Raw genomic sequence first — 72,089 nt, 5'->3', positions numbered from 1 at the left:
GTGGAAAGAGATATTTCATGACATTGATTGATGATGCAACTAGATTTTGCTATGTTTATTTTTTGAACTAAAGATGAAGCTTTAGACTACTTTAAAATTTATAAGGGCGAAGTTGAAAATCAAATAGAGAGAAATATCAAGCGTCTTAGGTCAGATCGTGGTGGTGAATATTTCCCTAAAATCTTTGATGAATTCTGTGAGGAACATGGCATTATTCATGAGAGGATGCCTCCCTATTCGCCCCAATCAAACGGGGTTGCCGAGTGGAAAAACCGCACGCTGACTTGGTGAATTCCATGTTAGCCATTGTTGGTTTATCAAAGACATGGTGGGGGGAGGCTTTGTTGACTTCATGTCATGTCCTGAATAGAGTTCCTAACAAGAACAAAGATAAAACCCCTTACGGGGAGTGGTTGGGAGAAAACCATCACTTTCCTATTTGCGCAGATGGAAATGTTTGGCGAAAGTCAATATTCCAATTATTAAGAAGCGCAAACTCGGACCAAAGACAGTGGATTGTATTTTTCTAGGTTATGCTCCGCGGAGTGTAGGCTATAGATTTTTAATAGTTCAATCTGAGGTACCGGATATGCATGTTGATATTATTATGGAATCTCATGATGCAACATTTTTTGAGAATATATTTCCTATGAAAGATATGCATAGCATTCTAGAATTTCTACTGAGATAATTCCTGAATCTAGTACATCTAATGAGTATTTTGAGCAATCACATAAGAATGTTACTGAGAAGGATGACAATGAAGCTCCTATACGGAGCAAGAGACAGATGATTGCAAAATCCTTTAGTGATGATTTCATTGTGTACTTTGTGGATGATACTTCCACTTTCACGCCCTCGATTAGGTAAATGCTTGTGACGGTAAAGCACACACGTCCGTTGGGAACCCCAAGAGGAAGGTATGATGAGTACAGCAGCGAGTTTTCCCTCAGTAAGAAACCAAGGTTATCGAACCAGTAGGAGATGAAGATCACGTGAAGGTTGTTGGTGAAGGAGTGTAGTGCGGCGCAACACCGGGGATTCCGGTGCCAACGTGGAACCTGCACAACACAATCAACTACTTTGCCCCAACTTAACGAGTGAGGTTGTCAATCTCACCGGCTTGCTGAAAACAAAGGATTAAACGTATGGTGTGGAAAATGATGTTTGCTTGCAGAAAACAAAAGAGAACAATGATTGCAGTAGGTTGTATTTCAGATGTAAAAGAATGGACCGGGGTCCACAGTTCACTATTGGTGTCTCTCCAAATAGATAAATAACATGTTGGTAAACAAATTACAGTTGGGCAATTGACAAATAGAGAGGGCATAACAATGCACATACATATCATGATGACTACTATGAGATTTACTTAGGGCATTACGACAAAGAACATAAACCGCCATCCAGCATGCATCTATGCCTAAAAAGTCCACCTTCCGGTTAGCATCCGCACCCCTTCCAGTATTAAGTTGCAAGCAACAGACAATTGCATTAAGTATTGTACGTAACGTAAACAATACAAATATCCTTAGACAAAGCATATATTGATGTTTTATCCCTAGTGGCAACAGCACATCCACAACCTTAGGGATTGTTGTCACTCCCCCAGATTCAATGGAGATATGAACCCACTATCTAGCATAAATACTCCCTCTTGGAGTCACAAGTATCAACTTGGCCAGAGCCTCTACTAGCAACGGAGAGCATGCAAGATCATAAACAACACATATATGATAGATCAATAATCAACTTGACATAGTATTCCATATTCATCGGATCCCAACAAACACAACATGTAGCATTACAAATAGATGATCTTGATCATGATAGGCAGCTCACAAGATCTAAACATGATAGCACAATAGGAGAAGAAAACCATCTAGCTACTGCTATGGACCCGTAGTCCAAGGATGAACTACTCACGCATCAGTCCGGAGGCGGGCATGGTGATGTAGAGCCCTCCGGTGATGATTCCCCTCTCGGGCAGGGTGCCGGAGGAGATCTTCTGAACCCCCCGAGTTAGGGTTGACGGCGGCGGCGTCTCTGGAACTGTTCTGGTATTTTGGCTCTCGGTCTAGGGTTTTCGGGACGAAGGAATAAATAGGCGAAGGGGCAGCGTCGGGGGAGCCAGGGGGCTCCCTCCCCACGTCTCGGCGCGGCAGTGGGCCCCCCGCGCCGCCATATGGGGAGGGCCCCCTGCTGGCCTTCCTCGACTCCTCTTCGGTCTTCTGGAACACTCCGTGGAAAATAGGGCCGTGGGCTTTTGTTTCGTCCAATTCCGATAATATTTGTAAAACAACTTTTCTGAAATCAAAAACAGCAGAAAACGAGAACCGGCACTGTGGCATCTTGTTAATAGGTTAGTCCCGGAAAATGCATAAAAACATTATAAAGTGTGAATAAAACATGTAGGTATTGTCATAAAACTAGCATGGAACATAAGAAATTATAGATACGTTGGAGACGTATCAAGCATCCCCAAGCTTACTTCCTACTCGCCCTCGAGTAGGTAAACGATAAAAAGAATAATTTCTGAAGTGACATGCTACCAACATAATCTTGATCAATACTATTGTAAAGCATATGAGATGAATGAAGTGACTCAAAGCAATGGTCTATAGTTTGCTAACAAAAAGATAATGACTAAACAACTGAATCATATAGCAAAAACTTTTCATGAATAGTACTTTCAAGACAAGCATCACAAAGTCTTGCATAAGAGTTAACTCATAAAGCAATAGATTCTTAATACAAGGTTTTGAAGCAACACAAAGGAATATTTAAGTTTCAGCAATTGCTTTCAACATTCAACATGCATATGTCATGGATAATTGTCAACACAAAGTAATATAATAAGTGCAATAAGCAAGCATGTAAGAATCAATGCACACAGTTGACACAAGTGTTTGCTTCTAAGATAGAAAGAAGTAGGTAAACTGACTCAACAGAAAGTAAAAGAAAGGCCCTTCGCAGAGGGAAGCAGGGATTAAATCATGTGCTAGAGCTTTTCAAGTTTTGAAATCATATAGAGAGCATAAAAAATAAAGTTTTGAGAGGTGTTTGTTGTCGTCAACGAATGGTAGTGGGCACTCTAACCCCCTTGTCAAACAGACTTTCAAAGAACGGCTCCCATGAAGGACGTTATCTCTACCAGCAAGGTAGATCATCCCTGTTCTCTTTTGTTTACACATGTATTTTAGTTTTATTTATAGATGACACTCCTCCCAACCTTTTTCTTTCACAAGCCATGGCTAACCGAATCCTCGGGTGCCTTCCAACATTTCACATACCATAGAGAAGTGTCTATTGCAAAATTAAGTTGCTTACTGATAAATCAGGGCAAAACATGTGAAGAGAATTATTAATGAAAGTTAATTAATTGGGGTTGGGCACCCCGTTGCCGACTCTTTTTGCAAAATTATTGCATAAGCGGATGTATATGCCACTAGTCCATTGGTGAAAGTCCGCCCAACAAGATTGAAAGATAAAACACCACATACTTCCTCATGAGCTATAAAACATTGACACAAATAAGGAGTAATAAAGTTTTGAATTGTTTAAAGGTATCACATGAAGTATTTACTTGGAATGGCAGAAAAATACCACATAGTAGGTAGTTATGGTGGACACAAATGGCATAGGTTTTGGCTCAAGGTTTTGGATGCACGATAAGCATTCCCTCTCAGTACAAGGCTTTGGCTAGCAAGGTTGTTTGAAGCAAACACAAGTATAAACCGGTATAGCAAAACTTACATAAGAACATATTGCAAGCATTATAAGACTCTACACTGTCTTCATTGTTGCTCAAACACTTTTACCAGAAAATATCTAGACCTTAGAGAGACCAATCATGCAAACCAAATTTCAACAAGCTCTAGGGTAGTTCTCCACTAATAGGTTTAAACTACATGATGCAAGAGCTTAAACATGATCTACTTGAGAGCTCAAAACAATTGCCAAGTATCAAATTATTCAAGACAATGTACCAATTACCACATGAAGTATTTTCTGTTTCCAACCAAATAACAATAAGTGATGCGGCTTTCAGCTTTCACCATGAACATGAAAAATAAAACGAAGAACACAAGTGTTCAAATGAAAAAACGGAGCGTGTCTCTCTCCCACACAAGCATGTTAGGATCCGATTTATTAAGAAAACTTAAAATAACAAACGAAAATAAAAGCACACGGACGCTCCAAGTAAAGCACATAAGATGTGACGGAATTAAAATATAGTTTCACTAGAGGTGACCTGGTAAGATTGATGAAGAAGGGGATGCCTTGGGCATTGATGACCCATAAGTATAGGGGATCGCAACATTCTTCGAGGGAAGTAAAACCCAATTTATTGATTCGACACAAGGGGAGCCAAAGAATATTTGTAAGCCTTAACAGCGGAGTTGTCAATTCAGCTGCACCTGGAAACAGACTTGCTCGCAAGAGTTTATTAGTAGCAACAATTTTATAGCAGTAGCAGTAGTGAAATATAAGCAGCAGTGTAACAAAGTCAGCAGTAGTGATTATAGTAAACAACAGGATTAAAATAATGTAGGCATAGGGATGGATGAACGGGCGCTGCATGGATAAGAGAACTCATGTAACAATCAAGGCATGGCATTTGCAGATAATAATAAAACAGTATCCAAGTACTAAACAACCATAGGCATGTGTTCCGTATTTAGTCATATGTGCTCGCAATGAGAAACTTGCACAACATCTTTTGTCCTACCAGCCGGTGGCAGCCGGGCCTCTAGGGAATCTACTGGTAATTAAGGTACTCCTTTTAATAGAGCACCAGAGCAAAGCATTAACACTCCGTGAACACATGTGATCCTCATATCACAGACTTCCCCTCCGGTTGTCCCAATTTCTGTCACTTTGGGGCCTCGGGTTCTGGACAGCAATATGTGTATACAACTTGCAGGTAAGATCATAAAACAATGAATATCATCATGAAACAATAACATGTTCAGATCTGAAATCATGGCACTCGGGCCCTAGTGACAAGCTGATGCAGCCCGACCTTCGGTCTTCACCGCATCATGTGCTTCATCACCAAGACGGCACGCTAAGGTGAATCTTCTCCTTTACGCGTGCCTCGAATCGCCTATGTGGAACGATATACTACTTCATACTCCGTCATACCTTGATGATAGGAACTCGACGACAAGTACGGAGGGAAGGGAGGATGCCATGGAGACCCGAGGATGCAAGGCCAATGTCACGGAAGCATGGAAGAGAAGGAGGAAGAAGCGCTGGACGCTCCAGGCCGGAACTTCCGCCCAACATCGCCGGAACTTCCGCCCAGATGCTGTCAAGACTGAAGATGCTAGCACAGCGAGGCCGTGGCCGGAACTTCCGCCCCCGATGGCCGGAACTTCCGCCCAGGACCGGAACTTCCGCCCAGGACGGCCGGAACTTCCGCCCCATCGAACCTCAGCCAGATCTCAGCCCACTTTGGCTTGTAACTTACCCCTTCATCCCCTTACCTATAAATAGGCACCTACCCCCACCTTCATGAGGGAGAGATAATGTTTAGATGAATTGGCTTATGCCTCTATTATCCCCTAGTGGATTTGGGAAACCCCCACCTTAGATTAACCATCTATTGTATCCCTCCTTATCCGGATCTTTTTCCATTCTAGTAATTCTATCAATTGAGAATCTCTTGCTTTGCAACTCTATTCTTAGTTGGTCTTTTACTCTTTGGGAATTCTATTTGGATTTGTCGATCTTTTGCAAGAGATTCTACCTTTGGTCTTTCTCTCGCACTTCTATCGAGTTGGTGGTTCGGGCCAACGAGGATAACCGATTTGTGTGTGTGCGTGTGTTTGTATCGTGTTCTTCGCGTTCATCCACTTCCCCGCGAATCCCCCTCCGCAATCACACTCACCCGGGTCAAACCGTGAAGATTGGGCACACCCTCGGGCTTAGCCCGCATCATATGGTATCTGAGCAAAGGTTGTCACGGATTTGACCCTCCGATTCCACCAATTTCGCCCAAAAATTTCCCCAAAAATTTTTCCCCAAAAAATAGCTCGAATTTGGATCTCAGGATTTGTTGCGTTTTTTGTGGTTTTGGTCCACAGATCTGTTGTCTTTGGTGTTGATCTACGTTTCCCTAAAGTTTCACCGGTCAATTCCATCATTTGCCCCTCGAAATCCATCATTTTCGCCCCACTTTTCCGCCCGTGTTCCTCAGTTCTTGCTGTTCGCGCAGATCCAGATCTCAGATCTGATATTTCAGGTATTTCCGGAAGTACCGGCCCCAACCACCGGAACTTCCGGCCGGGCCAAAAATCCCCAAATTCATCATCGTCTTCCTCGCTGTGCATCCGCCTTGCCGCCTGCCGCACAAGCTTCCGCCCGCGATTCGCCTCGCTGTTCACCCAAAGCTGCAGCAGGCCAAACCCCACCCACGCGCAGCGCACGGACCCTGCCTGGCCCACCACCGCCGCCAGCCACGCCTGCTCACCTCGCCTCGATCGGCTGCAATCGCCCGCATCCTCGCGCGCCTTGCCCACTTCGCTGCTGCCAGACACGCGCGCGCGCCCACACCTGCAACCAGCGCCAAGCACCACGCGCAGCCAGCAACCACCGCCCAACACGCCATCACGCGCGCCTCCCAGAAACATCAGCGCCGCACGCCGGCCCACCACCACCAGCGACCCGCTCGCCCCTAGTGCCACCGCACGCACCCAGCTCGCCAGCAGAACCATCCACGGCCGGCCCCTGGCCCAGCAACTCCCCACGCGCAAGTGCCCACCACGCCCACGCCCGGACACAGCAACTCCAAGCAGCAGCACACCCAGGCAACCACCGCGCAAGCCCCATCCTCCAATTTCCATCTCCACAGAAAAACGACCAGCCAAAATTGATTCAGCGCAGTTTTCCCCAGACCGGAACTTCCGGCTGTGTTGACCGGTACATCCGCCCGAGCGGAAGTTCCGCCTAACTTCCGCCCAACTTCCGAAAGTCGCGATTTTCGTTACAGTAGCCCCTGGACAGTTTTCACCTAATATCGGAAGTAGACCGGAAGTTCCGCCCGGCGCGCAATTTTGACCCAAAATTCGTCCAGTTTTGACCCAAAATTCGTCCAGTTTTGACCCAAACTTTGACCCAACTTTTGACAACTTTCCGGAACCCGTTTGACCTCAAATTTTGACCATAATTCCATCATCTTGACTCCAAATTTTGACAATTTTCCCGACCCCATTTGACTCATATTTTTGCCCCAAATTTTGACAACTTTCCGGAGCCCGTTTGACTTCAAACTTTAACAACATCCTCCAACTACTCCACACAATCCACGTCTAATTTTTGACGATTTTTGGTTCCCAACTTTTGACCGCTCGTTTTGACCCAACTTTTCGGGCATTGACTTATTTTGCTCGGTTTCCGATTTGGAGTGCATTGGTTGTCTATTTCGCTTCCGCGCCTACGCCAACACCGCGACGACACCTTTGGCACCCCGGATTCCGGCGCAACTTCGACACCATCATCGACACCACCTCGATCATCGCAAGTTCGTGTGCTTGACACCGCCTAACATCAATAGGTATAACTTGCCCCACCTCTTGTAGCCCCGTTTCTTTCTTTGTGTACCTATCCCATTGAGAGTGGCTTTCCGAGTGTTGCGAAGCATTGCACAAGTGTCACGACCGTGAGAGGGTGTGTGTGTGCGTTGTGTTGAGCAAAGCTCCGAAGCAAGCTCGGTGAGAAAGATACACAAAAGAAGAAAAAGTGTGACATATATATAGAGAAAAATAAAGCTTCTAAGCATAGAAAAAGAAAAAGAAATAGAAAAAGAGTGTGTGTCCACCGATACAAAGGAGTGCAAAGCTTGTATGCACTAAGAGAGAAAAGAGAAGAGTGGCATTTGTGCAAATCTAGTTGCTTCTCTCATATGCAACCGAGCTACGGTCTCTCTTGTGTTGGCGCGACACCGAGCTTATAGTCTTCGTTAGGACCATTTTTGTTACTTGCTCACTTCCTTGGTCGCGCTAACCCCATTGTTCTTCCTTGTGTGTGTTTCCGTGTTTCCTTGACATAGATCACCGCTTTTGACATTTGACTTTGGATCTTACCCACATTTGACAATAGACATTTTCTTTGGTTCTTTTCGTTTGCTATCCACTTCCTCACCTACCACCATATAGAGTTCTTAGCCTTTTTGCGTGTGCTTTGAGTGTGTGTGTGAGTACATATCGGTTATTCTCTAACTTGAACCATTTTCTCGATTTTATTGCTAGTTTTGACCTCTTGGTAGTTCTCCTTCCACCATACATACACCCTTCCTAGTGAGAGCCACCCAAAATGACACCACAAGAACAAGCCGAAATGAGAGCCTACTTTGCCGAGCTAGAGGCTCGTGAAGCCAATATGACCCCCAAAGACAAAGCCGAGTGCAAATCCTACTTCAAACACCTTGAGAGCAAGAGTGACACACCACATGAGTTGAGTGAGGATGCTTTGATTTCTAACAACTTAACCTCTACTCCTCTTGTGTTGTCTTCCTCTTTGCTAGGTTGCTCGGACATCGACGACGTCATTGCCATGGAGATGAGGGACTCCACTATATGTGAGATGAGCGACTCCACTATATGTGAGATGAGGGACTCCACTATATGTGAGATGAGCGACTCCACTATATGTGAGATGAGTGAATCCACTATACATGAACTTGAGTACCTCCACATTGAGGATATGAGTGATACACCGAGTGAGATGAGAGTGGTAGTTGATAGGTCATGTGAGGCCATTTCGAATTCTAACAACTTACCCTCTACCTCTAGTGTGTTTTCTTGTGTCTCATTAGGTACCATGGATGACGAGTTCCCGATCATGGAGAAGATGTACATGGTGCATGAAGATGATGCTATCACACCATGCTTGATTGAAGATGAACATGGAGGCCACATGGAGCCTACCTCTTCCACAACACCCACTTCAAATGAGTCGGACCACGAAGGTACCTATATGGGTGTTGATGATGCCATGATCCCACTAGTGGACATGATGATTTGTGAGTGCTTGCATGAGTTGGATGATCCTATTGCTATGACATATGCTTCTTTCACATTCCCATGTGATACTTGTGATATATCTATTGTTGATCATGTGGAATTAGTTGCTTATGATAATATCACCATGCCATGCTATGAGAGTTTCGGTTTCTATCCTATTGCTTGCAATATGTCGAACAATTTCTCTTTCCCATGTATTGCTTGCAATGAAAATGATGATGCTAATTCTTGTGTTGTGACAACCTTGATGAACAATTGCTCTTTCCCTAGGTTTGTCGACAACAATGATAAAATGTTGAACATGTTTTGTGCTAGATGCTTGCAATACTCTCCCATTAATGCAACCAAAATGTTGAACAATTGTTCTTTCCAATGCTTGGTTTGCAATGATGTTAATATGCTTGTAAATGAGATTGCCCCCATAGCTCTCTCAAATTTTGGAGACTTTGCATATATCCATGTTGAGCATGTTCCCATGTTTACTCCGCATATTCACCATATCTATTATGATGCTTTGCTTAACGCTAATGGTGATGTGCAAAAGAAATGGACCATCATGATGGATGATGTGTTCATATACCATGCACACACGTTCTTTGCTTTGCCTATTGTGTGTGTAGGTACAAGAATGCCAATGTCAACCTCGATTGAGCACGAGTTGACAAAGAGAGCTCTAGAGAGCATAATACAAGTGAGTTCAAGATCGAACCCGGCTCTAATACCTTTCCCATGCTTTGCATTGAACATGCCGAACAATTTCTCTTTCTCTTGGTTCTTTTGCAAGCATGATGATGTGATTCTTACCGTTGGTGTTGCCTCAAACAAGTTGACCAATTGCTCTTTCATTTGGTTTGTTGGCACGCACGGTTGTATAAATGTTGTTTTGATGAACTTTTTGGATGATATGTTGTGTGTTGCACCAAATATGAGGACCAATTTCTCTTTCCAATGGTTTGTGTGCACACATATTGATGATATTTTGGACACTCTTCCGTATGTGTTTTTGCCAAATTCTCCACTTGTTGCTTCAAGGATGTTGAACAATTTCTCTTTCCGATGCCTTGAGAGCAACAATGAAAATGACTTTCTACATGAGATGGACACCATGGTCGTCTCACAATTTGGAGTTTTTGTGTTTCCGCATTTGGAAGATGTTCATAAGGAGTTCTTACACATTGACCTTGCACATGCATTATTCTTGATAAATTTGTGTTGTGCTAACGGTGTTGTGAACATGAATGGACATGTCATTGATGATATGCTCCTCTATCACGCACACATATACTTTGCTTGGTCTTTGTTGTGTGAAGGTACATGTGACTTGTGGATGAGCATCAACGAATGGGTTCAACCCCATACATCTACTACACAAGATCTCTCAATGAGAGCACACCGACATCTTGCTAAGGTGACCTCTTTCTACTTGCGCTATCTTGCTAAACCCGTGGAACATTGGCTATGCTTTGAGTGTTGCTTGGCTTTTCTTGTGCTATTGATAGGGCCCTTGACAAGTGAAGCGACATTCAAGTGTTGGTGTCATCTACCTCCTCTACACATTCATGAAGATTTATCGTCGAGGACGACTCTTTTTCAAGTGGGGGGAGATGATGCAGCCCGACCTTCGGTCTTCACCGCATCATGTGCTTCATCACCAAGACGGCACGCTAAGGTGAATCTTCTCCTTTACGCGTGCCTCGAATCGCCTATGTGGAACGATATACTACTTCATACTCCGTCATACCTTGATGATAGGAACTCGACGACAAGTACGGAGGGAAGGGAGGATGCCATGGAGACCCGAGGACGCAAGGCCGATGTCACGGAAGCATGGAAGAGAAGGAGGAAGAAGCGCTGGACGCTCCAGGCCGGAACTTCCGCCCAACATCGCCGGAACTTCCGCCCAGATGCTGTCAAGACTGAAGATGCTAGCACAGCAGAGCTGTGGCCGGAACTTCCGCCCCTGATGGCCGGAACTTCCGCCCAGGACCGGAACTTCCGCCCAGGACGGCCGGAACTTCCGCCCCATCGAACCTCAGCCAGATCTCAGCCCACTTTGGCTTGTAACTTACCCCTTCATGAGGGAGAGATGATGTTTAGATGAATTGGCTTATGCCTCTATTATCCCCTAGTGGATTTGGGAAACCCCCACCTTAGATTAACCATCTATTGTATCCCTCCTTATCCGGATCTTTTTCCATTCTAGTAATTCTATCAATTGAGAATCTCTTGCTTTGCAACTCTATTCTTAGTTGGTCTTTTACTCTTTGGGAATTCTATTTGGATTTGTCGATCTTTTGCAAGAGATTCTACCTTTGGTCTTTCTCTCGCACTTCTATCGAGTTGGTGGTTCGGGCCAACGAGGATAACCGATTTGTGTGTGTGCGTGTGTTTGTATCGTGTTCTTCGCGTTCATCCACTTCCCCGCGAATCCCCCTCCGCAATCACACTCACCCGGGTCAAACCGTGAAGATTGGGCACACCCTCGGGCTTAGCCCGCATCACAAGCATTAAGCATAACAAGTTGCAACAATATCGTAAAAGTACCAACAACGGATACTAGGCACTATACCCTAACAATCTTATGACTATTACATGATCAATCTCATCCAATCCCTACCATCCCCTTCAGCCTACAGCGGGGGAATTACTCACACATGGATGGGGGAAGCATGGATGGTCGATGGAGAGGCATCGGTGGTGATGATGGCGATGATCTCCTCCAATTCCCCGTCCTGGCGGGGTGCCAGAACGGAGTTTCTGGTCCCGAGACGGAGTTTCGCGATGGCGGCGGAGTTCTGGATGTCTTCTGGCAGATTGGTCGAACCCCCGTGCGTTTTTAGGTCGAAACCCTTAAGTAGTCCATAGGGGAGCGTCGGAGGCTGGCCGAGGCGCCGCCACCATAGGCCGGCGCGGCCCAGGGTCCCACCGCGCCGCCTTGTGGGGTGGGCGCCTCGTGGCCCCCCTCCGTCTCGTCTTCTGGCTCCGTCAATCTTCTGTGAAAATAGGCCCATTGCAATTATTTCCAGGGATTTTCCCGAAAGTTGAGTTTACGCACAAAAATAAGACACCAGGGCAATTCTGTCGAAAACAGCGTTAGTCCGTGTTAGTTGTATCCAAAATACACAAATTAGAGGCAAAACAATAGCAAAAGTGTTCGGGAAAGTAGATACGCTTTGGACGTATCAACTCCCCCAAGCTTAGCTTATTGCTTGTCCTCAAGCAATTCGATTAACAAGCCGAGTGCGATAAAAGAACTTTCCCGAACACATTTGCTCATATGATGTAAATATTCTCATGATATGGACAAGTACTTAGGCAATTCATAATAAGATACATGCAAATAAAGTCATCTAATAGTTATGCCAATCATGAAAAGGATACCAACAAACTAATAATAAGCATCATGAATCATGTCTATCAGCAGGATTGCAATGTTCATAAAAAGATATGATAAAGTGGTATCTCGCTTGCCCGTATTTGTACGGCAAAACATAAATGTCCAGGCACCTCTGAATTTCATGGAGAGACTAGAAGTAAAGATTATCAAAGATAAAAGCATCAAAGTTATACCACAGCTAATCATATTTTGGGACAAGCATATCACACTAAGAATGACAATTATGCTCTCAAGAAGGTGCTCAAAGAAAGGATGGAGACTCAATGTAAAAGTAAAAGATTGACCCTTCGCAGAGGGAAGCAGGGATTAACATGTGCTAGAGCTTTTCATTTGTAAAACAAGAGTAAAATTATTTTGAGAGGTGTTTGTTGTTGTCAACGAATGATAGTGGGCACTCTAACTACCTCGTCAACCAGACTTTCAAGAGCGGCTCTCATGAAGGACGTTATCTCTACCAGCAAGGTAAATCATCCCTCTTCTCTTTTGTTTACACATATACTTTAGTTTCATTATGGATGACACTCCCCCAACCTTTGCTTACACAAGCCATGGCTAACCGAATCCTCGGGTGCCTTCCATCATTCACATACCATGGAGGAGTGTCTATTTGCAATTTAAGTTGCTTATCGATAAATCAGGGCAAAACATGTGAAGAGAATTATTGATGAAAGTTAATTAATTGGGGCTGGGCACCCCGTTGCCGCTCTTTTTGCAAAATTATTGGATAAGCGGATGTGCCACTAGTCCATTGGTGAAAGTCCGTCGAGGAGTAAATGACAAGGCTGAAAGATAAAACACCACATACTTCCTCATGACCTATAAAACATTAACACAAATTGAGAAGTACTTTGAAGGTTTAAAGGTAGCACATGAGAATTTACTTGGAATGGTTTGAAATGCCATGCATAGGTATTTATGGTGGACACTTTGGAATAACTTGGTTTTCGGGGGTTTGGAAGCACAAGCAGCATTCCCGCTCAGTACAAGTGAAGGCTAGCGATGAGGTCGGGAAGCGACAATCGAGAGAGCAATAACTGTCATAATCATGCTTGCGACAAAATAAAATTAACGGAGGCATAAGAGTGATACAAGAACTCTGAAGCAAAGTAAATCACCGAGGCTTAATTGACTTTTGTTTCAGTCATATGCATGCGTGAGCATGTGCCAAGTCGATTCAAATGAATTACTCAGAGGAGGATACCACAATGTCATACCTATCTATGAATAAAACAATGCAAGCAAATATTTATGACATGCTACTCATATTAATAAATTGGAACTAAACATGAGAGATCATGAACTACTAGACTTCGTTAAATGACATATACCTCACATGAACCAACTAAGAATGATCACATGGATGAGTATATGTACAAAAATGAAAACAAATAGAGTTCATACCAGCCTCTCACCACAGTCGAATTGTCGTAGATCGTCATTATTGCCTTTCACTTGTGTAGCTTGAATAATAGGAAGTGAAAACCAAGCTCCAACCACCGAAGACCGCTGAACTCCATAGTAAACTTTACAAAACCAAAGAAGAACAGCAAATATTTTTGGTGTTTTCGAATTGGAAACAAGAACAAAAGGAAACATGCAAACAAAGCAAAATCTTTTTGGATTTTCTCATAGCAAACTAACGATAGCAAATAAAGCAAAATAAGAACAAGAAACCAAAATAAACAAATGGTGAAGAGAAACAACATAAATATTTTTGGTCTTTTTGTGTTTTAGGAAAGAAACAAAGCAAAAACAAGAGAGTAGGAACTAAAAGAGTCACATAGACACAAAGTGGCAGAAATCCATCAAACTTGACAGCAGTACAGTAATCATTTTTTAAGAAAATCTTCCGCTATTCAACTCGAAAAGTGCTCAACTAATGAAAGTTAGATAATAACCTGGGGAACATGCACAAAAATTGGCTTCTCAAAATAACGTTCTGGATATTTTTAGGAATTTTTTTAGTATCAGTCCAGAATCTGTTTTTAGACAGCACTTCCCCAAATATCATCTTCCTCATATTAGAGGCAACCATAAGAACTGAAACAAGTATATACACATGTCCGGCAATTGTAATATGCAATGAATGAGTGATGCCGGCATACCTCCCCCCAAGCTTAGGCTTTTGGCCTAAGTGGAGATCAATCCCACGGTGCCCATGAGGTGGCACCTCCGTAGTATGATGAAGAAGGATCCTGTTCTTGGTACGTGCTGGAAGAAGCACCAGGATACGTGACGGTGTACCTGTCGGAGGGCTCGGCGTCCTCGGAGTCGTGCTGCTGGTGGAAACCATGTATTCTCAGCTGCTCATCCACCTCCTCCTTGGAGCGCGACCACGGTCTACGGCAGGGGGATTTCCCTCTCATCCCCATCAATAAACAACATTCTATATACAATATTTTCTAAGTTAGAGTCAGTTGTGACAAATTGATGACTCTTCATAGCAGCAATATCAAGCCTAATAGGAGCTAGTTTCTCATCACTAGGATCAATAGAAAGACCTAGATACGCAACAACACGTGAGGCAATAATTTCTCCATAAATAGGTCCCTTACTATCTAAGCGACGAGCAATGAGAGCACCAAGATGATAAGGAGTACCTCCAGTAAGTGCAGCAACTAGAAAAGCAAGATGATAACTAGAAATGTTGCTAGTGTTCTCCCTACCAAGAATGCTAGTAGCAAGATAGTAAGTGAAATATCTAATGGCAGGGAGCTGAATGTTCCTTATCTTGCCGCGTTGAATGGTGCGGCTATCATCGTTGGTGACTTCTCGATAGAGTTCCGTCAAAGCTTTGGGGCGGTTCTCAATCCTCTTCGTTGTACCTATAGGAGCATATCCAATGCTGCACAAAAATCCTTCAACTTCATAGTAACAGGCCTATCATAAATCCTAAATTTAACTGTTGGTGAGAAAGCTGAGTTGCTAAATTTCAAGCTTTCAACAAAGATTTTAGTTAGCCTGTAAAATTGATCCCCCTCATCTTCCACGTAGGTAGATAAACCTACTCTATTGATGAGAAACAAGAAATCATCAAGTAGCCCTGCATTACGCAAAAAGTCAAAGCATGGAAAGGATGAAGCATTAGGAACCCCATTATCCTCTTCGACCTCAAAGCTAGGTGCGATGATATCCTCATCATAGGATCGCCTAACTCGAGTGGCTTCCCTTGAGGGCCTTGCCGCTCTTGTCGTATCCCTCTCGAACACTTCTCCAAAGGTATGGTTATGCATTTTCCTTTTCTGAAATTTTTCAACAATCATTATAAAAGTTGATTTTGAGACATATCAATGAGGGGAACTACTATAGAAACTTGGTAGAGTACTAAACATGCATCAAAACTAATTTTTACAACTTAGAACAAGCATGCAAGCTCACTTAACATGTCACCTACAACAGCAAAATATTCAATATATACTAAACCAAACAAAATTCTATTTGGATGATCGGAGGAGTCACATACCGGAGAGCAAATGTGCCAAATTTCAGACTGAAATCTGGGCTGAGCAAAGAGATCGAAAAATCCTGAGCTCTTGGGCGAAAACGTGAGTGAGGATGAACTAGTACGAGTTTTTTTGGGAGAGAGAGTGAAATGAGTGGAAGAGATGATTGAGTGGGGCCAGGTGGGGCCCTCACCACATGGTGGCGCGCCCCCCTCCTTGGCCGCGCCGGCCCATGGGGGCCAGCCCTGGGGTGCCCCACTGGTCAGCCCCAGGCACTCCCAGGTTGCATTTCGAAAAATAAGACCAACGGTATAATTTTTGTAAATTTTTTAGAACTTCGAAAAACGCACATTTCTGGGTGTTAAAATTACTATTTCAGGACAGAAAAAGATTTTCAAACTCCTAAACAACTAAAGCATCTTGCAAAACAAATAGTACTACAGCAAGCAAAGCAAGTGGAGAAAGAAAGAAATCTTGTTTAGCTCTTCCATGCATATAAATGTACTTGTTAACAAGGTTGATCAAGTCTTGCCACCAAATAAATTTTACATGACATAAGAAGAAATAAACCTCAAATCAATCATGTTACCTTATATTGTATTGATATGGATCCAATCATAATACTTTGGTATCCTTGCTTAGGCTCATATATAGGACAATCAATAACTCCCACTTTGATGGTTCTCAAATTAGAAATTGTATTAACTCCACATACTATATCAGTCCTCTTGGGAAAATAAACAGTATGCTCCTTGTCATCGACATTGAAAGTAACTTTTTCTTTATTGCAATCAATAACAACCCCTGCAGTGTTAAGAAAAGGTCTCCCAAGAATAATAGACATATTATCATCTTCAGGCATTTCCAACACAACAAAATCAGTTAATATTAAGCAATTATTAGTAACTTGAACAGGAACATCCTCACATATACCAACAGGAATAGCAGTAGATTTATCAGCCATTTGCAAAGATATATCAGTTGGTATCAACTTATCTAAATAAAGTCTCTTGTAAAGAGAAAAACGCATTACACTAACTCCTGCTCCCAAATCACATAGAGCAGTTCTAACATAATTATTCTTGATGGAACAAGGAATGGTCGGTATACCTGGGTCTCCCAGCTTCTTTGGAACCTTCCCATTGAAAGAGTAATTAGCAAGCATAGTGGAAATCTCCTCATTAGGAATTTTCCTTTTGTTAGAGACAATATCCTTCATATACTTTGAATAAGGAGGCAATTTAATAGCATCAGTTAGAGGGATTTGCAGGAACAAAGGTTTCATCCAATCACAAAATTTATTATAGTGTTCTTCCTCCTTTGATTTTAGTTTCTTAGCAGGGAAAGGCATTTGCTTTTGAACCCAAGGTTCTCTTTCATCACCATGTTTCTTAGCAATAAAATCTTCTTTAGTATACTTTTTATTTTTAGTATGCTTTTCAGGTTCATCTTCAACCTCTTCTTTATCAGAAGCATCATTCTTATCATTATCTTTATCATGTTCATTACCACTTTCAGTTTCAGCATCAGAAATAGAAATACTATTAGGATCATTAACAGACTCAGAGGATTCTACAACAGTTTTATGTTTCTTCTTCTTTTTCTTAGAAGGAGCACTAATTTCTTTAGTTCGTTGAGAATCTTGTTCAACTCTTTTGGGATGCCCCTCAGGATATAGAGGATCCTGAGTAGAACCACCACCTCTAGTTGTTACTTCATAAGCATGTTTTTCTTTAGAAGTATTTTTTAACAAGTCATTTTGCACTTTAGTAAGTTGATCAATTTGACTTTGAACCATATGAAAATGTTTAACAAGCATCTTAACATCATTGGAGGTTATCTCCACAATATCATGCAATTCACTAATAGCTCGAGAATTTTCCATTAAATGATTCTCTATTCTCATATTAAAGTTATCTTGCTTAACAATATAATTATCAAACTCATCTAAACATTGATCAGGAGGTTTTGAGTAAGGAATATCTTCTCTATCAAAGCGTTGGAGAGAGTGTACCTCAATCGTGGATGAAGGGGGAGTTATCTTACATAAATCTTCTATGGGGGGTAAATTCTTCACATCTTTAGATTTAATACCTTTCTCTTTAAGAGATTTCTTGGCTTCCCTCATATCTTCATCATTTAATTTAATCATACCCCTCTTCTTCAATATTGGTGTCGGGGTTGGTTCAGGTGTAGTCCAATCATCATGATTTCGGCCTATTCTAGCCAATAATTCTTCGGCGTCGTCCTGGAGTTCTTTTCCGAAAACACAACCAGCACAACTATCCAGGTATGCCCTAGACTCAATGGTTAGTCCACTATAAAATATATCAAGTAAGTCATGATTTTCCAAATCATGTCCAGAGCCGAGCTACGATAAGAGAGCAAAACCTTGCCCAAGCTTCAGGCAATTTCTCTCCATCTTCCTGGTCAAAACTATAAATTTTCTGCAAGGCAATATGTTGAGCACTAGCAGGAAAATATTTTTGAAAGAAAACATCAAGCAAACCTTTTGGACTATCAATAGAATCAGGAGGCAAACTATTATACCAAGTTTTAGCATCATCCTTTAATGAGAAAGGAAAAAATTTAGCAACAAAATAAGTACGCTTCTTGATATCATCAGAAAACAAGCTACTCAAAGTAGAAAGCTCATTCATGTGTTCTACAGCACTTTCTTTTTCGGTACCACAAAAGGGTGTTTTATCAACAATAGATACATGAGATAAATCAAGAGAAAAATCATAATCCTTATCCTTAATGTTTATAGGAGATGTGGCAAATTTAGGATCAGGAGACAGTTTATATATATCTAACAGCATGTGGTGCAAGAAGTTTTTTAATGTTACTTGCACCAGTAGTAGCATTACATTTATCAATAAAATCATCATCAAGTTCCACATAATCTTCATCAAGATCATCACTAGAGTATTCAACAGACTCAGGTGAATTAACAGGTGTAGCAGTATTTTCATTAGGAATTTCAGTATTTTCAATTTGTCTAGACCTAGCAACTGTAGCATCTAGAAAAGAACCTAATGAACCATTATCATCAAGCACAGCAGAAGCATCATCAAAATTATAAAAGGAATTTTCAGATTCAGCAGAAGTATCAGCATTTGAAGCTTGTGGCGGTGAAACAAGTTTACCTATCACAGATGGTGAATCAAGAGCAGCAGAGGTACTCAAAGTTGTACCTTTTCTTGTAGTGGATGGTAATATGGCAACTTTAGCATCGCGAGATTTACCCATGATGGAGGATTTGCAGCGAACAATATCAATTCAGGTGAACTTGCAAATAAAGCTATGCTCCCCGGCAACGGCGCCAGAAAATTGTCTTGATGACCCACAAGTATAGGGGATTGCAACAGTCTTCGAGGGAAGTAAAACCCAATTTATTGATTCGACACAAGGGGAGCCAAAGAATATTTATAAGCCTTAACAGCAGAGTTGTCAATTCGAGTTGCACTGGAAACGGACTTGCTCGCAAGAGTTTATCGATAGCAACAGTTTTATAGCGATAGCGATAGTGAAATATAAACAGCAGTGTAACAAAGTCAGCAGTAGTGATTATAGTAAACAACAGGATTAAAATACTGTAGGCATAGGGATGGATGAATGGGCGCTGCATGGATAAGAGAACTCATGTAACAATCAAGGCAGGGCATTTGCATATAATAATAAAACGGTATCCAAGTACTAAACAATCATAGGCATGTGTTCCGTATTTAGTCGTACGTCTCGCAATGAGAAACTTGCAGAACATCTTTTGTCCTACCAGCCGGTGGCAGCCGGGCCTCTAGGGAATCTACTGGTAATTAAGGTACTCCTTTTAATAGAGCATCGGAGCAAAGCATTAACACTCCGTGAACACATGTGATCCTCATATCACAGCCTTCCCCTCCGGTTGTCCCAATTTCGTCACTTTGGGGCCTCGGGTTCCGGACAGCAATATGTGTATACAACTTGCAGGTAAGATCATAAAACAATGAATATCATCATGAAACAATAACATGTTCATATCTGAAATCATGGCACTCGGGCCCTAGTGACAAGCATTAAGCATAACAAGTTTCAACAATATCGTAAAAGTACCAACAACGGATACTAGGCACTATGCCCTAGCAATCTTATGACTATTACATGATCAATCTCATCCAATCCCTACCATCCCCTTCAGCCTACAGCGGGGGAATTACTCACACATGGATGGGGGAAGCATGGACGGTCGATGGAGAGGCGTCTGTGGTGATGATGGCGATGATCTCCTCCAATTCCCCGTCCCGGCAGGGTGCCAGAACGGAGTTTCTGGTCCCGAGACGGAGTTTCGCGATGGCCGCGGAGTTATGGATGTCTTCTGGCAGATTGGTCGAACCCCCGTGCGTTTTAAGGTCGAAACCCTTAAGTAGTCCTGAGGGGAGCGTCGGAGGCTGGCCGAGGCGCCGCCACCATAGGCCGGCGCGGCCCAGGGGCCCACCGCGCCGCCTTGTGGGGTGGGCGCCTCGTGGCCCCCCTCCGTCTCGTCTTCTGGCTCCGTCAATCTTCTGTGAAAATAGACCCATTGCAATTATTTCCATGGAATTTCCTGAAAGTTGAGTTTCTGCACAAAAATAAGACATCAGGGCAATTCTGCTGAAAACAGCGTTATTCCGTGTTAGTTGTATCCAAAATACACAAATTAGAGGCAAAACAATAGCAAAAGTGTTCGGGAAAGTAGATACGTTTTGGACGTATCAGGCATCCCCAAGCTTAGACGCTTGAGTCTTCTTGAAATATGCAGGGATGAACCACGGGGGCATCCCCAAGCTTAGACTTTTCACTCTTCTTGATCATATTATATCATCCTCCTCTTTTGATCCTTGAAAACTTCCTTCACACCAAACTCAAAGCAATCTCATTAGAGGGTTAGTGCATAATCAAAAATTCACATGTTCAGCAAGGACACAATCATTCCCAACACTTCTGGACATTACCCAAGGCTACTAAAATTTAATGGTGCAAAGAAATCCACTCAAACACAGTAAAAGAGGCAATGCGAAATAAAACAGAATCTGTCAAAAACAGAATAGTCCGTAAAGACGAATTTTTTCGAGGCACTTAACATGCTCGGATGGAAAAGCTCCAGTTGAATGAAAGTTGCGTACATATCTGAGGATTTCTCATGAATTTTTTTTAGAATTTTTAGATTTTTCTGCGGAGAGAAAAGCTAAAATTCGTGACAGCTAAAAATCTGTTTCTGCGCAGAAATCCAAATCTAGTATCAACTTTCTATCAAAGACTTTACTTGGCACAACAATGCAATAAAATAAATATACAAAGGTATTGCTACAGTAGTAACAAGAACCTTGACTCAAATATAAAACAAAAATTTCAGAAATAAAATAATGGGTTGTCTCCCATAAGCGCTTTTCTTTAACGCCTTTCAGCTAGGCGCAGAAAGTGAAAATCAAGTAACATCAAGAGAAAAAACATCAACATCATAATTTGTTCTAATAATAGAATCAAAAGGCATCTTCATTCTCTTTCTAGGGAAGTGTTCCATACCTTTCTTAAGAGGGAATTGATATTTAATATTTCCTTCTTTCATATCAATAATAGCACCAACGGTTCGAAGAAAGGATCTTCCCAAAACAATAGGATAAGATGCATTGCATTCAATATCCAAAACAACAAAATCAACGGGGACAAGGTTATTGTTAACCATAATGTGAACATTGTTAATTCTCCCCAAAGGTTTCTTTATAGAATTATCAGCAAGATTAACATCCAAATAACAACATTCCAAAGGTGGCAAGTCAAGCATATCATAAAGTTTCTTAGGCATAACAGAAATACTTGCACCAAGATCACATAAAGCATTACAATCAAAATCATTGACCTTCATTTTAATGATGGGCTCCCAACCATCTTCCAACTTCCTAGGGATAGAAGCTTCAAGTTTTAATTCCTCTTCCCTAGCTTTAATGAGAGCATTTGTAATATGTTTTGTAAAGGCCAAGTTTATAGCACTAGCATTAGGACTTCTAGCAAGTTTTTGCAAGAACTTAATAACTTCAGAAATATGACAATTATCAAAATCAAAACCATTATGATCTAAAGCAATGGGACCATTGTCCCCAACACTTTGAAAAATTTCAGCACTTTTATCACAAACAGTTTCAGCAGTTTCAGGCAATTTTGCACGCTTTATAGTAGAAGTAGAAACATTGCCAACACCAATTATTTTACCATTGATAGTAGGAGGTTTAGCAACATGTGAAGCATCAACATTACTAGTGGTGGTAATAGTCCAAACTCTAGCTATATTATTCTCTTTAGCAAGTTTTTCTTCTCTTTCCCACCTAGCATGCAATTCAGCCATCATCCTAATATTGTCATTAATTCGAACTTGGATAGCATTTGCTGTAGCAAATGACTTAGTATCTTTAACTTCATTAGGCATAACTTTCAGTTTTAAAAGATCAACATCAAGAGCAAGACTATCAACCTTAGAAGCAAGAACATCAATTTTACCAAACTTTTCCTCAACAGATTTGTTAAAAGTGGTTTGTGTACTAATAAATTCTTTAAGCATGACTTCAAGATCAGAGGGTACACTCCTACTATTGTTGTAAGAATTACCATAAGAATTACCATAACCATTACCACTATTAGAAGGATATGGCCTATAGTTGTTGTTACCAAAATTATTCCTATAAGCATTGTTGTTGAAATTATTATTTTTAATGAAGTTCACATCAACATGCTCTTCTTGAGCAACCAATGAAGCTAAAGGAACATTATTAGGATCAACATGAGATTTACCATTAACAAGCATAGACATAATAACATCAATCTTATCACTCAAGGAAGAGGTTTCTTCAACAGAATTTACCTTCTTACCTTGAGGAGTCCTTTCAAGTGTGCCATTCAGAGTAGTTGATCATCATATCATCAAGAAGCTTTGTTGCAGCACCCAAAGTGATGGACATAAAAGTACCTCCAGCAGCTGAATCCAATAGGTTCCTTGAAGAAAAATTTAATCCTGCATAAAAGGTTTGGATGATCATCCAAGTAGTTAGTCCATGGGTAGGGCAATTCTTTACCAAATATTTCATTCTCTCCCATGCTTGGGCAACATGTTCATTATCCAATTGCTTAAAGTTCATAATGCTACTTCTCAAAGATATAATTTTAGCAGGAGGATAATATTTTCCAATGAAAGCATATTTACATTTAGTCCATGAGCTAATAATATTTTTAGGCAAAGATAGCAACCAATCTTTAGCTCTTCCTCTCAAGGAGAAAGGAAACAATTTTAGTTTTATAATATCCCCATCTATATCCTTATACTTTTGCATTTCACAAAGTTCAACAAAATTATTAAGATGGGCAGCAGCATCATCAGTACTAACACCAGAAAATTGCTCTCTCATAACAAGGTTTAGTAAAGCTGGTTTAATTTCATAAAATTCTGCTGTAGAAGCATGTGGAGCAATAGGAGTGCATATGAAATCATTATTATTTGTGCTAGTGAAGTCACACAACTTAGTGTTCTCGGGAGTACTCATTTTAGCAATAATAAAAATAAATAAAGCAAAACCGAATTAAATAAAGTAAAACAAGTAACTAATTTTTTTGTGTTTTTGATATAAAGAAAGCAAACAAGACAGAAAATAAAATAAAACAAGACAATAAACAAAGTAAAGAGATTGGGTGTGAGAGACTCCCCTTGCAGCGTGTCTTGATCTCCCCGGCAACGGCGCCAGAAAAGTAGCTGCTTGTGACGGTAAAGCACACGTCCGTTGGGAACCCCAAGAGGAAGGTATGATGAGTACAACAACGAGTTTTCCCTCGCAAGAAACCAAGGTTATCGAACCAGTAGGAGATGAAGATCACGTGAAGGTTGTTGGTAAAGGAGTGTAGTGCGGCGCAACACCAGGGATTCCGGTGCCAACGTGGAACCTGCACAACACAATCAAGCTACTTTGCCCCAACTTAACAGTGAGGTTGTCAATCTCACCGGCTTGCTGAAAACAAAGGATTAAACGTATGGTGTGGAAAATGATGTTTGCTTGCAGAAAACAAAAGAGAACAATGATTGCAGTAGGTTGTATTTCAGATGTAAAAGAATGGACCGGGGTCCATAGTTCACTAGTGGTGTCTCTCCAAATAGATAAATAACATGTTGGGTAAACAAATTACAGTTGGGCAACTGACAAATAGAGAGGGCATAACAATGCACATACATATCATGATGACTACTATGAGATTTACTTAGGGCATTACGACAAAGAACATAGACCGCCATCCAGCATGCACATATGCCTAAAAAGTCCACCTTCGGGTTAGCATCCGCACCCCTTCCAGTATTAAGTTGCAAGCAACAGACAATTGCATTAAGTACTGTACGTAATGTAAACAATACAAATATCCTTAGACAAAGCATTGATGTTTTATCCCTAGTGGTAACAGCACATCCACAACCTTAGAGGTTGCTGTCACTCCCTGCATTCAATGGAGACATGAACCCACTATCTAGCATAAATACTCCCTCTTGGAGTCACAAGTATCAACTTGGCCAGAGCCTCTACTAGCAACGGAGAGCATGCAAGATCATAAACAACACATATATGATAGATCAATAATCAACTTGACATAGTATTCCATATTCATCGGATCCCAACAAACACAACATGTAGCATTACAAATAGATGATCTTGATCATGATAGGCAGCTCACAAGATCTAAACATGATAGCACAATAGGAGAAGAAAACCATCTAGCTACCGCTATGGACCCGTAGTCCAAGGATGAACTACTCACGCATCAGTCCGGAGGCGGGCATGGTGATGTAGAGCCCTCCGGTGATGATTCCCCTCTCCGGCAGGGTGCCGGAGGAGATCTTTTGAACCCCCCGAGTTAGGGTTGACGGCGGCGGCGTCTCTGGAACTGTTCTGATATTTTGGCTCTCGGTCTAGGGTTTTCGGGACGAAGGAATAAATAGGCGAAGGGGCAGCGTCGGGGGAGCCAGGGGGCTCCCTCCCCACGTCTCGGCGCGGCAGTGGGGCCCCCCGCGCCGCCATATGGGGAGGGCCCCCTGCTGGCCTTCCTCGACTCCTCTTTGGTCTTCTGGAACACTCCATGGAAAATAGGGCCGTGGGCTTTTGTTTCGTCCAATTCCGAGAATATTTGTAAAACAACTTTTCTGAAATCAAAAACAGCAGAAAACGAGAACCGGCACTCGTGGCATCTTGTTAATAGGTTAGTCCCAGAAAATGCATAAAAACATTATAAAGTGTGAATAAAACATGTAGGTATTGTCATAAAACTAGCATGGAACATAAGAAATTATAGATACGTTGGAGACGTATCAATGACTGGGAAGAAGCTGTACATAATGAGATGGACTCGATTCTTTCTAACGTAACTTGGGAGATATCAGAACGATCCCATGAATGCAAGTCTGTGGGCTGCAAATGGGTGTGCAAGAAGAAGCTAAAGCCTGATGGTACTATTGAGAAGTAGAAGGCGCGTCTTGTAGCGAAAGGCTACACATAGAGAGAAGGTGAAGATTACTTCGACACCTATTCACCTATCGCTATACTTACCACCATTCGAGTACTACTGTCCAAGGTTGCCTCCTATGGTCTTATCGTTCATCAAATGGGCGCAAAGACAACTTTTCTTAATGGAGAGTTGGAAGAGGAAATCTATATAGATCAACCTGATGGGTTTGTAGTAAAAGGTGAAGAAAGAAAGATGTGCAAGTTGCTGAAATATTTATATGGCCTGAAACAAACACCTAAGCAATGGCATGAGAAGTTTGATAGAACTTTAACTTTTGTAGACTTTGTTGTTAATGAGGCTGACAAGTGCATGTACTATCGCCATGGTGGGGGCGAAGGGGTTATAATATGTTTGCATGTGGATGATATTCTGATCTTTGGTACAAACATGGAAGTAATAAACGAAGTCAAGTCTTTTTTATCAAATAGCTTTGATATGAAAGATCTGATAGAAGCTGATGTGATCCTGAACATCGATGACTGCTACCATCTAGCCACAGAATTCTTAAATATTCGCCTTGAGCACAATTTCCGTGAAGCAAATTCTGTGGCTCACGAAATTGCTAGGAATGCCCGGAATAATGATCAGCAAGTGTGGCTTGAGGAGCCACCCGATTTTATTTTGCCTTTTCTAGTTAAAGATGTAATTTTGGTTTTAAATGAATAAAGAGAGGTTTTACCGTCAAAAAGATGAGCGGTGCTTGAATCAAAAATGCAGTAACTACTAGACTAGTTATACGACAGTTTATAACTTGTAACTAATCATTCACTCATTCATTCGAAACAAATCACGATCTCAGCAGAATGTCAAAAACGGGCGGGCCACACAACCATCACGGTGATAAGTTGACTTGCAAGCCAGGCAAATGTTCCGGAGGTGGTCGCACCTCCATCTTCTTCTCCGATCCCTAATCCTCGCATCGCATGGCCGCATCCACTCGATCCACGCCCACCGCCCTTACCAAGAAATCATCGAAGCCGTTTGCCATAAAGACCACCGCTGAATCCACTGCCGTCGTTGCCCCCTCAAACCACCGCGCCGCCCATCCCCGCACCTCCGCGCTCGAAAACCGCCGCCGGCGGCTTGCTCCGCAGGGGCAGGGGTAGGGGACGACGAGGAGACTGGAGGTGGGGCATGTGAGGCCACCAGTGGCGACACGGTTCGAGGATGTAGGCGGCGGCCATGCGCGTGAGTAGATGGAGGCGGCTGTGCGCGAGGAGATGGCGTTGGGTTCTAGAACTGGAGCTCGCGCTGCGGAGCGGACTGAGATCCTGTGCCTCGCTGTTGGCAAGGCACGCAGCGCCTTGACCCCGGGAGCGGATTCCTACGGGACCTTATGGCGCCAGGACCCAATCGGCCGCCGTCAAATATCGCTGGAGATGCTCACATTCGTTGACCGCTGTACGCTAGTGGCAGTGTATTTGTACCGGGTGATACTATCTTGTCAGGTATTCACACTATTTGGTGTACCTTTTGAGCCCCACAGTTTGTACAACAGCATGCAAAGATGGTACCGGGTGTACTTCAGTCCCTGGCAAAAGTACACAGCCCCTGTCATGTAGTACACAGCCGGACCTCGTCTGTACCTGGTTAATGCACTTAGGTTGGTAAATGGTTTTGAATTTTCAATTTGATGCATCTTGATTTCGAAAAACTTGTCTGAACGAAAAATGTTCGTCTCCTTTTTCTCAACGTAATGTGTATAAAAATCGCCGGCCACCTATAAAGTTCTTTGAAAACACATGAAGAGTATCCATTAGATAATTGCTAGAGTTCACTACACGTGTTAGAGCATCTTCAACAGGGCGCGCTATATCAGGCGCTGTATATTTGGATTTACACCGCGCGCTATGCGGATGCAGCACGCGGCGACAACTTTAGCAGATGCGCTAAACCGCCACGTCAAAATGCAGCGTTGGATTCGACTTTTTACAGATGCGCTAAAATGCCGCGGCAAAAACAACATTTTCACACAATTGCATACGTAAATAGATCAAACAAAATTTAAAAATAAACTGGAAATATAAATATATTGCAAAGTTCAACCCATATTTTCTACAACCATATTTATTAAAAACTAGACTACACTACTTGGAATTCTCGTTAGGAACCAATCCCATGAGTGGGTTTATTATTCAACCGACCCATGGATACATAGTTGATAAACAATCTCGGCCATCGTTATAGTAGATTTCATCCATAAGGTCCTCTAGAAGCCAAATAAAAGATCTGTGCGTTTTGGTGTGAGTATCCACCGCTGTCGTGTCCCGCATGGTGTGATCCGCAAGAGTGTGTATCCCACGTTTGACTAGTAATGTTCTGTAGTCGCATGACAAGCTATCCGTACCCGTTCTCGTTAGGAACCAATCCTAGGAGTCGGTTTATTTTTTAACCAATCCTTGGATATATAGTTGATAAACAACCCCGGTCATAGTTATAGTAGATTTCATTCATAAGGTCCTCCATAAGCTACCTAAAAGATCTGTGCGCTTTGGTGTGAGTATCCACCGTTGTCGTGTCCCGCATGGTGTGATCCGCAAGGGTGTGTACACCATATTTGACTAGTAAAGTTCTGGAGTCGCAAGACAAGCTATCCATACACATTCTCATTAGGAACCTATCCCAGGAGTGGGTTTAGTATTGAACCGACCCTTGGATACATAGTTGATAAACAATCCCGGTCATAGTTATAGTAGATTTCATCCATAAGGTACTCTAGAAGACAACTAAAGGATCCGTGCACTTTGGTGTGAGTATCCACCGTTCTCGTGTACCGTGTGATGTGACCGCAAGACTGTATCCCACATTTGACTAGTAAAGTTCTATAGTCGCATGACAAGCTATCTGTACCCGTTCTTGTTAGGAATCAATTCTAGGAGTGTGTGCATCGCCTCATAACTAACCACGTGATAGACGAACCCAATGCATTGATATCGAGCTAATATCTTAGTCAAATTTATCCTAAATTTGTAATATAGGTATCCACCTCGACGTGGAACACATTGGTATCCTAATCTTGGGTCCGAGAAGTTCCTTTTCAAGTTAATAACATATCCATGCATGCATCTCATAGGATCCATGTGCTTTGCTGTGAGTATCCACAGTTGTCGTGTCCCGCATGATGTGACCCACAAGAGTGTATATCCCACATTTTACTAGTATAGTTGTGTAGTCGCATTACAAGGTATCCGTACCCTTCATCGTCGGAAACCAATCCCATGCATAGTTTTTATTTTAACCGACCCTTGGATACATAGTTGATAAACAATCCCGGTCATAGTTATAGTAGATTGCCCATGAGGTCCTCTAGAAGCCAACTAAACATTCCCTGCGCTTTGGTGTGAGTATCCACCGTTGACGTGTGATATGATCCGCAAGAGTGTGTATCCACATTTGACCAATAAAGTTTTGTAGTCGCGGGACAAGGTATCCGTACACATTCTCGTTAGGAACCTATCCCAGGAGTGGGTTTAGTATTGAACCGACCCTTGGATACATAGTTGATAAATAATCCCAGTCGTAGTTATAGTAGATTTCATCCATAAGGTCCCCCAGAAGACAACTAAAGGATTCGTGCGCTTTGGAGTGAGTATCCACCGCTGTCGTGTACCGCGTGATGTGATCCACAAGATTGTGTATCCCACATTTGACTAGTAAAGTTATGTAGTCGTAGGACAAGGTATCTGTACCCGTTATCATTGGGAAACAATCCCAGGTGTATGTTTTTTGTTGAACTGACCCTTGAATACGTAGTTTATAAAAAATCCCAGTCATAGTTATAGTATATTTCCTCCATGAGGTCCTCTAGAATACAACTAAAGGATCCGTGCGCTTTGGTGTGAGTATCCACCGTTTGTTGTGTATCTCGTGATGTGATCCGCAAGAGTGTGTATCCCACTTTTGACTAGTAAACTTCTGTAGTCGCAGGACAAGCTATCAATACCCATTCTCGTTAGGAACCAATCCTAGGAGTGGGTTTATTATTGAACCGACCCATGAATACATAGTTGATAAACAATCTCGGTCATAGTTATAGTAGATTTCATCCATAATGTCCTCTAGAAGCCAACTAAAAGATCAGTGCGCTTTGGTGCGAGTATTCACCGTTGTCGTGTCATGCATGGTGTGATCCGCAAGAGCGTGTATCCCATGTTAGACTAGTAAGGTTCTGTAGTCGCATGACAAGCTATCCGTACCCGTTCTCGTTAGGAACCAATCCTAGGAGTCGGTTTATTTTTGAACCGACCCTTGGATACATAGTTGATAAACAACCCCGATCATATATAGTTATAGTAGATTTCATCCATAAGATCCTCTAGAAGCTAACTAAAAGATCCGTGCGCTTTGGTGTGAGTATCCATAGTTGTCGTGTCCCGCATGGTGTGATCCGCAAGGGTGTGTACCCCACATTTAAATAGTAAAGTTCTGTAGTCGCAGGACAAGCTATCCATACACATTCTCGTTAGGAACCTATCCCAGGAGTGGGTTTAGTATTGAACCGACCCTTGGATACATAGTTGATAAACAATCCCGGTCATAGTTATAGTAGATTTCATCCATAAGGTCCCCAGAAGACAACTAAAGGATCCGTGCGCTTTGGTACGAGTATCCACCGTTGTCGTGTACCGCATGATGTGATCCGCAAGACTGTGTATCACACATTTAGCTAGTAAAGTTCTGTAGTCGTATGACAAGCTATCCGTGCCCGTTCTCATTAGAAATCAATCCTAGGAGTGTGTGCATCGACTCATAACTAACCACGTGATAGACGAACCCAATGCATTGATATCGAGCTAATATCTTAGTCAAAGTTATCCTAAATTTGTAATATAGGTATCCACCTCGACGTGGAACATATATGTATCCTAATCTTGGGCCCGAGAAGTTCCTTTTCAAGCTAATAAGATATCCATGCATGCATCTCATAGGAACCATGCTCTTTGTTGTGAGTATCCACAGTTGTCATGTCCCGCATGATGTGACCCACAAGAGTGTATATCCACATTTTACTAGTATAGTTTTGTAGTCGCAGTACAAGGTATCCGTACCCGTTATCGTTGAGAACCAATCCCAGGTGTAGTTTTTTTTAATCAACCCTTGGATTTATAGTTGATAAACAATCCCGGTCATAGTTATAGTAGATAATAATCCTGGTCATAGTTATAGTAGATTTCCTCCATGAGGTACTCTAGTATCTAACTAAATGGTCCATGCGATTTGGTGTGACCGTCCACCGTCTTCGTGTCCCGCGTGATGTGACCCGCAAGAGTGTGTATCCTATATTTAACTAGTAAAATTCTGCAGTCGCAGGGCAACCTATCCATACCCATTCTCATTAGGAACCAATCCTAGGAGTGCGTTAATTTTTTCAACCGACCCTTGGGTACAAAGTTGATAAACAATCCGGGTCATAGTTATCGTAGAATTCATCCATAACGTCGTCTAGAAGCAAACTAAACGATCCGTGCGCTTTTTTGTGAGTATCCACGTTGTCGTGTCCCGCGTGACGTGATCCACAAGAGTGTGTATCCCACATTTTGGCTAGTACAGTTCTGTAGTCGCTGGACAAGCTAACCATACACATTCTCGCTATGAACCAATCCCAGGTGTGGGTTTATTTTGGACATGACCCTTGGATACATAGTTGATAAACAATCCGGGTCATAGTTATCGTAGATTTCATCCGTAAGGTCCTCTAGAAGCCAACTAAAGGATACGTGTGTCTTGGGTTGAGTATCCACCGTTGTCGTGTCCCGCATGAAGTGACCCACAAAGAGTGTCTATCCCAGCTATGACTAGTAAGGTTCAATGGTCAGAGGACAAGCTATCCGTGCCCATTATCATTGGGAACCATTCCTCTAGAAGCCAACTAAAAGATCCGGGTGCATCGGTGTGAGTATCTACCGTTGTCACGTCCCGCATGATGTGATCCACAAGCGTGTGTGTCCCACGGTTGACTGGTAAAGTTCTGTGCCCCTCCTCGTTAGGAACAAATCCTAGGAGTGGGTTTATTTTTGAACCGGCCCTTGGATACCTAGTTGGTAAACATTCCCGATCATAGTTTTCGTATATTTCATCCGTAAGGTCCTCTAGAAGCCAACTAAATGATCCATGCACTTTTGTGTGAGTATCCACATTGTCGTGTCCCGCGTGATGTGATCCGCATGAGCGTGTATCCCTCATTTGACTAGTAAAGTCCCGTAGTCGCAGCGCAAGCTATGAATACCCATCCTTGTTAGAAACCAATCCCAGGAGTGGGTTATATTTCTTAACCGACCCTTGGTACATAGTTGATAATCAATCACCATCATAGTTATAGTAGATTTCATCCACAAAGTCCTCTATAAGCCAACTAAGAGATCTGTGCGCGTTGTTGTGCGTATCGACCGTTGAGTGTGAGTACCTTATAATTGACTAGTAAGGTTCTGTAGTCGCATGCCAAGCTATCCGTACACATTCTAATTAGGCACCAATTCCAGGAGTGGGTTTATTTTTGACTCGACCCTTGGATACATAGTTGGTAAAAAATCCCGGTCATAGTTATCCGTGCTCTTTGGTGTGAGTATCCACCGTTGTCGTGTCTCGTATGATGTGATCTGCAAGAATGTGTATCCCACCTATGACTAGTAAGATTTGATAGTCGCAAGGACAAGCTATCCGTACCCGTTATCATTGGGAACCAACCCTCTAAGAGCCAACTAAAAGATCTGTGTGCTCCGGTGTGAGAATCCACTGTTGTCACGTCCCGCATGATGTGATCTGCACTCGTGTGTATCCCACATTTGACTAGTAAAGTTCTGTAGTCGCAGGACAAGGTACACGTACCCGTTCTCGTTAGGAACCAATCCCAAGAGTGGGTTTATTTTTTTAACCGAGCCTTGGATACATAGTTGATAAACAATTCCGGTCATAGTTATAGTTGATTTCCTCCATGAGGTCCTCTAGAAGCAAACTAAAGGATCTCGTGCGCTTTGGTGTGAGTATCCACATTGTCGTGTCCCGCATGATGTGATCCGTAAGAGTGTGTATTCCACATTTTGGCTAATAAAGTTCTGTACTCACAGGACAAGCTAACCACACGCATTCTCGTTATGAACCAATCCCAGGTGTGGATTTATTTTTGACATGACCCTTGGATACATACTTGATAAACAATCCCCGTCATGGTTATCGTAGATTTCATCTGTAAGGTCCTCTAGAAACCAACTAAAGGATCCGTGCGCCTTGCGTTGAGTATCCACCATTGTCGTGTCCCGCATGATGTGACTCGCAAAGAGTGTCTATCCCAGCTATGACTAGTAAGGTTCGATGGTCACAGGACAAGCTATCCATACCCGTTATCATTGGGAACCAATCCTCTAGAAGCCAACTAAAAGATCCTTGGGCTCCGGTATGAGTATCTACCGTTGTCGCGTCCCGCATGATGTGATCCGCAAGCGTATGTGTCCCACGGTTGACTAGTAAAGTTCTGTATTCGAAGGACAAGCTATCCATACCCCTCCTCATTAGGAACAAATCCCAGGAGTGGATTTATTTTTTGAACCGACCCTTAGATACGTAGTTCGTAAACATTCCCGTTCATAGTTATCGTAGATTTCATCCGTAAGGTCCTCTAGAAGCCAACTAAAGGATTAGTGCGCTTTGGTGTGAGTATCCACCGTTGTCGTGTCCCGCTCGTTGTAATCCGCAAGAGTGTGTATCCCACATTTTGGCTAGTAAAGTTCTGTAGTCGTAGGACAAGCTATCCATACGCATTCTCATTAGGAACCAAACCCAGGAGTGGGTTTATATTTGATCCGACCCTGGATACATAGTTCATAAGCAATCCCGGTCATAGTTATCGTAGATTTCACCCATAAGGTCTTCTAGAAGCCAAATAAAATATCCGTGCGCTCTGTTATGCGTATCAATCGTTGAGTGTGAGTACCTTACAATTGACTAGTAAGGTTTTGCAGTCGCAGACCAAGCTATCCATACACATTCTAGTTAGGCACCAATTCCAGGCGTGGATTTATTTTTGACTCGACCCTTGGATACATAGTTGGTAAATAATCCCGGTCATAGTTATCCGTGCCTTTGGTGCGAGTATCCACCGTTGTCGTGTCTCGTATGATGTGATCCACAAGAGTGTGTATCCCACATTTTGGCTAGTAAAGTTATGTAGTCGCATGACAAGCTAACCATACGCATTCTCGTTAGGAACCAGTCCCGGATGTGGGTTTATTTTTGATATGGCCCTTGGATACATAGTTGATAAACAATCCCTGTAATGGTTATCGTTGATTTCATTCGTAAGGTCCTCTAGAAGCCAACTAAAGGATCCGTGCGCTTTGGTGTGAGTATCCACCGTTGTCGTGTCCCGCATGATGTGACCCGCAAGAGTGCCTATCCCACATATGACTAGTAAGGTTCTGTAGTAGCAGGACAAGCTATCGGTACTCGTTTTCAGTGGGAACCAATCATATAGAATCCAACTAAATGATTCGTGCACTTTTGTGTGAGTATCCACCATTGTCCTGCCCCACGCGATGTGATCCGCAAGAGTGAGTATCTCACATTTGAACAACAAAGTTTTGTATTCGCAGGACAAGCTATTCATGCGCATTCTCGTTAGGAACCAATCTCAGGAGTGGGCTTATTTTTTGACCCGACCCTTCTATACAGAGCTGATAAACAATTTCGGTCATGGTTATCGTAGATTTCATCCGTAAGGTCCTCTAGAGGCGAACTGAAGGATCCGTGTGATTTGGGTTGAGTATCCACCGTTGACGTGTCCCGCATGACGTGACTCGCAAGAGTGTCTATTCCACATATGACTAGTAAGGTTCGATAGTCGCGAGGACAAGCTATCTGTACTCGTTATCATTGGGAACCAATCCCAGGAGTGGGTTTTTTTTTGACCCGACCCTTGGATACAGAGCTGATAAACAATCACTATCATAGTTATCGTAGATTTCATCCATAAGGCCCTCTAGAAGCCAACTAAACATCCGTGCGCATTGGGTTGAGTATCCACCGTTGCCGTGTCCTGCATGACGTCCCACATTACGTGACTCGCAAGAGTGTCTATGCCACCTATGACTAGTAAGGTTCGATGGTCGCAGGACAAGCTATTTGTACCCGTTATCATTGAGTACCTTATAATTGACTAGTAAGGTTCTGTAGTCGCATGCCAAGCTATCCGTACACATGCATTCTAATTAGGCACCAATTCCAGGAGTGGGTTTATTTTTGACTCGACCCTTGGATACATAGTTGGTAAAAAATCCCGGTCATAGTTATCCGTGCTCTTTGGTGTGAGTATCCACCGTTGTCGTGTCTCGTATGATGTGATCTGCAAGAATGTGTATCCCACCTATGACTAGTAAGATTTGATAGTCGCAAGGACAAGCTATCCGTACCCGTTATCATTGGGAACCAACCCTCTAAGAGCCAACTGTTGACTGCCAAAACCCACCGGCGGGCAGCGGCCTTGCCAACACTGTAGAGCCGGGGGGAGCCTAGAGCTGCGGCTGGCTGAGACCCCTCCGAGCGACGGCCCGCAATGCTCTTCTGGTCACACGCGGCGTTGCGAAGTGCAGGGCGTGCCACCTGACCTATACCCGGTCGGGAAGGTGATGAGATTGCCTCGCTTAGTTTCCTGCGGGGCATACATGTAAACGTTAAATACGAGCCTCGATCGGCTCTCGAGGTTATCTCGTGAATCGGCTCAAAGAGCCGATCCACCCATGATCCGTACGGGGTGTACGAATACTTGGTGGTCCTGCTTGATCAAGATGAAGCTAATGAGATCTACGACGATTTAGGGTTTTCACCACATAATCGGATCATCCTACTCCGAGGTTGGGCCGGATGGCCACGCACGGTGCTCGTAAGCCGATCCTAAACAAGGCCGGAAAACCAACATGAAGTTGATCCTAGGAACATCCCGTTTAGGACTTGCGAACGCCACCCTACGTGCCACAGGATCCTCCCCCCTTTGTAAGGCCAAACTATTGCGGATATTAAACTAATCCTTGTAGAACAAGGAGCAATCGTAACGGACCAGATCTACTAAATAATGATCAAGCGGGGTGCCGCCCCACACCTGAGATAGGCGTGAGGACGGCTAGATATGCAAGGGTTGCACTACGTAAGCATGCTTAAACGAAGAACAATGCTAACCCTAACACATCTAATGATAACTACGTTGCTCGCCATCAAAAGCGCTTCGAGTACGAGCAACGCATGAACAACGTGGGGCTTGTGCTGCCTAGATCGCAAGATGCGATCTAGGCAGCATGTCGCTTACCTGATAAAAACCCTCGAGATGAAGGAGTTGGCGATGCGCCGAGATTGGTTTGTTTTTGGGGTTGAACGTGAGTTGTTGTTTATTCCATGAACCCTAGGTACATATTTATAGTCCAGGGGACTTTCTAATGTGGGCGTGCACTAAACCGTGCACGACTAAGATTCTATCTCTTATAATAAACTACTAAGTAAAGATACACGGGCAATTCAGCCCAAGACCCTTCGTGCCGGGCCGCCTTAGAATCCTTTCACAGGTAATCAGCACAAGCCCGGCCCACCTCTGGATTCGTCTAAAATCTGGTGATAACACATGCCCCCCTGGTTTTGGAAATAACATTTCCAAAATCATTATGCTTTCCCTTCGAGAGGTCACGTTGTAGCAGAGTAGAGCCGTTACAGCATCCGTCATCATTATGCCCTGTCTTCTCAGCTTCTCTAAAAATCCTGACAGCTTTAGCATCGATCCCTTGGAAGTTGTAATGGCATTAATCCTTCGCCGGATTCATCATTATTTAACCGCGCCGACTGGTTAGCTCTCTCTCATTCCATCCCTGCTATCGGCACCAAAAAACCCCCTCTTCCTGTAGCAATGTCTTCCTCTTCCTCTTCTTTCTCCAAACTCTTCCCCCAATCTTCGCCGAAGAAGAAGAAGACCGAAGGCAGTCTCCACCCCGCAGTGAATCCCTTCTCCTCCGACGAGGAGAAAAAAGAAGGAGAAGCAGCGAAGGCCAAAGCCTCTCCTTCTGCCCAGCTCCCGCCGAAGAAGCGCCCCCGCATGTGGGCGGACAGCGAGGACGAGGATGATGACGAAGAGGAAGAGGAGGAGGACGACTCTTCCTCCTCCATCGGGTACCCGCCGACCAAGCGCTTCCGCTCCCGGGCGGACAGCGAGGATGATGACGATGACGAGGAGGAAGAGGCTCCGGCCAAGGGCTGGGGCAGCAGCGACGAAGAGCTCCCCGGGAGCAGCGCCGACGACGTCGACGGCGGCGATGACGAGGACGAGCGACGACTAGTAGTATAGGACTAGTAGTAGCAAGTGCACTAGGCACCGGATCCCTCTTTTGAGAGCCATCGGCTCTTTCTTGTAAAGCCGCTCCTTGGAATTAACGAAATTGTTCTTTCCATTTATCCTTTAATCGCTCCAATTTCATTCCCTCCGTTTGCCATGCTAAGACCGACAGACAACGCGTCGGACTTCTTTCCTTTCTTGCAGCAACAGCACAGGTCCAAGCCCCGTACTAGGCGTCGGCTTTTCCTTCCCGAGTTCCCACCCGAGACGGCCATGATGCAGCCCGCAGCCGAGGTAATCTTGATCGGCTCCCAAGAACAAGGCATCTTCCGGGCTTGTTGCCCCCGAGTCTCGGCCAATGTAAAACAGAGACGAGGAATACGCGCATGAACTGTGTAGACCCGGGCCTGATTGTGTGCGGGGAAATTCCTTATGTAGCGTCGGCCGATTTGAACACAAATCGGCCTCTCTGAGCGGAAAGCCTTCAAGGTGAGCTGCCCCCCGAGTCCTTACTCGAGGCGAGAATGTGCCACAGCCGATCCTCTTTCTTCCTCTGACAGCCGACAATCTTCCGTTCCAGCTGTACTAACCCCACAGATTGGATAATCCTCGCACAACCAGAGTCGATGGCTACGCATCGGCCGTTTCTTGATTCTTGACATGCTGCTCCCGACATTGTCCTTGAAGAAATTTCCTTGAGTCGATGGCCCTGCATCGGCTTTCATGTCCTTAAGTCGATGCCTGCTGCATCGGCTGTGTTCGAAAATTTTCATTCATTTTTTTTTTACGGCCGACCTGTGTATCGGCCCCCATATTCCAATAACCATCAACAAAAGATGAGATGCTTCTGTTGTATACCCTCATATTTCCATATACCTGGGCGCCCCCCAAGCCGATTCTCGTCAAGAAAATTGATGGTATCGGCTCTGTTGGATAACATGTTGAACCCGGGCAGAGAGGTAGGTGAGGATAATTTTGGCCGATTGCTGGAATCGGCCTCCACGTTGCTTGTTCGTTGAAGGTTTTGTAAGTTCCCTTCGTAAATTTTTTGGGGCCGATCACAAGGATCAGCCTCTCCTGGTTTGCACATTGGTTTGATCTTGCTACTTGGTCGGGCTGGATGAAACCAACCCAACCTCCGACTTGATGCGCCTGCTCGTCGTCCACCTTGTGTGCTCCGTAGAGTCGTGGAGCGCTACGCTCCGTCGGCAAGACGAGTACCATGTTTGTGCCAGCCGATGTCTCATCATCGGCTTTCCTCTGTTTAGGACGCCACTCCATTTTCCGTGGACGACCCTCTTCATCCGGGGTTCGCTGAACCTTTGCGGCCAGATCGGGCCGTGCCTTTCTTAGCGTATGCGGTACAACCTTTCGGCTTCCTCCAGGCCGCGCAATCGCTGAACCCCGCGCTTCGGGAACGGCTGAGTCCGTCAGGGCACCACCTTGGCCGGTGGTACCTGTCTTCTTCCACTTCTCCCTCGTCTTCTGAATCTTCAAGATCTGCCCAACGAGGTGACTCAGCACGTTTGCTTTGTGGTGGGAGAGGCCCTAAGCGCTCGAACACAGACACGTTGGCTGCCTCCTTCTTTTTCTTATTGCATTCTGGCAATTGCCGATTGTGGGCAATCGGCTCATTCCTGAATCCCAGCGAGTGTCCGAAGAAGGGGCAGTCCCAATGCCCGGCGTTGTCGTCTTGCTCCCTTGATGCTTCCGTGGCATAGCGCTCATGCTCCTCCTCATCGTGATCCTCGCCGACGATATCTTCCGGCTTCTCTAGCCAAACGATCTTCTCTATCACCGTAATAGGGTCGCCGGCGTTGACCATACCGATTAACATATTTGTTGAGGAGGTGATCGAGAGAGGGTCGCCGATATCTTATATTCTTCACCTCTCCCTCCGTGACGTAGCGCTTGCCATCATGACGGAGCCGATCGCATGGGGCGGCCTCATCCGTATCCTTGCTTGTGAGAGCAGCTGCCCTCATCTTTATCTTTGCCGAGTGGTTTCCAGGCCCTACCATGTTGATGCTGAACGAGGGGCCTGGCCGGCAACCTTCGGGGTAGGTGATTCCTACCATGTTAACGGCGGGGAAGGGTTGGGTGTCGACCTTCATGGCGTACTCGGTTGAAAATTAGCCGCCCCTTCTCTATCGCCGCTTGGATGTGCTGACGCCACACCCGGCGGTCGTTGGTGGCATGGGAAAGCGAGTTGTGGAATTTGCGATACGGCTTTCCGTTTAGCTCTTTCGCCGTGGGGAACTTGAGACCTTCGAGAATCGTCAACTGTTTCTCCTTGAGCAGGAGGTCGAAGATTTGTTCAGTCTTGGTTACGTCAAAATCAAATCCCCGGGCGGCCCCGGTGGCTTTACCCATTTGCAGGCCACAGGGGTTCCTCCCTGAGTCCACTCAGCCACTGCTATCTCTTGGCCTCCCGCAGGCACTTCATCCTCCTCCGTATCGACCATGACTACTGCACGCTTGAACTTGTCTTGGTACAGGTCGGGGTGGCGCTGTTCATATGCCGATAGTTTCTGAACCATGTGCGCCAGTGAGGGATAATCTGCTTGGGAGGCCATGTCCTTGAGCTGTGTTGCAAGGCCTCGCTATCGCCAACTCGATCGCTTCCTTTTCGGTTATACGAACCGAATAACATCGGTTCCTAAGATTCCCGAAGCGCCGGATGTATTCCGTCACCGTTTCCCCGCGCTTCGACGTAGTTGTGCTAGATCGGCAATGCCGGACTCGGAAGCTTCGTATGGTATTGCATATGGAACTCGTTCTTCCAATTGCTTCCAAGACTCGGATGGAGTTCGCCGGTAGAGAGGTGTACCATCCAAAAGCCGATCCCGTGAGGGACCGTGAAAAGAGCCTCACGCGTAGCTGATCCGACACCGAAGCCGGTCCTAGTTGAGCCAAATATCGGGCCGACGTGCTCGATGGAGCTGGAGCCATCCGATCCACCGAATTTGGAGAAGTCGGGGAGCCGATATTTTGGTGGCAGCGGGATCATCTCGTAATCGTCGTGGTACGGCTTGGAATAGCCGACCGCCCTTCTTTTCGGCATCATGCCGAACTGGTCTCTCGGCATGGTACCGATCCGATCCGCCGTACCGGCCGTAGGAGTTGCACTCGAAGATTCGCCGGGGTGGCGTACTTGGCCTGCCACGTTTGCTTTTCCAGCTCGAGCCGCCTGCAGGAGCTGGGCTCGGGAGTTTCGTCGGTGTGGCGTATTTAGTTAGCCACGTCGCTGCTCGCCGCCGACGTTCCTCCCGTCTTCGCCGGAGTCCCCGATGTTGTGGCCTGGTTTGTGAGTGCCCGGTCACCACAATCCGGCACATACATGCATGCGTACCCATGAGGGATCTCCTTAGGCGCCTCCATTAAGAACCGGTAGTCACCGGGGTCGCCACCACTTCGTAGACGAGGAATGCCGGTGTAGTCGGCACTTCAGCAGGTGCTGCCAACGCAAATGGCAGCGGTGGACGGGACCGGAATGGCAATTCTCCTTGATGCGTCCCGAGAGCTGGTCCCGACGGCGAGTACCGGTGGCTCATGATCTCCCCGATCACGCGCAGAGCGACACGCTCCAGCACGTTAACCAAGTTCTCAGAGTGGCGGTGTAGCGAGTGAGCCACCAGGTAGTTGATCTCCCGCCGCAGACCCCTGGTGCGTTCCTCCGACGGGGAAGAAAGGTCTATCCCATCGAGTGCACCTTCCGGTGAGAACCCCTTCCATCCGATGCCACCGTAACGGGTTCTCCGAAAAGAGCCGATGAGGTCGGCTTCGAGGGTAGCCTTGATCTCATTGTATTGCTTCTTGAGGTCGTCGAGCGGATCCTCGTAGGTGACCGGCGTGCCGTCCGCCATCTCGGATGTAGATGGCGATGTGGTTGATGTAGACGATTGTCCCACCGGGCGTGCCGGAATGTGTTGATCGCCAAAACCCACCGGCGGGCAGCGGCCTTGCCAACACCGTAGAGCCGGGGGAGCCTAGAGCTGCGGCTGGCCGAGACCCCTCCGAGCGACGGCCCGCAATGCTCTTCCGGTCACACGCGGCGTTGCGAAGTGCAAGGGCGTGCCACCCGACCTATACCCGGTCGGGAAGGTGATGAGATTGCCTCGCTTAGTTTCTGCGCAGGCATACATGTAAACGTTAAATACGAGCCTCGATCGGCTCTCGAGGTTATCTCGTGAATCGGCTCAAAGAGCCGATCCACCCATGATCCGTACGGGGTGTACGAATACTTGGTGGTCCTGCTTGATCAAGATGAAGCTAATGAGATCTACGACGATTTAGGGTTTTCACCACATAATCGGATCATCCTACTCCGAGGTTGGGCCGGATGGCCACGCACGGTGCTCGTAAGCCGATCCTAAACAAGGCCGGAAAACCAACATGAAGTTGATCCTAGGAACATCCCGTTTAGGACTTGCGAACGCCACCCTACGTGCCACAGGATCCTCCCCCTTTGTAAGGCCAAACTATTGCGGATATTAAACTAATCCTTGTAGAACAAGGAGCAATCGTAACGGACCAGATCTACTAAATAATGATCAAGCGGGTGCCGCCCCCACACCTGAGATAGGCGTGAGGACGGCTAGATATGCAAGGGTTGCACTACGTAAGCATGCTTAAACGAAGAACAATGCTAACCCTAACACATCTAATGATAACTACGTTGCTCGCCATCAAAAGCGCTTCGATACGAGCAACGCATGAACAACGTGGGGCTTGTGCTGCCTAGATCGCAAGATGCGATCTAGGCAGCATGTCGCTTACCTGATAAAAACCCTCGAGATGAAGGAGTTGGCGATGCGCCGAGATTGGTTTGTTTTTGGGGTTGAACGTGAGTTGTTGTTTATTCCATGAACCCTAGGTACATATTTATAGTCCAGGGGACTTTCTAATGTGGGCGTGCACTAAACCGTGCACGACTAAGATTCTATCTCTTATAATAAACTACTAAGTAAAGATACACGGGCAATTCAGCCCAAGACCCTTCGTGCCAGGCCGCCTTAGAATCCTTTCACAGGTAATCAGCACAAGCCCGGCCCACCTCTGGATTCGTCTAAAATCTGGTGATAACACCAACTAAAAGATCTGTGTGCTCCGGTGTGAGAATCCACTGTTGTCACGTCCCGCATGATGTGATCTGCACTCGTGTGTATCCCACATTTGACTAGTAAAGTTCTGTAGTCGCAGGACAAGGTACACGTACCCGTTCTCGTTAGGAACCAATCCCAAGAGTGGGTTTATTTTTTTAACCGAGCCTTGGATACATAGTTGATAAACAATTCCGGTCATAGTTATAGTTGATTTCCTCCATGAGGTCCTCTAGAAGCAAACTAAAGGATCTGTGCGCTTTGGTGTGAGTATCCACATTGTCGTGTCCCGCATGATGTGATCCGTAAGAGTGTGTATTCCACATTTTGGCTAATAAAGTTCTGTACTCACAGGACAAGCTAACCACACGCATTCTTGTTATGAACCAATCCCAGGTGTGGATTTATTTTTGACATGACCCTTGGATACATACTTGATAAACAATCCCCGTCATGGTTATCGTAGATTTCATCTGTAAGGTCCTCTAGAAACCAACTAAAGGATCCGTGCGCCTTGCGTTGAGTATCCACCATTGTCGTGTCCCGCATGATGTGACTCGCAAAGAGTGTCTATCCCAGCTATGATTAGTAAGGTTCGATGGTCACAGGACAAGCTATCCATACCCGTTATCATTGGGAACCAATCCTCTAGAAGCCAACTAAAAGATCCTTGGGCTCCGGTATGAGTATCTACCGTTGTCGCGTCCCGCATGATGTGATCCGCAAGCGTATGTGTCCCACGGTTGACTAGTAAAGTTCTGTATTCGAAGGACAAGCTATCCATACCCCTCCTCATTAGGAACAAATCCCAGGAGTGGGTTTATTTTTTGAACCGACCCTTAGATACGTAGTTCGTAAACATTCCCGTTCATAGTTATCGTAGATTTCATCCGTAAGGTCCTCTAGAAGCCAACTAAAGGATTAGTGCGCTTTGGTGTGAGTATCCACCGTTGTCGTGTCCCGCCTGTTGTAATCCGCAAGAGTGTGTATCCCACATTTTGGCTAGTAAAGTTCTGTAGTCGTAGGACAAGCTATCCATACGCATTCTCATTAGGAACCAAACCCAGGAGTGGGTTTATATTTGATCCGACCCTGGATACATAGTTCATAAGCAATCCCGGTCATAGTTATCGTAGATTTCACCCATAAGGTCTTCTAGAAGCCAAATAAAATATCCGTGCGCTCTGTTATGCGTATCAATCGTTGAGTGTGAGTACCTTACAATTGACTAGTAAGGTTTTGCAGTCGCAGGCCAAGCTATCCATACGCATTCTAGTTAGGCACCAATTCCAGGCGTGAGTTTATTTTTGACTCGACCCTTGGATACATAGTTGGTAAATAATCCCGGTCATAGTTATCCGTGCCTTTGGTGCGAGTATCCACCGTTGTCGTGTCTCGTATGATGTGATCCACAAGAGTGTGTATCCCACATTTTGGCTAGTAAAGTTATGTAGTCGCATGACAAGCTAACCATACGCATTCTCGTTAGGAACCAGTCCCGGATGTGGGTTTATTTTTGACATGGCCCTTGGATACATAGTTGATAAACAATCCGTGTAATGGTTATCGTTGATTTCATTCGTAAGGTCCTCTAGAAGCTAGCCAACTAAAGGATCCGTGCGCTTTGGTGTGAGTATCCACCGTTGTCGTGTCCCGCATGATGTGACCCGCAAGAGTGCCTATCCCACATATGACTAGTAAGGTTCTGTAGTAGCAGGACAAGCTATCGGTACTCGTTTTCAGTGGGAACCAATCCTATAGAATCCAACTAAATGATTCGTGCACTTTTGTGTGAGTATCCACCATTGTCCTGCCCCACGTGATGTGATCCGCAAGAGTGAGTATCTCACATTTGAACAACAAAGTTTTGTATTCGCAGGACAAGCTATTCATGCGCATTCTCGTTAGGAACCAATCTCAGGAGTGGGCTTATTTTTTGACCCGACCCTTCTATACAGAGCTGATAAACAATTTCGGGTCATGGTTATCGTAGATTTCATCCGTAAGGTCCTCTAGAGGCGAACTGAAGGATCCGTGTGATTTGGGTTGAGTATCCACCGTTGTCGTGTCCCGCATGACGTGACTCGCAAGAGTGTCTATTTCACATATGACTAGTAAGGTTCGATAGTCGCGAGGACAAGCTATCTGTACTCGTTATCATTGGGAACCAATCCCAGGAGTGGGTTTATTTTTGACCCGACCCTTGGATACAGAGCTGATAAACAATCACTATCATAGTTATCGTAGATTTCATCCATAAGGCCCTCTAGAAGCCAACTAAATATCCGTGCGCATTGGGTTGAGTATCCACCGTTGCCGTGTCCTGCATGACGTCCCACATTACGTGACTCGCAAGAGTGTCTATGCCACCTATGACTAGTAAGGTTCGATGGTCGCAGGACAAGCTATTTGTACCCGTTATCATTGCGAACCAATCCTCTAGAAGCCAGTTACAAGATCCGTGCGCTCCGGTGTGAGTATCCACCGTTGTCGCGTCCCGCATGATGTGATCTGCCAGCGTGTATTATATCCCACATTTGACTAGCAAAGTACTATGTGATCTGCCAACGTGTATATCCCACATTTGACTAGTAAAGTACTATATTCGTAGGACAAGCTTGCTAACTGCTATTTCCACGGGGTGTATGTTATTTACACCTAACAAAATATTAGGGAATTGAGTCATTAACCAGGGATGACCTCTATGAATATCTAATGGTGGTTGAAGATGTTTACAGAACACCCTCACGGCCGAAGGAATCGACGACCGAAAGCAGCCGCGCCACCAGCGCGAAGCCTGCCTCCTCACCCACCGCCGACCCGAGGCCGCCGCCCCGGCGTCCAACCTCCGCCGCCTGCGCTGCAAGCAGCCCGAGGGTCCCCGCCGCCCTTAGGGAAGCAGGGCCCGCCGCCACCGCGGTCGAAGCCAGCGGCGGCACGGCGCTCCTCCGCGGGTCTCCTGCGCTGCTTGGGGATTGGTCCCCCGGGCCGCCCCGAGGGACGACACGGGGGTCGGGCGAAGTGGAGGGGACGGGAGGGAAGGGGGAGGCGAGCGGCGGCGGGGAGGGCCTGGCGGCGGCGGCGCTGGGGGAAGGAGGAACCCTAGCGGGAGGAGGTGTTTAGCGCGAGCTGCAACAACATAACTATTCAGAATTTGCTAACTACAGGCACTCATGCTTCACTATGTGCTCTTGACATAATTCATGCTAGGGCCAGATTTTAGCCAGCACCGAATTACTTGTTATTTTACACATCACCAAGATAGCAACTATATCTTGATTGGTGTCCTAAAATTGGCTTGCCACCTGCTATTGCCCCATGACGTATATTATATAACATAGCATTATAGATTGCAACTGTACGTGAAACGATATATTTGAAGACCATAAACACACAATGAAACTCTCCACTCAGTTTTCAACATTTTCATCAGCATGATCACATCGAAAACAGAACGAAAAACTCCAACTGCCTCAAAATAACAAAAGACCACGGGACGTGGCATTCTACCAAAACAACACACATGCTTAGATCGGAATCATTGTTTCCAGAGTATCTGGTTCCTAACAATTGAGCTAGCCTAACATCCAGGGAGGATGGACCACGAGATGTGGTTCTTGACTTCTTCTGGATAGCTATGGCATTCCAGAACCAAGAATGCTAGTAGTTGGCAGTCAAGCAATTTGTCTTCTTATGACCAGGCAGACCGCAATTCGAGCAATGCGCCTCTCTGCGTGGCTTCTTGTTATGATTGGAAGGGCAGTGATCTGCCCTATGACCCCTACTACGGCATATGGTGCAGAATTTTGTCCTTGGCACACTTACCTTCTCGTAGCCAGGCTTGTTTCTTGCTGTAGTTGGTCGACCCAATTCTTTCCTTTTTGGAGGAGCGACAAAGTCCGGGCGAAGAGTGCTGCTCTCGAATATGACAGATGGTTCCACTCTACCTGCTGCCTGAACTCTCTCTTCTAGACCAAGGCCATCTTTCATCTTGCTTGTCTCTGTCAGGATAGGGATTGCATCTAGAAAGTGGGACATTGCTACCTCATATGATTCTGGATTGGTGTCAGCCATCCGAACAATTTCAATCGCAGTTCGGTATAGGGCCGAGTGCCGGAAACTCGTGGATTTCATGGCAGGGCTATCTTTTTGATACAACGTGAGATGAGCAGGCATGTCGCGGTACGCATCTCTGGTCCACCTCTTCATAATGTGACATTCAGGGATTTCTGTCACACCAACACTGATCATGACCTGCAAAGAGAAAAGTTGGTGTCTTGTTATACAGTGCATATAGAACATATATCAACACCTCCACTAGCAAGCTAACTCCACTAAGGTGATGTTTTTAGTCAGTATCGCGGAATGTAACATAATCAATTGGATGCTGGTGCAAGTTGTGCCATAGGTTGGAATGTTCACTTACCCGTAGTGCGTGCCCGCACAACACTCCCATGTGCTCGTACATCCCGCATTCACATTTGAAATAACCTATCTCGGGGTCAGCGGTCACCTCGTACTCTGTCCGGGACCATTTCTGTCTCCTTTCGGAGAATACGTGTTTCACCATGAATTTGTGACCATCAATGACTTCTCGCACAATGTACGACGCAGATTGGAACAGATGAATTTGGAACAAGCCAAACACATTTGGCGTGTATATCTTGCTCGCGTGCACTTCAATGGGAAGTCCGGAATTGAGCACTGAGCCTCGCTGTTGTTTTTTGTACACAAACCAACAAAAAAGAAAGACATCGCAAGTCAGGACAACTCAGTGGATAGTTAGAACAGAATACCTCAGACGGTAATCAGTTGTTTTCAGTAATGCAGTCAATGGATTATCAAATTCTTTTATCTGAACTAGGTGGCTGTATCCAGGAATATATAATAAGGGTCGGTTGATAGTAAATCACAAACAAGCGGGGATACTTGTTAGCAAGGGCCCTGATAATACTTGTATTTGACCATAACAGGGGTAGACGGGATCATTAAAAAAGAGGGATTACAATAGCTGATGGTGGCCAACAATACGACAATATCAGTATAATGCTTTTGTCAGTCTGGTTTTTAAATATGTTTTCGAAGCGGCAGGCTCCACCAGGGTTCAAATTTGGGGTGTTCAAATTACAGGGGACGAAAGATGTCAATAAAAAAGGACAAGCATATCTAATATTGAATAGAAAAAAGGATTTGTAAATGACTATGGTATTATTCGGTTTTGTTTCGGTTTTGTTTCGTTAGTGCAGTCCATTGATTCTCTAGATCGGAGTTCTACATTAGGTTGTTGTATCAATGAATCTATAATAAGCATCCCCTGAGATTAAATAACAAATGCACAGTGGACAACAGTCATTGAGAGCCCTACTCGATGCCATACTTAGAAAGTAGTTTAAATTGGAATAATCATTGCAGTTGTGGTATTATTTGGTTTGGCTCAGATGATCTTACCAGCCGGGACCTCATCTCCTGGTAGTTCTCCTCCTGATCCCTGTCAAATTGGAGCTTGCTGTAATGCCTTATGAACATATTAATTGAAGACCCCGGCGGGACGAACCCCTTTAGCATGTGGTTTGCGCTCTCGGATCGTTGGGTGCTTGTCATTCTAGCACAGAAAATTCCTGCAAAGTATGGCTTTGCCCACTTCTCTCTAACCTCATATATCTGAGTTATGAAAGGGTGATCCTCTAGACCATACTTCTCGACAAGTATGGACCATGCGTGCTCAAATTCTTCAACTGTTACCATGTACTCCAGGATCTTGTGGAACTCATCCCGGAATCCTGCCGCTTTGGAGTAGAATGATCCCAGGTGTTCCTTCGCTTTGCGCAATACATGCCACTTGCACCATCGGTGTGTGGTGTCAGGGAGGACAGCAGAAATAGCAATCTCCATGGCACGACACTGATCTGTTATTCAGAGACAACAATACTTGGATTAGGTGTCCTGTTGTATATGGAATTACACAATCAAAGTACAAAAAAATGATATTCCAGGGACATCTGTACCTGTCAGTATGGTGACGGGTGGTTTCCCCCCCATAAGAGAGACGAATTCTTTGAATACCCACTCGAAAGTCTCCATATTCTCATTCATCAAGAGAACAGCGCCTAGGAGTATACTCTGAAAGTGGTTGTTGACGCCTACGAAAAGTCCAAATGGCATGTCATACTGGTTTGTGCGGTATGTTGTGTCGAATGTTATGGCATCACCAAATTGCTGGTACTGCATACGACTCTTCCCATTTGTCCACATGAGTGCTCTGATCCTCCCTTCATCGTCTACCAAGCAGCTGTCTCGGAAGTTGGGGTCTTTCATCTTCATTTCTGACATAACATCATATGTTTTCCTCATGTCATCGTCCGAATGGTCCCGGCTGATGCTCGCACAAAGCGTCCTCAGTGACCGCTTGTTGAAGGGGATGTTTTCCATTGATCCGAAGAAGCTACCGATTACACTGAAGGTCTTGGTCAGGCCCACGTTATTGTCCCTGAGGTTCCTAACAAGGTCCTTTGTGTGTGGGTCAATGTTCCTATGTGACCACCATTGCCTCTTTTCGCCGATGTTCATTGCCAACCCATGATTATGGTCCCTTCGGAACTCATGAATGTACCATCCATGGTCATCTGTTCTGTGCAAACGAATCATGGCTTGGCAGCCGCAGCAAGCGGATCTTGTGTTCGGGCGCCTAGGTTTCCCCTGTTCATATGGTAGAGTTTATCATCATTAAAAAGGATGATCGTTGCGACAAAGATGCAGTTTACAAATAAAAATTGTAATAACTTGGGGACATGACAATAGCTATTCGGACTTACCTCGCACCCACAGGTAATGTCCTGCCTGATTTTACTCTTTGCAGGGTTAATCCTCGACGACCCGTATCTTATTCCGAAACCAATCTCCCATGAGTAAATATTGTAAAAATCATATGCTTCAGGCAACGAATCAAACTCCATCCCTATCTCTCGGTTCAACGACGGCGTCCGAGAACCTGTCCCTGTATCGCCTCATGGCATTCTCTAGTGCACTCTTCTTTCCTGTGCTTGCTTCCCTGGAATCGGGAATCTCTCCACGACGAAACCTGTACAATTGTTGGGAGAAGAATCAGGCCGAATCATAACTGAATATGCACTTCGCGAGGAAGGTAACTGCGTGTAACACTAACAGTTTTTTGGCTAACATGCGAAGTCAGGGACCTGGGGCATGTGCTATGTCTACCAATCAGGAGGCTCAACGATGTAGATAATAATATTTACCCAAAACTTCGAAGGAAACAGTATGCATGTTGGATATATGCAATATTAAGATAGTACAAGTACAACCGGGACCAATATTCTGCGGATTACAACTTGAGAGTCTCAGCATGTAACTAATGTCTGAGGTGTTTGGTTCTACAACGTTTGTAAGAAAGATTTCAGCTGTAGAAAACACAAAAAATGCCCACACCCAGGATTGTATAGATGGCACATTTCATCAGCTAGCTGGACGAAAGGTTTGATCCTATTTTTTGCTTCTGTAAAATGTGCATTTCCTTCGCGTCATTTGATGCTGAACTCATCAGGATATGCATTACTTCTGCAGATGGATACAACTACAAAATCTCTAAGAAGTACTAATGTCAGGCATACAGAATCTATAACCCAGGTGTCGTGTTACACCCTGTATTCCCCATGAAACCCTTAATTGTGGTTTTTGCTCACATACCCTATGTGTGGTGCAGTCTCGATCGACCTGGTAAATGAACTCCACAGTTGACAACATACTGATGTGTGTTATTCTTGGCATTGGTGCATATCTCTACAATTAAGGGTTCTCATGGTCACTGATTATTACTGTGCCGATTTACTTACGAGCTTTCATCTCAAACAGTATGCTTTGTTTACAGCATGCAGTGTACTCTCCCAGTGAAACTGCCCCTGGAGCATATATCATACATAAAAAAAGGTAAACATATTCGTAGTACATAACACTAACAGCACTAGATTGGTATTTGGCCCATGAGAATGGTGCGGAGTGATACTCCAGTTTTCAATTTTGGATGCCAAAACTTATGTATGACAGCTCCAAAATCAGTTGGAAATCAGTCGACTGCCCTGTATGAATAGTTATGGGATGGATGCACCTATAAACTAACAATTTCCTGAGCTGCTCTGCTCTTTAACCTTTCTAATCTGAGTTCTAGATATCACATGGTTTGACTTTGCAAGATAAATGTTTTGCAGAGCTTCCATCATGGTTGTGCATATTGGAAATATGCCATATTCAGATAGTAGCAAGGCAGCCATGATTGTTCCATACCATTTGTAAAAAAAAGGCTTTATAGCCCTTAGCAGACACAGAGAAATTCCACAACCTGAAATTCAGCCAGATGACGCTGGGTCTGGACAACACTTTTAATCTTAATGAAGAAATAGTCAGATACACCGATGATTTTCTCGGCATCTGGTCTTATGATAGTCCATGCATCTAGAACATCTATCTTGCACAGGCAAGTAAACGTATTCATAGTACCTTATTCCCCAGAGTGATTGTTAGGAACATAAGCATGGTGCGAACAGCGGGCGGAGCTTGGACACAGTTCATGGGCGGGCTAAACAACTATCATGAGCTGATATATCATGGAAAATGAGAAAATAGAGTGTACAAATTGGATATATTATGAGGCAAGGTGCAAGATCTGGGCGGGCCATGGCCTTGTTTTGTTTCAACTAAGCTCCGCCACCGGGTGCGAATCGATACTTCAGATTACATTTCTGTATGCCACATCTTACTATTGCCCCAGACATCCCAGACTAATTCAACCTAAACTACTATGAATATGGGCATTGTTCTCTCACCATCTGTGCCACTAACCATTTCTGAAATATTGGTCTATCCCACGGCTAGTGTACATCCCCTTCTAATGTCATTTACAACTACCAGAGAATAAACATGAGTGCTCAAAAAGGGTCTGCAGCAAACTTCCGGGCGACTAACCTCTTTTTCCAGGAGCGTTCCGATGGAGGGGACTCGCTTGATGTCGGCGTATGCGAATCAGCCGCCAATGGTGCATCATTCAGTGTGTCTGCTAAGGGCTCGTTGCTGCAGTCTCCGTCGTCCACAAAATCGGCTTGCCGTGTATCTGGCATGCTGGAATCAGAACTCAAGTTGGACGGAGAAGTGCGGGCGCTTGTCTCCGAACCCTGAATCGGAATGCTTGGTTCCCTGTCAGGCGCAAGTTCGTGGATTGGCCTTGACAATCTGGGACCAATTTGAATCAAATCAGCAGGAGGGGATGGACAGAACGATGCAGGGTGGCTGTACAGCGAGGGCTTACCTGATGAGAAGCTCGGTGAATCCCTCAGAGACTCCGCCCATCATCATCTAGGCGAGACCTGCCGCTCGAATCCTCTCTTCCAGGCGCGGCGAGCTGCTGATTTGGAGTTCTTGGGTGAGACCTCGTTCGGAGGCTGGAGGAAGGAGGAAGGGGAAAGGTAGCTGGAGATTCAAATTTGAACCGGGAGTGTGGGGGCAGCGGATGGGGGGCCGGGGCAGCGCCATGGCCTCGCCGTACTAGCGCCGCAACCACCAAGGACGGCGGGTACGCCATGTATCCGCCGACTCCCCGTCCTCTCTCCCCGAGCGTATCGCTAGAATCGCTAGGCGTATCCGCTGGATGTAGGGGTCAACCCGCCCGCGTGTGTGGGCCCAAATGCGCGAATCTCCAGCGGCTCGGTCGGTGTGGATAGGGTCACGGCGCCGTAACGTCCGCTCGATTGAAATATCGCTTGACCCCTTGCATCTGCCGCTCCTTCACATCCAACGGACATCAGTGCAACGCACCGGTCAGAAACGAGTCAAGGCAAAACTAGCAGGCACATAGAGCGACAAGATTGAGGTCGGGAAGCTCTTGCGGCGGAGCTTGCTGGTCCAGCCACCGGCGCTGCGCCCACCTCCGGCAACGACAGAGCACTGCAGGTGACCCACGCCGGATCCCTCCGCCCACGTCCGTCCGCTGCCGCTGCGCCCACCTCCGGCAAGGACAGAGCAATGCAGGTGACCCACGCCGTCTCCCTCCGCCCACATCCGGCCGCCGCCGCAGCGTGACGGAGATCTGTTGGAGGCCCACGCCGGTCCGGCTGCCGTCGCCGAGCCCACCTCCGGCTGCTTGCTCTTACACCTCCGTTGTAGCCTTGGACTGCTCTCGGATTGCACAACACATTTTATTTCAGACGGACAACAGCAGAACAAAACTGAGTTCAGTAGTGATTTGATTCCGAGTCCAATTTCATACACAACAGATAACACGCATGGTAGAACATCTGGCCAGTTTTAATCCAGCAAAATAACAATATTCTGAAGCCATACATTATACAAGAGAGGCTAGAGAGCCATACTCAAACTGAATTGAGCAACATTCAGATTGTTAACATAAACCTGGACAATACATTACACAAGCAAAAGATGATTGAAATCAGGAGCTGGGCGACCTTGGACGAGTCCTGCTAGTGGACGTGGGCAGCGGAGGGAGAAGCTGGAGCCTGGAGGTGGGCGGAGGGGGCTGGCGCGGCTACTCTCCCTTTCCCGCAGCGGAGGCGGAGGTGCTGCCGGTGGTGAAGGAAGGGAGCAGCCGGAGGTTGGGGGCGTCGAGGTTCGCGCGGTTCCCGTCCTTGCTCCGCAGCGGCGATGGAGGTGCAGCCTGGCCGGCGCGGAGTGCAGCGGCGGCGGGAAGCGGACAGCCCTGCCGGAGCGGAGAAGACCCGCGAAAGTTTCCCCCTACCCGCCCAAGTACTAAATCGTGGGTGTTTGTAGCTAGAGAGGCTGATGTCCCTTAGAGCATCTCCAGTCGCGTCCCCCAAAGCGTCCCCCAAAGAGATTTGGGGCGCGCCGAACAAAAAAAGCGTTTCAGCCGCGTCCCCCAAAGCCCATTTTTATCCGGCGCGGCCCGATACGGTGTCCGGCGTCCCGAGCCCGTCCCCGTCCCACGTGGGACGCTCCGGGACGCCGGACACAACGAACAGCGAGGCGGGCTCCCACATGTCGCGCGACTATTTGCATAAACCGTTGGTTCGCGCCTCTTTCTCGTCGCTCCTTCCTTCCCGCGCCTCCCACCCCACCGCCGCCGCCGGATTTCCCGGCCGTTTAGGCGTCCGATCCGTGCTGCGAGTCGGCACCGTTGTCGCGCCGGGGCTCCCGCCGGTCGTGCCGCCGCCGCCGCGTCGCCCGGCGCCTCCCGGAATGCGCCGTCAAAACCGCCCCACCTCCACGCACAGAAGGTGCTCGACGACTTGCCGAGGTAGGCGCGATTGGTCGCTCGTTTGTTGCGTCGTTCGCCTCGGCGCGGTTTTAACCATTGATTTTGCTTTAGCCATGGACGAGCGACGATGAGATGGTTGCCTCGCTGCCGGAGGACGAGTAAGCGTTCGACGACGACCTGCGGGAGCATTTGCCGATCATCGCGTCCCTCCGGGACATGCTTGACGCCGAGGCGGAGAAGAGGAAGAGGCCGCGGCGCGGAGGATCAAGGCCGGGAAGAAGGAAGTCGAAGCCCGGCGAGAGGATGGAGGGGCATGCCATGCTGCACAACGACTACTTCGCCGACGGGGCAACACATGCCGACAATTTTCGGCGCCGGTACAGGATGAGCAAGGGCCTGTTCATGAATATCCTCCACGGCGTTCGAGAGTTCGACCCCTACTTCAAGCTCAAGCTCGACGCTGTAGGCGTTCTCGGGTTTTTTTGTTTGTTGTAATTTAATTTGAAAACAATCCTCGAAAACATTTTATTTCATATGCTACATTTGATATAAATGGTTTATGTGTTAAAAAAATTATTTTAAATGTTTGGGGGCGGCTTTTGGGGGACGCGGCTGGGGAGCGACGTCCCCCAAACGCGGCACGAACAAAACACGTCCCCCAAACCAATGGCGGATGAAAGGGGTCAAGGCGCTGCGTGCCTTGCCAACAGCAAGGCACCGGATCTCAGTCCGCCCGACAGACGCATTGAGGGTTCTTCTTGCTGGTTTCCTCCATGGATTTGATTAGTGGGGGTGGATTTACATCTCTGGAGGCGGTTCTGCGCGGCGGAGATTCCAGTTTCGGTGGCGCTGCCTGCTGTTGGGTTGCTCCTCGGCTGATGTTACATCTTCTCTCAACTTTCCATCATTTCCCCTGATGCGGCGGCAGAGGCGGAAGCTACAGCGGAGCATCGAGCAAATGGAGCAGCGACCAGGGCATCCTCTTATATCTCTCTCCCCCTGATGGTATCTACTCTCCTCTGTCGCCCTCCCCTTTCTTTCTTTGTTAGTGGCCGCGCTGAAGGCGAGTGCTGGCTGCGTGGAACAACGAGCAGGCTACATTGCGAAATGGCGCACTCTCTCTTCTAATTCCGCGGTGCAAATTTCATCTGGCCAGCCGGCGGTCGGCCGTCGTGCCCCGTATGTTCACCTTGGGTTGCTTACTTGCCTGCATCTGCTTCTTTGAGTCCCAGTGGAGGAAGAAGAACTATGATTTATTTCCATGTGGTATGTGTACCTATCTTGGCAAAATCTCCCTTGTTTGATTTTACTTGCTTGGGAATTTGGAGTAGTATACAAGATACCCAGTGCAATATTCCATCGAGTTAGCATGCGATAGTTGCGTTTGGTCGTGACAAGTTGGTACAAGATTCCGTTTGTAGCAGTATACAATATTTGCAATAGTATATAAAATTTTGTTTCATGGATTTGGCATAAGAAAGGTCTATGATGTTACGAAGGTCAAATGCCCTTTTTGTTACCTGTTTAAGCAGTAATTGAAAAAAAAAATGTATAGCAGATATCTTCCAAGAAGAAACATAGGTCGATTTGGTTCCAAGATTTTTTAATGCCTAGCGGTGTGCCGAATTTCGAAGTCCGCTACTGCTGATATAACTAAGCTGTAAGTTGGGTTAGCAGGCGCTCTCTACCTCTACGTCGGTCTTGTGATCCTTTAGCTGGTGGTTGATGGGCCTGCACGATGGGGGTGGTTCCTTTGCAATGCAACGACACATCAGTTTGTAGGACAACATAGACTAACACATTGTCCTCCCGCCTCCCACACCTTACTGCTATGACAGACTTATGATGCATAAGATGGCAGGGAAAGGCTTGGACGAGTGATTTTGTGGTCACATAATGTAGAGACTTTGCCGAGCACACATTTCCATGGTTCAGTTTTTTTTAGGTGACCTTTTTTCCATCAAGGCACTCTCCTGGAAATTTTATGATGGGAGAGACATAGAAGGTACTGTTGCTTTTTGTGCCATTTTTTGTTTCCATCCGCCTCATTAACGCAATACATTTGTTGATCACAAGCTTGCAATTTAACTATGTATGGAATGGAGTAGTAGAATCAAAAACAATTATTTATTATGATTGTAGAATTGGTTCTATGTTTCTTTTCGTCCCGAGGTAGGGAAATTGTTTGAAACATTTTGTTCAAAATTAACTGAGCGAGGATGTGTCTTCATGGTAATGGGACTATGTGCAGGTAATTTGTGATACGAGTCTGCCCTGGGGTCGGTTCTTGCTTTTGTGTGGGAGGGTTTCAGGGAGACTGTGAAATTTTGCTTCCGGCGTGTTGGGGTGCTTCTGTTCTGGTCGTGGGCTGGGAGATGGGTCCTGCAGGGCTGCTGGATTTGGGAGCTGTAGGGTGCCATGGTGGACGGCGGTGACCATGGTGGCACGACTCAATTGGCATGTATCTTTTACCAGGCAGATGCCTTGTTCTGTGTGTCTTGACTTTCTTCACCCGTGCATACTTGCTTGGCTTCTTCCTTGAAATCCAGTGCAGTCTTGCATTACCTTTTACTTTGGTCCCATGTTGATCTTCCAGGTGAGGTAGCGTCCTCTGCTGTGTGTTGCTGTTCATTCCCATATCATCCTCTCAAATATTATGATGTTTCTTCATTATTCAATTTGTAAAGTTTTCTACGGGCCGAGAACAGATGGACAAAAACATTATTTAGTCATGCGTTTATGCTGATTAGAAGTATGCATAGGCTGCTGGATACTGACTAGAAGCATGTGCATGCTGCACAAGGTATGCCTAAAAAAGGATCATTTGAACATATGTGTTTTCATTGGACATATACTTTTGTTTACTTCAAGGCGTTTTTAGCTTCTATTGATTTTTGTGTTTTTAGCTTCTATTGATTTTTATGTGTATTCTCTTGCATATTATTAACCCATTTTCTGGAAATAAAGCAGCAGCAAATGCTATGCACTTTTTACGTGCACTATTTCTTTATTATTGAGTTGTCATGTTGCAAGTATAGAAGACATTATTAGTTAGATTACCTTTTTTATGTCACCGCCAGTTTTTCTACAAGTGATGTTTGGATGAGCATCTCAAGGGCTGTCCAGGTTGCTAGATTTTATGTTTATCTCATGTTTGATCACTTCATGATTAGATAGACATGCAACAATATCACAATTTGATGCATATGGTGTTTTTGCAGGGCGAGCACAAACCAGTTCAGTGAACTGCTACTGGCTAATGATGTCCTGCTACCTATATACTATTTGCTTTGCTTAAGGATAAATTCTAATTTTTCTCCGCACCTTACCTACTATCATACATTCAGACTTGAGACCTATGAAAAAGACATGCAATACAATTTCTGTTAAAGTAGAGGCTATCCATAACTTCTACCTCCTGATTGTACAGTTCTTGATTAAACCTTCTGTGTAAACAAGATCAGTGAAAAAAAAAGATACTTATATACCATTTTCCCCAAATATCAGGTTGACTATTATACTTATTACATTGCCCATGCTTTGAAGGATTTAGGTCTGATTTAAATCAAATTATTCTTTCCATCTATATTGTAAAATAATTTAATACTACTCTGGTGGTACATGCTTAGAGCTTCTTTAGTTTTCAAACTTTTTTGAAGTATAGTAAAATCAAATTTCAAACTATATCAGTGTTGCTCATCTCTCTTTTTTTTTTAGGAAAGCCATGTCTCATCTTTGTTGAAAATCCTTGCGCTCATTATTTTCCAGTTTTTGCCACATGGAGGTATTTAGTGAACTAAATAATGAAGCATGAGAAGTATGTTGAATCAACTATTGATAAATTCTCTATTTTGTACTGAGATGTAGCTACTGACAACTTTTATATAGGAATTCAGTTAGTTGATATAGTAAGTAACTAATTATAGAGGTATTCAATCATATTTGTACTGGCATGTTGCAACTTTTGGTGCCTTCAGTGGTGCACACGTACTTCACATGTTCATTGAATGCTTGTTTTATTTCCGTCTCCCTTTTGCAGAAGGTGCACACTTTCTATTGAAAGATGCTAATGACGGTGTGCTGAACTGAGTTTTCGCGCAATGATTGCTTGCTTCAGGAGCATCATCGCTCCAGGAATCACAATCAAGTTCTTCCTGTTGTACTAAAGTTATGTGCATCTTTACAACAAACCTGTTATGAGCTGGTGTTTGTTCTCATTTCTATGACGTCAATGGTCACTACTCACTAGGTTATCTTAAGAAGGTTCAAGCTGCCAATCATATTTGCTCTTCAAGAGGCAACTACAGGGATGATTGTCTAGGAGATTTTGCAGAATATTGGTTGGCCAGTGTGTTGACTTTTTGGTTTTTGAATATTACCGCTTGGCCGCAAGCAGGAGCATTGCTACTAGAATATGAAATTTTTATTTGGAGGTCTTATGTTGTGGATATTACCATACGGATCACATATTTCCGTTCACTGAGATGACATTTTGTTTGGAATTATAAAGGTTTATCTGAAAGGCGGTGTTGTTTTCGTGAATTTCTTCAAAGAACCTATGTTGCCATCATCAAGTCCTGGAGGAAATAAGACTGATTGTGCATGCACGTTCTAAGAAATGGTTTTAGCTATAAGATTGTACAAATCGTGAGCACTATGGAGGGACTAATGTTTAGTCCTTTTCAGCACTACTATTTTGGAATCACACACATACAATTGATTTTATGTTGGTATAATTCACTTAAGCCTGAAAGGCTGAAACAATTGATGAGCCGTCGAACAACCATGGCTCATTGGCTCCATGCCAGTGCATTTGTCTACAACTCTACATATTGGTCATCGTCTATTTCTGATAGACTACGGTTTCACAATCTTTGTGATAAAAATATCTTGTCGGCAAATGTATGCTGATTTTTTTTAAAATTTTCATGTTCTCAATGTAGGTACATGTGTCGGTTAAGTTCAGGTTTGTAATTTTGGGTGAAAAGATCATACAATCAATCGCAAAAGAATATTTCAGTTCAGACTAATTATTTAATCTTTAATTAGTAAACAATCCTTTGCAAAATTATTGCTGTTTTGCTATCCCTAATTGGTGGTTTGCTTGGATATTCCTTTTATTTTACGGGCATTACGAATAATAAAACAAAAAATCATACTACAACCAATAGCTCCATGAAGACACGCAACGCTTACCACCAAATGTCAAAACTGCCTATCCACCTACTAGTAGTACAACTGACGTGACGGGAGCGTGACCAAACAAGTACCACTCTAGATCTGCGTGGAAAGGTAAGCACATGCTGGAGGTGTAGTAGTTCACACCGCAGACAAGTCAAAAAAAAAAAGTAGTTCACACCGCAGAGAGTGATGTTCCCCGGCTATTGACTTCTAAGCCAGCAGTTTCCTCCTGCCTCCTGAGTCCTGCCCCCTACCCTCCCTTGAACTCCATGAATAGTTATAACTTAGAACACTGAGATAGTTAGATCGGGGGAATTCAAGATGGAGCTTGCCATATCTGCAGTAACAGGTGAACTCGTGAACCGATTCATCTCCTTTCTCGTCAACAAGTACCACTCCAGCCGCGCATGCTCTGAAGAGAAGCAGCTGAAAAGGCTACAACAACTCTTGCTGAGAATTGGCATGGTCGTCGAGGAGGCGGACTCGCGATACATCACCAACTCATGTATGATCATACAGCTGAAGAAGCTAGCGGCAGCCATGTACCGAGGCCACCATGTGCTTGACACCATCAGGAACATGAAACACAAGAAGTTCTCGGAGGAACTGGTATGCGACTCGTCCGCCTTATCTGTTTATACTCCTTACAAGCGTTCTCGCACAATCGATAGTAGCAGAGCAACAAACATGGTTATCAACTCTGAGTTACAGAGTGCACTGCAAAACCTAGAGGCTGGTGTTGCTAACATGGCAGAGTTTGTTGTGCTTTTGGGTGGATGCGAGCGCATCTCCTGCAGACCCTATGACGCCTATCTTTACATTGACAACTTCATGTTTGGTCGGCATGTCGAAAAGCAGCAGCTCATGGGGTTCTTGCTGGAACACAACTCCCCTGGTCCTCCGGCCATGCTTCCTGTGATTGGTGGCAATGGAGTTGGGAAGAAAACTCTTGTCGCCCATGTGTGCAACCACGAGAGGGTGCGCTCTCACTTTTCTATGATTTTGCACCTGAAAGGAGATGATCTCTCCAGAATAACAGAGCATGAATGGACGTCAGGGAGGACGTTGGTGGTTATCGAGTTTGTTTCAGATGTAAATGAAGATGAATGGGAGACATTTCATCGTTCTATCACGAACTTGGACAGAGGAAGCAAGGTGGTCATCTTAGGCCGAAGCACGGAACTGGGGAAGTTTGGTACAGTCAAGCCTATCTCTCTGGATTGCCTGGCATTCCAAGAGTACTGCTACCTGTTCAAGACGCTCGCGTTCGGAAGCGCGAACCCGAGGGACCATTCGCGGTTAGCGGCAATGGTGGAAGAGTTTGCCATGGTGCTGGGAGAGTCACTCATCTTAGGAAACTTGCTCGCAGATGCGTTGAGGAAAAACCTGAGCACCCAGTTTTGGATGTACAGATTGAACTGGGCCAGAGATACCGTCAGGAAGAACATGTCTAGTTTTGGCGCCCATCCGCATGAGCTTTTTATCCGAGGTTGCCCCGTGCACCTGATGGGTCGCCACATTTTGTATCCAGTTGCTCCATCAAGTATTGTAGGGTCTGCTAACGGTATGGCCAGTTTCCCAGAAGAAGATCTGCCTAGGATTATGTTTGGGGACTTGATAGCAACAGCAAGTCACACCGTTTTTCCCAGAGGAGATTTTAGGCTAATTTCATGGGAATCAAGGCTACCACCTTACACTTCATTTTCTCACTTGGTGCGGTCTGCTTCAAGTTGCGTCGATGATAAGCCTGAAACACCCTTGTCAGGGAAGAAGCGTCCGGGTCAATTTGCTAGTGTTGTGGACTTGTGGTAGTATAACGTACGTATTTGGGTAGCACTTTGAGACTTTCAGAGTGGTGCTATAGTTTTTTTTTTTTTACACAAGAGTGGTGCTATACTAATTACATAGAGTGCTAAAGATGTGTTTATCTCGCTACATTATCTCTCTTATTTAACAAAGATTGTCTATTGTAATCGGGATTCATTTGGGAAAATGAGTAAAGCACACAGTTTATTTTATCCAAACAAAAAAGATCTTTCCTTGTACAGAAGCTTTACTAGTATTGATTAAAGCTGTAGCGCTGATGGAGGAAAATGGTGTTCTTTGAACTTGCACGGCAGCCTCAGTTTGTCCTGATCCCTTTCAGTGACTCAGCCCCCTTCATTTTACGTTCATTAGCTCCACATCAAACACAAGAGTTGAGTTGGGCGGTATCTGCCCTGCCTTCTCCTTTCCATAGCTGCAAAGAAGATACAAATCAGAATCGAAGCAAGCAGCTTGTGATGAAAAAGCAATGCAACTGAACTGTAGATCTTTCCTACCCCATAGATGGTGGAATGGTTAGCCTTTTTTTGTCACCAATGCGCAGAGAGCGGACGATGTACGCCCGGGCTTGGGTGCACTCGGCAGGTGAGTGGCTGTGGTTAATCGCCAAGCAATCAATGCTGCCCATTTTCTAATGATATACGGTGTGTTGAAATTGCAATACACGTCTTCTTGGTCTAGTCTGATAGTACAAACTTTAATAAGGACAGTTGGCACGCTGTAGAAAAATAAATTTCCGCTGGTCAGAACCTGTACCGCTCTGGCAAACCATTGGAGTTGTGGCACATCATGGACCATTTTTCATTCGTTCATTAGTAAACGGAGGTTTTTCATGTGCCAGCCATGCAACGTGTATTAATCTAAACAAGTATAGTACGAGGTTGGGAAGGTGAAAAGTGCTAATTAGAGCCCGGGCTCTTTTAAAAAAATAAAAACTTCCAAAAATTTCAACTATATACAGTACCAACGTGCAACTTTTTAATGTGAAATACCTAGTATGGCAGATACAGCAAAAAAGACAAATTGGACAATTTTTTGAACATTCAAAAGGGACACTATTCATGGTTCTAGATCTGGATTTTTGTTACTCCCTCTGTCGCATGAAATATGTCTTAATTTTGTCTAAATTTTGAGACAGTTAAGACACCAAATTTAGACAAAGTTAAGGCATGTCTAATTATTTTTATCGAATCAAGGACATAATACAAGATATTTCGTACCGAAAATTCTTAATAAATTTCCAGTGTGAGCACCAGAAAAGCTATGATGTTGCGAATGGTTATCCATCTGTCTAGTTTTGTTCAGATCCATGTAAGTCTTCTTACTGGTGTTAGCAGAATAAAATGTAAAACAGTTGAACAGGGATGTCTTTGATTTAGATGAGATTGTCCAGCAGTGAACATAAAGATTGCAGGCCATGGGGATCTTGGAGTTTTGATATACTACTAATGGATTTAGACATAATTTACATGTTCGGGCATCTACACAAGAGTGGCAGCATTGCTTAATCCAACATGGTAAGTTCAATGTTAGCCGCGTGGAGGCGATCTTCAGCAAAACTGGATGCGCTCCCTTTCATCATCATTACTTTGTGTAATATCATTCATCCGCGGTTATCAATATTATCCTGTGATATGTCGCAAGTAAAATAACTTGTCAGATATGTTGTGGAACCCCACAGCAACAGCCAAGATTGGTAGCTACATTTTTTTTTCAGGCTGGGTAAATATATAAAAGAAATTGATAACCATAGAAATCATATAAAGGTAAGACCTTGCAAACTGCTAATTTCAAGTCTTAGACCTTGCAAACTGCTAATTTCAAGTCTTAAACTGCTAATATCGGATTCATCACTATAAGAAAAGAGTTGAATACAGTCGTGGCATCACGAATATTCTTGTTACTATAATATTTGCATAGGAAATAAGGAGGAAAGTTCAAGCAGCGTAAAATGATAACCTCCTGTAATGGGTGTACTAGTATAGTGTAGTGGAACTCACCAGCCAGCAAGAGTTTACGGTAAACCCCTGTTTGACAAATTGGTTTGGGATAGATACAATATTTGAGTAATTCATTACTGCCACCACATCTACCTGTGATTAGATGATGGATTATTGTTAATGACGTTAATAAGTAATGTGGTGTAATTTCCTAACTAATTGGGTTATAGTGCTAGATATGTAAGCTAAAAATGGTGTGAATGGGATAGATTTACCGCAAATTATGGTTCAAGATGACAGCTCCAATGAGAAATCCATGCCATGATACATTCTGTGATGTTGATCTGCATTATTCGCCTGATTATACAAGAGAAAAGCTTGTGATCCATTGGGTGGTTCCAATTAACAGCCAGGGACGAAGCTCCACAAAGAGTGCTATGGTGTCACCTCTACTGGAATGGGGTCAGGTTATCCAAGACAGCAGCGCCGACCTGCTCCGTCCCTGCTAGCACCTGATGCGGACGACGTGGGGGCGCGCACCACAGCCATGGGCACGGACCGAGCGAGCCTCACGCGCACAACCACGAGCTCCTCTGGCCGCGGGGAGAGGGCCTAGCAGGGAGACGCCGGTAGCAACCGCGACCTCGTCAGGGCGGCGGCGGCTGGTGGCGCCGTCGGTCGGGGAGTCGCGGGAGCGCCATAGGTCGGGGAGTCGCGGCGGGGCCGGCCGGAGCGGAGGCGGTGGCCGGTGGGGATCGAGATGCGCTTCGACACGGGATTAGAGTTGAGAGAGAAGAGGAAATAGAATGGGGCCGACTGCTTTTCGACCTCAATGTTCTATGATGCATACGAGTGAGGTCGTTGGGACTATCCAGGCTCTGTATTTCATCAGGCTGTCTATACAAAATTATATACAACGTGTTATGACGTAGGCTTATGAAATGGATGGTCTGATAGGGATTCGATAAGAGCATCCCAGCCGTTGGGGCTCCCCAGGCCGAAATCCGGCGCTATTTAGCGCCGGATGGATGTATTTTTTGGTCTGGGGAGGCCCATTTTTCCAGTGGCGAGCCCATGGTCGCCTTCACCCACCGCGTGCATAGCGACGGTGTCGCCGGGAAGGGCAACCGTCGGAGTGCCCTCGTCGCTTTGAACCGCCGTAATAATGGTCCGCGAAGTGGTCTGGAGAGCCCAAACGCCTCGTCGGGAACGGTCGAAGTAGCCTCGATGCGAGAACCGCCGTAATGGAGCATGAACTCCGCGGAAGAGCAACCGCCGCTCTCTTCGTCGAGAGACCTACATATACGGTTTCCAACGGCCGACGCCATTCATCTATTCTCTCCTCACCATCTTCCGTCAACCATGAGCGATCGCTCTTGGCCATCGGACACCGACACGGCGAGGAAGGCGCCTGGATGGCGCCATTGGTGGGATCCAGCTGCATCGTCCAGCAGCGACGATTCCCCCCTGCCGGCCAGCGAGGACGAATGGGATGACGACGAGGAGGAGAACGAAGAGGCCGAGGAGCAGGCCGAGGAGCAGGCCGAGGAAGAGGAGGAGAAGCAGGAGGAGGAGGAGGAGGGGGACGAAGAGGCTGATGAGGACGACGACGAGGAGGACTCAACTTCCTCCGACGAGGAGGTGACGAGCCGGAAGCGTCGCCGCCACGACGATGAGGCGGGGCCATCTAGGAAGAAGAAATAGTTAAAGTTTGTTTTAAAGTTTTTATATGTAATTTTTATGTTTATTCAAAATATATATAATTTGTCTATGTTGCACCACTTGAGAGTTCAAAGCTTTCGTTCGACGATGGTATTGCCGTAGATCGGAAAGACGAGGGTAGTGCCGTAGATCGGGAAGACGAGGGCATTGCCGTAGAAACCCATGCCATTGTCGCCGACAGGTCGGGGCCACCAAACGGTTCCCGCGATTTTCTCTCATCCGGAGTCCCCGAGCGCTCCCCGGGGGGCGGGGATGGCCTGGGCTCCCCGGACGGATGAAAGGCCTAATCCGGACGAAAACGAGGAACCGGGGGTGCGACTGGGCCGTTTTCGTCCATCTGGATGACAAATCGCCGTCCTGGGGACCTCGTCGGGAGACGGCTGGAGATGCTCTAAAAGGAGTACCCAAGCTCGGGCTGCCTTCAGAGTTTTCGCCAATGCGCATGCCTACAATAAACACACAAGAGGGGGCGTTTGAGATTATGCACCAGCCAAACAACTGACGTACGCACTAGCCATTATTTTATCTAGTGTTCTACGACAAAGTAAGAAATCAAATACCGTTGACACCAGTGTCCCAGCCTTTAATAACCTGACCAATTCCTGCAGGAAAGTAACATTAAAATCAATACTTTGAAGATGCTAGAGCCTAGAGGGGGAAAACATCAGCAGGAGGGGAAAAAGTTACCCAGTCTAAACTCAAAAGGCCTTTTACCAACAGTAGAGTCAAAAATCGTTCCATTCTTCAACTTGCCAATGTACTTAACAGCAACCTAGAGAAGGATTCAGTTGTCAGTACCAGTCCAAATATATATATATAATCAGAACATAAGAAAGTCTCCCAAGTGGTCAGATTGATTTGAACAATGCAAAGTCATCCACTTACTGACCACATTAAGCAACTGAAAGTAGTACTAAGAAGATGCATTAAATAAGGTAACTCGAAGAAAAATTCCCTTGATGCAACCTCAAAATGTTTACCTTTTTCCCAGGGGCAGCCTTTTTACCATCTGGTTTGCCCAACGCCACCGTCTGAATGATCAGACCATTGCCAAAAGTCCGTGTTTGTGATGTCTCCTCCTTGCTGCTATCTGACTTTGAAACATCAGTCTGTACCAGTTTTTCACTTGTGTTGTTCTCCTTTGTTTTCTTCTTGTTCTTCTTTTTCTTGGCCGCTTGTTTGCTAGGCTCTTCAACATCGTCACTGTAACAAGCCATAAGAGGTTTTTATCAGAGAACAATGAACAATGAAAAAAGCATTAAATATGGAAAGCCGAACACAAATACAGCAACTTAGCATACTTACGTTATGGTTTTCTCATCAGCTTGCTGATCAGGGTCAGCCTCAGAAGCACTTGCCTTCTTGTTTTTCTTTTTCTTCTGTTTGGCTTCAACAATGTCAGCCGAGGACTCTTGCGTGATCTCCTTTCCTTCATCTTTTACCTTCTCACTGTCCACAGCAGTCCTCTTGTCCTTGGCCTTCTTCTTTTTCTTTGAGATCCGGTCATTTTCAGCAATTACATCCCTAAGAACACAGGAAAAATTACAGACGTCACTACATCGTGATTAAACAAATTAGCTAGGGCAAATAATGAACTAGCATGTACCCTGATGGCTCAGTAATGTCGCCACTTTTCCTTTTCCTGTCCTCATTAGTCTTTGTTTCTTTCTTAGAACTACCCTTTGAACTCTTTGAGTCAGATACAGGAAAGCCATCTTCGTCTTCACTTTCCAATGATCCAGCAGTTGGAGTTCTAACAGCAACCTGGAGTCGAGAATTGTCACCATCTTCACTGGTTTGTTTCTTGTTTGATCCCTTCTGTCCTTCACCACCAGCAGGCTTGTCATCCTCTTGAATCTCCTCAATAACAACTGCAAAATTTGTCCACATCAGAACAAAAATCATGAGGTAGTCTTGAGGCCTGAAGCAATCCAAAGCCCAATCAAAAATATTTTTTAACAAATGAAATTAATGGGAACAAGACATTCGTTTTATTTCGTGAGAAATAACTAGAGAATTAACAATGCTGATTCTACTTAAGCATGCACACAAGTACACAGTGCAGCCTAGAATCTACAACTAACAAACTGACATATATTATCTAATCTATAAAGCGGCAACATATGAATTCCTGTGCTAAGTGCTAATTTTAACCTGATACATGCCATGAACTTACAATGTCTGCCACAGACATTACTAGTAGCCGCTGTACAATAGCTCTCCTATGCACATTTGCAACAACAAAAATATTTCAACAAATGAAATTAATGGGAACAAGACAATCCTTTTATTTCGTGAGACGTAGCTACAGAATTAACAATGCAGACTCTACTTAAGCATGCACACAAGTACGCAGTGCAGCCTAGAAATCTACAACTAAGAAACTGGCATATATTATCTAACCTATAAACCAGCAACATATGAATTCCTGCGCAAAGTGCTAATTTTAACCTGATACATGCCATGTACTTACAATGTCTGCCACTGCCATTACTATTAACCGCTGTACAATAGCTCTCCCATGCACATTTGCAACAACAAAAAAAGCTACATCACGGAAAGTCGGGACCAGTAAAGTATTTTAGAGGAACTATGGCAAGCCAAATTTTGGCATCAAACCAAGCATGCCAATAGAACAGATTCACAGATATATCAGGAGATGGAACACCATTGAAAGCATCACCTGAACTCTTGCCTCTACGCTGGTTGTTGAACAACTCTTCATCATCATCCGAATCGTAATCTGAATCGTAGTCCAAATCATCTTCGCTGTCTGAATCATCGTCTCAGAGTCAGTAACAGGATAGCAATGGCTTGCGCAACAGGGAAAATTTCAATAGCCTACCTGTGCCCATCTCCCCATGGGATCCTGGAATGACCACGCCCTCGTCAGATGCATATAAATCCTCCTCGGAGTCGGAGCCCTGCAGCTCATCGCTGCAAGTGTCGCAGTCCATGTCCTCCTCATACTCATCGCTGTAACTACACTTAAGGAAAAGAACTTCCACTGCCGACAACTACGAACCAGAGAAAAATACAGTAATAATAAACAACGGGAAACTAAAGTGGCGCAAAAGATGCAAAGGATACGCGACATAGTATCCAGCCAGGTGGACGCTCCTTGGGCCAAGCACCGAGAAGGTGACAAGCTTCTCCTCGAACTCGAAATCCAGGTTGCACGACTCCGACTGGCCCGAGACCAGGGCGCAGAGGTACACGGGATCCTGGTTCTTCACGGCGCACTGCACCTGCACCACGTTCTTCCTCCCCTTCTCCGCCTTGCCAACCTCGGCCCCCAGCGTCGCCTGAATAAAATTCCCCGTCGTCACGCAACGTTCAGCAATTACACGGGACCCGGGAATCCCAGCCACCTGGTGCCGTTAAATCAACGGGAAGAGAGAAATTCAAGGGCGAGAAATCTGGGCGGACCTGGGTGAGGCGCAGGCGGCCGCGGCGCGGGTCTGGGGTGAGCACGTAGGGCTTCTCGGGCTTCACCTCGACACCTGCGAGCGGAGCGCCGCGGGCAAACGGTTAGAGGACAGCACATGGATGAACGGGGGGAAAGGGGAGGAGAGCACGGAGAAATTAACGGCGGCGGCGGCCATGGCGATGGAGACGGCGGCTTACCCCAAAACGAAGACATCTCTGCGATTCGTTCGACGAATGTGCCTCGATCTCGATGGGAGGAGATCGGCTTCGGGGGCTTTGGAAGCTTCGAGGCGGTGGTGGAGACTGGAGGGGAGGAGCGGCGAGAAACCCTAAATAGAGAGGGGGGGTTTAGGGGAGCGGGCGGCGGAGAGGGAGGATACGGAAATGGCAACTGTTTCTCGCCCGTACGCCCTTGTGCCGTTGTGCGGTCGCTCTGGGTTTTTGGGCCTTCGGTATTTCAGAGTGGGCCTTGTAGGAATATGGGGATTAGCCCTCAATCTCAAGTTCCGCTATAAAAAAAAAACCTCAATCTCAAGTAAGAAAAAAAAATGTTTTTGAGCTGCTCTTTTTAAACAGAAGGCTCGAAAGCCCTGCTTTGAATTATCAAAGCCATCAACCGGCCAGGAGTTACAACAGGACACCACACCACGCACACCACGGCAAGAAAGATACAGGGGTACACGCAGAACGAATTACAACACTGCACTAAGAGCGAGACAAGCTTGCAGAAGTGCAGACCGCCGCTGTTCGGCACCAAGGACACCAGCCGGAGGCACGGCGAGGCACTGCCCGTAGCAGAATTGTACTTGAATCCTAGGAGAACAGCCAGGACTCCGAGCACCAGAAGCACCAACCTGTTCTCATGCCGAAGAGGGCCCCTGCCCTCTCGCCCGGCTCGAAGGCGTCGAACCATCGGACATGAGATAAGCTCACCCGAGAAGACTACCTTGACGAAGAACACACCATACCGGCCACACTACCGAGCACTTGGACACCCACCAGCGAGGCGAAATCCGCCGGGAGCACCTGCAGAGGACGGGGCAGAATGCCGTCGACACACGCATACGGGCTAGAGATCACCGCAGCTGCTCAAAGAGCGACATTGCCCAAAGCTGCCAGCCTTTAGCGCCGCCACCCTACCCAAACCTCCCCAGGCGGCGCCTCCAAGAAGGTCACGGCGCAGAAGCGCGTCGCCGCCGCCCAATCAGCGAGATTTTGGACTTTCGTCCGGGAGGTGGGGAAAAGGTGAGCAGGAGCCAAGGACAGCAGCTACTACCCCGCCGCCGCCGGCGCCCCGGGGCTTTGCCCGACGACGCCCTCTGGCGGCAGCGAGGGAGGGACGGGGGGAGAATGGGCCGAAGGTCGGGGGAGGCTAGGGTTTCGCCCTGCGCTCTGATACGTCTCCAACGTATCGATAATTTCTTGTGTTCCATGCCACATTATTGATGTTATCTACATGTTTTATGCACACTTTATGTCATATTCGTGCATTTTCTGGAACTAACCTATTAACAAGATGCCGAAGTGCCGGTTCCGTTTTACTGCTGTTTTTGGTTTCGAAATCCTAGTAACGAAATATTCTCGGAATCGGACGAAATCAACGCCAAAGTTCCTATTTTCATCGGAAGCATCCGAACACCCGGGAAGGACCGGAGGGGGCCACGGGGCCACCAAACCCTAGGCTGGCGCGGCCGGAGGGGGCCGCGCCGCCCTATGGTGTGGCCCCCCGTCAGCCCTCTGCGCCGCCTCTTCGCCTATATAAAGCCCCTGGATCGGAAAACCCGATACCAATTGACGAAACCCACGAAACACCGCCGGAGCCGCCGCCATCGCGAAGCCAAGATCCGGGGGACAGGATCTCTGTTCCGGCACCCTGCCGGAGCGGGGAAGTGCCCCGGAAGGCTTCTCCATCGACACCGCTGCCATCTCCATCGCTATCTTCATCACCGCTGCTGCTCCCATGAGGAGGAGTAGTTCTCCATCGAGGCTCGGGGCTGTACCGGTAGCTATGTGGTTCATCTCTCTCCTATGTAGTTCAATACAATAATCTCATGAGCTGCCTTACATGATTGAGATTCATATGATGATGCTTGTAATCTAGATGTCATTATGCTAGTCAAGTGAGTTTTACTTATGTGATCTCCGGAGACTCCTCGTCCCACGTGTGTAAAGGTGACGAGTGTGTGCACCGTGTGGGTCTCTTAGGCTAGATTTCACAGAATACTTACTCATTGAATGGCATAGTGAGGTGCTTATTTATATCTCTTTAAGATTGCAGCATGTTGTATCACAATTTATCCATGTGCTACTCTAGTGATTTGTTATTAAAGTAGTTTATTCCTCCTGCATGTGTGCAAAGGTGACCGTGCGTGCACCGTGTTAGTACTTGGTTTGTGCTATGATCATGATCTCTTGTAGATTATGGAGTTAACTATTGCTATGATAATATTGATGTGATCTATTCCTCCTACATATGCATGAAGGTGACGAGTGTGCATGCTATGCTAGTACTTGGTTTAGTCTCGTTGATCTATCTTACACTAAAGGTTACTTAAACATGAGCATTATTGTGGAGCTTGTTAACTCCGGCATTGAGGGTTCGTGTAATCCTACGCAATATGTTCATCATCCAACAAAAGTGTAGAGTATGCATTTATCTGTTCTGTTATGTGATCAATGTTGAGAGTGTCCACTAGTGAAAGTGTAATCCCTAGGCCTTGTTCCTAAATACTGCTGAGTTACTACGCTTGTTTACTACTACTGCGTTACTACTTGCTGAGTTACTACTTGCCTGTTCTTGTTTTCTTTGCGTTACTCTTGCTGCAATACCACCACCATCAATTACACGCCAAGCACTTTTACAGCACCGTTGCTACTGCTCATACTTATTCATACCACCTGTATTTCACTATCTCTTCGCCGAACTAGTGCACCTATTAGGTGTGTTGGGGACACAAGAGACTTCTTGCTTTGTGGTTGCGGGGTTGCATGAGAGGGATATCTTTGACCTCTTCCTCCCTGAGTTCGATAAACCTTGGGTATCCACTTAAGGGAAACTTGCTGCTTGTTCTACAAACCTCTGCTCTTGGAGGCCCAACACTCGTCTACAGGAAAGGAGGGGGAACGTAGACATCAAGCACTTTTCACGGCGCCGTTGCCGGGGAGGAAAGGTAAAAAGGCACTCATACTACGGTCTCAGGTAAAGTATTTTTCCGGCGCCGTCGTGTGTGTGCTCAAAGCTATTTCCTTTAGATCCTGCAATTGCATCTTGTTGTTTCTTGTTTACACTAGTTTGGCATAATGTACAAGAGTGAGCTTCTTATTCTATTTCCTGATTTAAAACATGGATTGTTTGATGCGAAAATTAAAAAACCTATGAAATCTTCTTTGCATGCTTTGGTAGTAATATTAGTATGAACGCTTTGAACACCATTGTTGATAATGATATAGAAAGTTCTAAGCTTGGGGAAGCTGGTTTTCATGATATTTTTAGTCCCCCAAGCATTGAGGAGAAAATTTTCTTTGATGATACTTTGCCTCCTATTTACGATGATTATAATGATAGTGGTCTTTTGGTGCCACTTACTACTGGAGAGTAAATTTTGTTGTGATTATACTATGCCTCCTACACTTGATGAGAATAATAATGATAGCTACTTTGTTGAATTTGCTCCCACTACAACTAATAAAATTGATTATGCTTATGTGGAGAGTAATAATTTTATGCATGAGACTCATGATAAGAATGCTTTATGTGATAGTTATATTGTTGAGTTTGCTCATGATGCTACTGAAAGTTATTATGAGAGAGGAAAATATGGTTGTAGAAATTTTCATGTTACTAAAACACCTCTCTATGTGCTGAAATTTTTGAAGCTACACTTGTTTTATCTTCCTATGCTTGTTACTTTGCTCTTCATGAACTTGTTTATTTACAAGATTCCTATGCATAGGAAGCATGTTAGACTTAAATGTGTTTTGAATTTGCCTCTTGGTGCTCTCTTTTGCTTCAAATACTATTTCTTGCGAGTGCATCATTAAAACTGCTTGAGCCCATCTTAATGGCTAAAAAGAAAGAACTTCTTGGGAGATAACCCATGTGTTATTTTGCTACAGTACTTTGTTTTATATTTGTGTCTTGGAAGTTGTTTACTACTGTAGCAACCTCTCCTTATCTTAGTTTTGAGTTTTGTTGTGCCAAGTTAAGCCGTTGATAGAAAAGTAAGTACTAGATTTGGATTACTGCGCAGTTCCAGATTTCTTTGCTGTCACGAATCTGAGCCCACTGCCCTGCAGGAAGCTCAGAAAATTATGCCAATTTACGTGCATGATCCTCAGATATGTACGCAACTTTCATTCAATTTGAGCATTTTCATTTGAGCAAGTCTGGTGGCCTAATAAAATCCATCTTTACGTGAAGGAGATATGCCCTAGAGGCAATAATAAAGTGGTTATTATTTATATCTTTATGTTTATGATAAATGTTTATATATCATGCTAGAATTGTATTAACCGAAACATTAGTACATGTGTGATATGTAGACAACAAGAAGTCCCTAGTATGCCTCTTAAACTAGCTTGTTGATTAATGGATGATTAGTTTCATAATCATGAACATTGGATGTTATTAATAACAAGGTTATATCATTATATGAATGATGTAATGGACACACCCAATTAAGCGTAGCATAAGATCTCGTCATTAAGTTATTTGCTATAAGCTTTCGATACATAGTTACCTAGTCCTTATGACCATGAGATCATGTAAATCACTTATACCGGAAAGGTACTTTGATTACACCAAACACCACTTGCGTAAATGGGTGGCTATAAAGGTGGGATTAAGTATCCGGAAAGTATGAGTTGAGGCATATGGATCAATAGTGGGATTTGTCCATCCCGATGACGGATAGATATACTCTGGGCCCTCTCGGTGGA

General features: G+C 45.1%; 3 protein-coding genes and 1 long non-coding RNA gene across 5 annotated transcripts; 1 reads left to right on the top strand and 3 right to left on the bottom strand.

Moving 5' to 3' along the window:
* Positions 1-45,179: 45,179 nt before the first annotated feature.
* LOC124669666 (protein FAR1-RELATED SEQUENCE 5-like) lies at positions 45,180-48,779 on the bottom strand. The gene is made up of 5 exons (XM_047206235.1): positions 48,635-48,779; positions 47,828-48,518; positions 47,271-47,728; positions 46,249-46,536; positions 45,180-46,076 (listed from the first exon to the last, which is right to left on the bottom strand). The coding sequence occupies exons 1-5, from the start codon at positions 48,773-48,775 to the stop codon at positions 45,483-45,485; spliced, it is 2,172 nt and encodes a 723-aa protein (XP_047062191.1). The 5' UTR covers positions 48,776-48,779; the 3' UTR covers positions 45,180-45,482.
* A 9,712-nt stretch (positions 48,780-58,491) lies between these two features.
* On the top strand, positions 58,492-60,209 carry LOC124678190 (putative disease resistance protein RGA3). Its single transcript, XM_047214103.1, has one exon. The coding sequence runs from the start codon at positions 58,558-58,560 to the stop codon at positions 60,046-60,048; it is 1,491 nt and encodes a 496-aa protein (XP_047070059.1). The 5' UTR covers positions 58,492-58,557; the 3' UTR covers positions 60,049-60,209.
* A 109-nt stretch (positions 60,210-60,318) lies between these two features.
* On the bottom strand, positions 60,319-67,534 carry LOC124675191 (peptidyl-prolyl cis-trans isomerase FKBP53-like). The gene is made up of 12 exons (XM_047211258.1): positions 67,350-67,534; positions 67,152-67,225; positions 66,813-67,027; positions 66,568-66,698; positions 66,406-66,495; positions 65,329-65,593; positions 65,028-65,246; positions 64,703-64,925; positions 64,410-64,494; positions 64,280-64,324; positions 60,558-60,603; positions 60,319-60,475 (listed from the first exon to the last, which is right to left on the bottom strand). The coding sequence occupies exons 1-12, from the start codon at positions 67,363-67,365 to the stop codon at positions 60,397-60,399; spliced, it is 1,488 nt and encodes a 495-aa protein (XP_047067214.1). The 5' UTR covers positions 67,366-67,534; the 3' UTR covers positions 60,319-60,396.
* On the bottom strand, positions 61,155-62,585 carry LOC124675192. 2 transcript variants are annotated; one of them, XR_006993218.1, is made up of 4 exons: positions 62,448-62,585; positions 62,276-62,357; positions 62,061-62,153; positions 61,155-61,687 (listed from the first exon to the last, which is right to left on the bottom strand). It is a non-coding gene; the product is annotated as an uncharacterized LOC124675192 (long non-coding RNA). The 2 variants fall into 2 exon arrangements; XR_006993217.1 differs by having other exon boundaries at positions 62,276-62,585.
* Positions 67,535-72,089: the final 4,555 nt, after the last annotated feature.

The sequence above is a fragment of the Lolium rigidum genome, chromosome 7 (genome assembly GCF_022539505.1).
Source record: "Lolium rigidum isolate FL_2022 chromosome 7, APGP_CSIRO_Lrig_0.1, whole genome shotgun sequence".
Classification (NCBI taxonomy): Eukaryota; Viridiplantae; Streptophyta; class Magnoliopsida; order Poales; family Poaceae; genus Lolium; species Lolium rigidum.
The sequence above is the reverse complement of the archived record's forward strand: the minus strand, read 5'-3'. Positions and strand labels throughout refer to the sequence as shown.

What these genes read in the sequence shown, in the direction of transcription:
- LOC124675191 (XM_047211258.1), bottom strand. An exon ending in GACATTACTGAGCCATCAGG is followed by an intron (nt 65,247 to 65,328) that starts GTACATGCTAGT and finishes CTGTGTTCTTAG; the next exon opens with GGATGTAATTGCTGAAAATG. An exon ending in AGGCTGCCCCTGGGAAAAAG is followed by an intron (nt 64,495 to 64,702) that starts GTAAACATTTTG and finishes ATCCTTCTCTAG; the next exon opens with GTTGCTGTTAAGTACATTGG.
- LOC124678190 (XM_047214103.1), top strand. Translation starts at nt 58,558, where the DNA reads ATGGAGCTTGCCATATCTGCAGTAACAGGTGAACTCGTGAACCGATTC.
- LOC124669666 (XM_047206235.1), bottom strand. Translation starts at nt 48,775, where the DNA reads ATGGAGTTTGATTCGTTGCCTGAAGCATATGATTTTTACAATATTTAC. An exon ending in AGGAGATGAGGTCCCGGCTG is followed by an intron (nt 46,537 to 47,270) that starts GTAAGATCATCT and finishes AAAAAACAACAG; the next exon opens with CGAGGCTCAGTGCTCAATTC. An exon ending in TGTGCGGGCACGCACTACGG is followed by an intron (nt 46,077 to 46,248) that starts GTAAGTGAACAT and finishes TTCTCTTTGCAG; the next exon opens with GTCATGATCAGTGTTGGTGT.